Genomic DNA, 72,089 nt, shown 5'->3' with positions numbered 1-72,089 from the left:
GGCTAGCTGTTGCGATGGGTAGTCTGGCAGGGTTACACACTTCAGTGTGCAGTCGGTTACTGTGTGAGATCAGGAGACCGGGGATGGAGGATGATCAGCTGGTTACTTTATGAACTTGTCTTATTTTGATTGAGCAGAACTGACCCCGTTTTTGTTTTGTAAAATCTGTGGTGATCCATTCGGGGATGGTGAGCAGATTGTGACAGGTGATGCGTTTGGTGAGCTTGGGCAGTCTTCGGAGAGTCGTCACGCCGGATTAGTATAACCACGAGTCTTAGCTTTTGTTTTATAGTTGTTAGCATTTGGATATTCATTTATTGGATTTTGGAAACATTGTAACCTTTTAAACTTACCGTACTTAAATAAATGTGTTTGGGACAGTTGCTTTTGATATGTACTAACCTCGGGCAACCGAGATGGTAACAGCCTTTCATGCTTGGTTAGTCCTGGTAAGGTACCTTAGTATGAAGGGGTGTTACAAAGTGGTATCAGAGTCAACGTGTAATACTACGGTTTTATGTGTCTTAGGGTACTCTATCGAGTAAGGCTTACTCTGTCGACTAGGTTGGATTTTATGCAAAACAGTAGTCTGCCTGTAGGGTACTCGATCGAGTAAGCTTGGCACTCGATCGAGTAAGGGTCACTCGATCGAGTAAGTGACTTACTCGATCGAGTAAGTCGGCTTACGTGTGATTTGCGACGGGTTTGTTAATAATGCAGATTAATATATATTAAGTTTCGTCATCTTTATTTAAACACTTTTACAAAACCTAAATCAAAGTCAAGAGAAGTTTCAAGTTACGTTGTTTTGTCCCTTCGCATTATTAGCAAATCCCGGAGCTAGAGGTGTCGGTTTTCATCATTCTTTACACCTTTGTGATCCTTGTATCGTGGGTAAGTTCTACATATCATTTTTATATCATTTGGTTAATGTTGGTTAAACCCTAATTTGGGGATTTGGGGGTTTTTTGTGATTATGTGGTTACGGTAGTGATAATATGTATGTATGTATAGTAGGAGGCTTTATTGAGGAGAGATTCTGAGTAGCTGCTTAGATAATCTGATTTCGTGTTGCTTTCCTGGTAGGGTTTCCCTACTCAGTATTAGTTACATGATGTGTGTGGTGGTTGTATTGTGGTTATTGATTAATTATATTGCTGGTGATTGTGACAGTTGTTGGTTTATATTGTTTATTGTTGTTTTATAACTGTCTGTGATATTCGGGGCGCGTCCCTGGCTGAGTGGAGTCACTTGCGGGAGTGGCTTCACGGCCTTGGTTCTCCCTCTGTGGAACCCGCCACAGGAGGGGATGTGCACATTAAAGAAACTTGAGTTTATCGCTCAGTGGTTGATGAGCGGGGATTTGGTGGGTATGGCTGCGGTCCCTCACTGACGGTGTGGAGTACTTGTTACGATGGGTACTCTGGCTGGACTACACACTTTAGTGTGTAGTTAGTTGTGTGGAGATTGATTATGGAGTTTGAAGGATTGCTGTGTTGTTGAGCTGTTTGTGTACTTGTTTCGTTGTGGCTTTGTGTTGTGTAATTAGTACTGACCCAGTGACCCCGTTTAAATGTTTTAAAAACTGTGGTGATCCATTCGGGGATGGTGAGTAGTTATTGAGCAGGTATGATATGACGCATATGGGATAACTGAGATGAGTCATCATGTGGCTGTTAGAAGAGTCTTCCGCTGTGTCAGACGATGTCTTATAGTTATGACAGTTTTGCTAGTAGACATTTTTGGGAACTTTGTATTTCAGTTTAACAGTTTTGGTTTGGACATATAATCACTTAAACCGTATTTACTTTTAAAGTATGTTTCTTTATTGTCTTATGATTATCATTGCCTCGGGTAACCGAGATGGTGACGTTTCCATACCTTAAGTGGTCCTGGTAAGGCACTTGGAGTATGGGGGTGTCACAAAGTGGTATCAGAGAGACGATCCTTAAACCTGAAACCAATGAACCTAATGAACATAGGGAGTCAAATTAAAATGAACCCGAGGTAGAAGTTGTAGGAGCTAATGCAAAGGCTTGGGAGACTTCCTAAAGTCGCGAACTCACCCTATAATTTTGAACCGGTCACATGGGGTGCATGTCGGGATCGTATGTGTTATCTTCTTGTTTGTATGTCTATATAATAACATGTGGTGAATCGGTGGATGTATGAATGCGGGGGATAGGAGGTATGGAATGAAGACGATGATTATGTGATTGGTATGTTGGATGAATGAAGGCATGTTGTTTGTTTTATAATGTGGCATGTTAGAAATACGGAAGTAAAGTTGTTTTGTTTGAGTATATAAAGAGTTGCGTATATATATATATATATATATATATATATATATATATATATATATATATATATATATATATATATATATATATATATATATATGTGTGTGTGTGTGTGTGTGTGTGTATTGTTGTTGTCGTTATGTTGGTAGTATAAAAGTTGTATATAAAATTGGGAAAGAAAGATAAGCATGCGGGTAGTTATACGAGTCTGCATGACTCGATCGAGTGGGGGGCACTCGATCGAGTAGGTGAGAGGCTCGATCGAGTGGGGCTGACTCGATCGAGTAGGTAGTTTTATGTTTTCTGGGCAAAAGCAGGTTTTTGGGCGCTCGATCGAGTAGGTAGGGGCACTCGATCGAGTGGGGTCAGCTCGATCGAGTGTCTAGTCAGATCGATCGAGTGTGTTTTTGGGAGTTTTCTGATCAGGTTCTGGAGTCGAGGTACTCGATCGAGTAGGTGGGGTAACTCGATCGAGTCACCTCAACTCGATCGAGTAGGTGTAGGAGCTCGATCGAGTGGGTTTTATACAAGTCGCATGCGTGTTTTGAGATGTGGGACATGTGTTTATATCTACCTTTTCTTATATAGTTACAAGATGCCGCCGAAAAGAACTGCCTTGTACGCTAGAGCTGAGAGTATGACGGTTGATGACATAGTGAAGATGTTGGATCACCAAGATGCTCTTACAGAAGCTTTGAAAATAGTGGGAAAGGATAAGGATGTTGATCACTCCAAAATCAACATTCATATAGCTAGGTTCAACCCTAAGAAGTATAAGGGGACTGGGGCACCAATTCTGCTGGATAATTGGCACAGGGAGATGGAGAATATCCTCGAGTTAGTTCATTGCCCGGAGGAATTGAAAGTAGAACAAGCTGCGTTCTACTTGAGGAAAGCGGCCGGTGAGTGGTGGGATAAGGTTAAGGTGGGTGCTAGGGAGATGTATATGAAGCAGGGGCTACCTGCAATACCTTGGGATAAGTTCAGGAAAGCTATGAGGTGTGAGTTCGTGCCGGAACATGTGAGGAGTAAGTTGAGAGAAGAATTTGATGATTTTAAGATGACATCCGATATGACAGTAGATGAGCACTACCGCAAGTTTAATGAGAAGTCCAGGTATGTTGAGGACATGGGGCTGAGTGAGGAGAACTTAGCTTTGAGGTTTGAGAAGGGGTTGACCCCCAAGATTATGGAGAAGCTACCGGTGAGAGTCCTTACAGATGTGAAGGAAGTCTATGAGTGAGCTGGGAGGGTCGAGAGGTTGGTTGAGATGACCAAAGAGAGGGGTGTTGAGAAGAGGAAAGCTGAGGGCGAGGGTGGTGGTCAGTCCAGCTACAAGAAGAGTAACCATCATCAGGTGAGAGCATATATTCGTCGGGCTCGGAGTTTAGTGTTGGGGCTTCATATGGGCGTGGCCGTGGTAGTGGTGGTGGTAGTTGGGGTATGACCTGTTATAACTATGGCGGTGTGGGTCACAAGAGACATGAGTGCACTAGTGCGATGAGTGGGGCTTTCCAGAGACCGTCACAGGGGAGTTTCTCACAGGGTCCTACACAAAGTTATGTTAGGTCATGGAACAATAGAGGAGGTCAGAGCAACAACGGTGGGGCTAACCGCAATGGCGGTAATTCTTATCAGAAACCGGCTACAAACACCAACAACAACCAGGGGTCGGGTGCTAAACCGACTACCTCAGCTAGTACTGTCCAGGGAGGTGGGCAGAAGACCAGTGGTAAGCTGTTTATGATGGAGAAGAAAGCAGCTGAGGATGATGCTCATGTTATCACCGGTACATTTCTTGTTAATGGTGTTTTTATCTTTGTTTTGTTTGATTCGGGAGCGTCACAGTCGTTTGTATCATCGAGTCATGTTAAAAGGTTGGGTTTGAGTGAGTATGAGTCTGTAAGAGAGGAAGTTTTTATACCTTCGGGTGAGCCTGTATCTTGTGGGAGGTTGTATAGAGGTGTACCCATGATAGTTGGGAAAGTTGATCTACCTGTAGACTTGTTAGAGTTCCCTTTAGATGGTTTTGAGATGATAGTTGGGATGGATTGGTTGGGAAAGTACAAGGCTAAGATAGATTGCCATCAAAAGAGAGTTTCTTTGAGAGGTCCTAAAGGGATTAGTGTGTCTTATCGTGGGTTTGTGGTCAAACCCAAAGTTAAGTTGATTGCAGCAGTGACCTTGAAGTCCTATCTCAGGAAAGGGTGCCCGTTGATCTTGTGCCATGTGACGGATCATAGAGTGGAGAGTCCGACAGTTTAGCATATACCAGTGGTGGGAGAGTTTCCAGATGTCTTTCCAGAAGAGATTCCGGGGTTGCCACCGAGGAGGGAGATACATTTCAGTGTTGAGCTGAAACCGGGGACGGGGCCAATCTCTAAGGCACCGTACCGTATGGGTCCTAAGGAATTGGAAGAGTTAACGAAGCTGCTGGATGATCTGATTAAGAAGGGATACATTAGACCTAGTGTATCACCGTGGGGAACACCAGTTTTGTTTGTGAAGAAGAAAGATGGGAGCCTGAGGTTGTGCATCGACTATAGGGAGCTGAATAGAGTGACAGTAAAGAACAAGTATCCTTTGCCAAGGATAGATGATTTGTTTGATCAGTTGAGTGGTGCAGCAGTCTTTTCTAAGATTGATTTGAGGTCGGGTTACCATCAGGTGAAGATTAGGGAAGAGGACATACGAAAGACAGCTTTCACGTCGAGGTATGGTCATTATGAGTATGTGGTGATGCCATTTGGGTTATCTAATGCACCTGCTGTGTTTATGGATTTGATGAACCGGGTCTTCAGTCAGTTCTTGGATAAGTTTGTAGTGGTTTTCCTAGATGATATCTTAGTCTTTTTTAAAACTAAAGAAGAACATGAGGAGCATTTGAGGATTTTGTTGCAGACCTTGTGAGATCATCAGTTGTATGCCAAGTTGTCCAAGTGTGAGTTCTGGTTAGAGGAGGTAGCTTTTTTGGGGCATGTGATTTCAAAGAAAGGGGTAGCTGTGGATCCTGCAAAGATTGAAGCAGTTACCAAGTGAGAAGCACCAAAGAATGTGGCAGAGATCAGAAGTTTCTTGGGTTTAGCAAGGTATTATCGACGGTTCGTGAAAGTTTTCCCCAAGATTGCTAGACCTATGACAGCTTTGATGAGGAAAGAGATCAGGTTTCATTGGGATGACAGTTGTGACACGGCATTCCAGACATTAAAGGAGCGTTTGACCACATCTCCAATCTTAGCATTGCCTAAAGGGATTGAGAACTTTGAGGTGTATACGGATGCTTCAAAGAATGGGTTGGGTTGTGTGTTGATGCAGAATGGGAAAGTGATTGCCTATGCTTCTAGGCAATTGAAGCCTTATGAGGAGAACTACCCTACACATGATCTAGAGTTGGGTGCAGTTGTGTTTGCTCTTAAGATTTGGAGGCATTACCTATATGGGGCGACCTTTAAGGTATTTTCAGATCACAAGAGTCTCAAGTACATCTTCACTCAAAAGGAGTTGAACATGAGACAGAGGAGGTGGATGGAGTTGATTGGTGATTATGACATGGATTTCATCTACCATGAGGGGAAAGCCGATGTGGTTGCAGATGCTTTGAGCAGGAAGAGTGTGCATTCTTTATGCACAGCTATATCTTTGATGAGGTTGAGAGATGAGGTGGGGAAGTTCGGGATACATATGATCCAGAAAGGGGATGCTATGGGGGATTTGACAGTGGAGCCAGACCTTTATGATGATATTAGCAGTAAACAGGCGTTGGATCCCAAGATTGTGGAGTGGAGAGCTGGAGTAGAGAAGGGGACAGTGTCTAGATTCTTTATTCATACAGATGGTAGTGTGAGATTTGATGGGAGGTGGTGTGTTCCTAATGACGAGGAGTTGAAAAAGATAATCATGACAAAGGCTCATTATACACCATACTCGGTACATCCAGGCGATGACAAGCTATACAAAGATTTAAAGAAGACTTTCTGGTGGCCTGAGATGAAGAAAGAAACAGCTTAGTTCGTGGCTCGTTGTTTGACTTGTCAGAGAGTGAAAAGGGAACAGCGACGACCACAAGGTAAGATTCAGTCTCTTGAGGTACTTGAGTAGAAGTGGGAGTCCTTTTCTATGGATTTTATCGTGGGTTTACCGAAGAGTCAACAAGGTAACAACATGATATGGGTTACAGTGGATCGACTGACCAAGTCAGCTCATTTTGTGCCAATGAAAGATACATGGACTAAGACACAGTTAGCTATGGCTTATCGGAAAAACATGGTTCGACTGCATTGGGTGCCTAAGGACATAGTATCTGATAGAGATTCGAGATTCATCTTACGGTTTTGGAAAGAGTTGCAGGAGTCTTTGGGAACTACCTTAAAGATGAGTACATCATTTTATCCTGCGACAGATGGCCAGACTGAGAGGACCATCAAGACTCTAGAGGATATGTTGCGAGCTTGTGTTATGGATTTTGGTGGTAGCTGGTTGCAGATATTGGATTTGATTGAATTTTCTTACAACAACAGCTATCACACCAGTATTGGCATGGCGCCATTTGAGGCTTTATATGGGAGGAGGTGTAGGAGTCCGATTTGTTAGGACGATAGTGGTGAGGTAGTGGTTTTAGGACCAGAGATGGTATATGAGATGGTGGAACAGATTAAGCTGATCAGACAGAGGATGAGAGCGGTCTAGGATCGACAAAAGAGTTATGCAGATCTACATTGTCGGGATATAGAGTTTCAGGTTGGGGACAAAGTTCTTTTGAAAGTGTCTCCTATGTGCGGGGTCATGAGATTTGGTAAGAAAGGGAAGCTGAGCCAGAAGTTTATAGGACCATATGAGATCTTGGATCGTGTGGGTGAGGTTGCTTATCGACTAGCTTTACCGTCTGCTTTGGATAGAGTGCATAATGTGTTTCATGTGTCTCAGCTGCGGAAGTATGTTAGCGATCCGTCACATGTGTTAGAGGTAGAGAACAGAGAGCTGGATGAGTCCTTATCTTATCTTGAGGTGCCTAAGCAGATTCTTGATCGAAAGGTTAGGAAAACTAGACATGGTGAGACAATGTTGCTTAAGGTTCTTTGCTCTAACCATGAGGTTGAGGAGGCTACATGGGAGGCGGAAGAGGCTATGAGAGAGCGGTACTCGTCTCTTTTCGATCAGGTATGTATGGTTACGGGGACGTAACCTTGTTTCTTTTAGGGGGTAGGAGATGGTCGCATAGAGTTTTAACATGTTTTATGTTGGTTTTGATATACTTAGTAGTTGTTTTGAGTCGGGTTGAGTTGGTTTGGGAAATATGTTTTGGAATTTTATGTTGAGTATTGTTTGTGTTGTTGTGTCGGGAGGATGTTAGTGTGCTTTTGTTTTGGTTGTGGTTTGAACTTCGGGGACGAAGTTCTTTTTAAGGAGGGAAGACTGTAATACTACGGTTTTATGTGTCTGAGGGTACTCTATCGAGTAGGGCTTACTCTGTCGAGTAAGTTGGATTTTATGCAAAACAGTAGTCTGCCTGTAGGGTACTCGATCGAGTAAGCTTGGCACTCGATCGAGTAAGGGTCACTCGATCGAGTAAGTGACTTACTCGATCGAGTAAGTTGGTTTGCGGGTGATTTGCGATGGGTTTGTTAATAATGCGGATTAATATATATTAAGTTCCGTCATCTTTCTTTGAACACTTTTACAAAACCTAAATCACAGTCAAGAAAAGTTTCAAGTTACGTTGTCTTGTCCCTTCGCATTATTAGCAAATCCCGGAGCTAGAGGTGTCGGTTTTCATCATTCTTTACACCTTTGTGATCCTTGTATCGTGGGTAAGTTCTACATATCATTTTTATATCATTTGCTTAATGTTGGTTAAACCCTAATTTTGGGATTTGGGGGTTTTTTGTGATTATGTGGTTACGGTAGTGATTAATATGTATGTATGTATAGAAGGAGGCTTTATTGAGGAGAGATTCTGAGTAGCTGCTTAGATCGTCTGATTTCGTGTTGCTTTCCAGGTAGGGTTTCCCTACTCAGTATTAGTTACATAATGTGTGTGGTGGTTGTATTGTGGTTATTGATTAATTATATTGCTCGTGATTGTGACGGTTGTTGGTTTATATTGTTGATTGTTGTTTTATAACTATCTGTGATATTCGGGGCGCGTCCCTGGCTGAGTGGAGTCACTTGCGGGAGTGGCTTCACGCCCTTGGTTCGCCCTCTGTGGAACCCGCCACGGGAGGGGATGTGCACATTAAGGAAATTTGGGTTTATCGCTCAGTGGTTGATGAGCGGGGATTTGGTGGATACGGCTGCGGTCCCCCACTGGCGGTGTGAGTACTTGTTGCGATGGGTACTCTGGCAGGACTACACACTTTAGTGTGTAGTCAATTGTGTGGAGATTGATTATGGAGTTTGGAGGATTGCTGTGTTGTTGAGTTGTTTGTGTACTTGTTTCGTTGTGGCTTTGTGTTGTGTAATTAGTACTGACCTCGTTTAAATGTTTTAAAAACTATGGTGATCCATTCGGGGATGGTGAAAAGTTATTGAGGAGGTATGATATGACGCATATGGGATAGCTGGGATGAGTCATCACGTGGCTGTTAGAAGAGTCTTCCGCTGTGTCAGACGATGTCTTATAGTTATGACAGTTTTGCTAGTAGACATTTTTGGGAACTTTGTATTTCAGTTTAACAGTTTTGGTTTGGACATGTAATCACTTAAACCGTATTTACTTTTAAAGTATGTTTCTTTATTGTCTTATGATTATCGTTGCCTCGGGTAACCGAGATGGTGACGTTTTCATACCTTAAGTGGTCCTGGTAAGGCACTTGGAGTATGGGGGTGTCACACGACGATTCCGGCACCTAAAACAAATGAACCCAATAAACATAGGGAGTCTAAATAAAATAAACCCGGGGAGAGTTGTTTAGAGGTACCGCAAGGACTTGGGAGACGTCCCGGAGTCGCACTATGGCCCTTACAAACTCAAGCCGGTCACGGGAGGAATGTGTTGTGTGTTTATTTGATTCATGTGTGTGGTGTGTCGAAATTGAATGCTTGGAACATGTGGTAGAAGGTGTAATGTGTGAAAATCTGTGAAGGACACAGTGAAATGGGTAGGAAGGCATGATGGAATTGATGTGTGAAATCAGTTGAAACGGTTGTGGCATGAAAAGTATTGACATGTTACGTGTTTACTATGTGACTTTCAGATTTATGACGTAATATGCTTAACTTTGGGTAGAAAGGCATGATAGGATGTATTCTTGTACTGTTTGTAGCTCGTTATAGCATGACTCGGTCGAGCAGGGCGGGTACTCGACCGAGTAGGGGGTACTCGGCCGAGTAACCAGGCACTCGACCGAGTGTTGTTTGGCAGTGCGTAGCAGTAGCTACTGGAAGTGTTTACTCGACCGAGTATACAGGTATACTTGACCGAGTAGGGCATACTCGACCGAGTATGGTTTATACTCGACCGAGTATGTTTCTTTTGAATTTGACGTTGGCTACTGGAGTAGATTACTCGACCGAGTATCAGTGATACTCGACCAAGTAGTCTTTACTCGACCGAATATTGCTATATACTCGGCCGAGTGCTTCTTTGGCGGAGGGTCGTTTACATTTTGAGCCGTAGGCTTTTGTGCTTACGTTTCTTTACCTCTTATCAGCTCAAAATGCCGCCAAAGAGAACCGCCGCGCAAATTCAAGCATCCGAGATGACTATCGATGAGATAGCTCGTATGATCGAGCAACAAGAGGCTCTTATTGAGGCTCTTAAGAACGTGGGAAAGGGGGCGGATAAACCTGTGGATGCTACCCAACTTAGCATCATCATTGCCCGCTTTAACCCACCTACCTATGAGGGCGTCGGGGAACCCAAGTTGCTCGAGAACTGGCATCGTGAGATGGAAAGTCTCATGGAAGTTGTTAAGTGTCCACAAGATATGATAGTTGAGCAGATAGTGTACTACCAGAGGGGCGAGGCCGCTGTTTGGTGGCAGAACGTCAAGGAGGACACCAGAGCTTACTACCAGGCTGAAAGTCTAGGGGCTATACCATGGTCGGGTCTGAGGAGTGCTATGAGGGAGCAATTTGTGCCGGAGAACATCCGTCACAAGTTGAGATCTGAGTTCGACTCCTTCACTATGACCGATAATATGACATTCACCGAGTACTATCACCGGTTCCTTGAGTTGTCTCGCTATGCAGAGGGCATGCAGCTAGGACAGAGGGGTTTGGCTCTACGCTTTGAGAGGGGTTTGTCAGCTAAGTTCATGAAGCGTTTACCAGTTGGAGTCATCACTGATCTTAAGGATGTGTATTTGAGGGCTGGGCAAGCTGAGAGGATGGTAGACCTCTCAAAGGAAGCTACAAGGAGAACTGCTGCTGAGAAGAGAAAAGCTGATAGTGGAAACAACAATCAGTCGGGTAACAAGAAGGGCAACATCAACCAGGCTAAGACTTTTTTTTGGTGGGGTTGGTTTCTCTGGAGGATCTCGAGGATGGGGTAGAGGTGGTGGTCGGAGTGTGAGTGACAACTCCAACCTGTCATGGTACAAATGTGGTGGCATAGGTCACAAGAGACGTGACTGCACGAGTGCCAAGACTGGAGTAGGCTCGGGAACTTTTCAGGGAAACTTCTCACAGGGTCCGAGTCAGAGCTTTGCTAGCAACCGACAAGGTGGGTCATGGGGTAACCGTGGTGGACATAGCAACAATGACGGTTTTAACCGCAACAGTGGAGGATCTTATCAGCGCCCGAACAACAGTGTCACCCAGGATTCGGCAACTAAACCGAGTACTTCTAACGCCTCGGTTCAAGGGGAGGCCACAAAAGCAGTGGAAAGCTCTCTATGATGGATAAGCAAGAAGCTCAGAACGATGCACATGTAGTTACCGGTACCTTTCTTGTTCATAATATACCATCTTTTATTTTGTTTGACTCGGGGGCAACACACTCTTTTATGTCTAGGAGTCATGCTTTGTCTATGGGCTTGGGGGAGTTTGAACTGGTAAAGGATGACGTGTTTATACCTTCTGGGGAGTCCGTGTCATGTGTTAAGTTGTATAGGGGAGTGTCTACGCTGGTTGGAGGGGTAGATTTACTGGTAGACATGCTAGAGTTTCCTATGGATGGGTTTGAGGTCATTGTCGAGATGGATTGGTTGGGTAAGTATGATGCCAAGATAGATTGTCGGCAAAATAAAGTGTCTTTATAGGGTCCCAAGTGTAACGCCCCGTAATTTCGGACCGTTAATATATTTCGAAAATAATTTATTAATCAAATAAAATTTGATATTTAAGTATTTAAAGTAAAAATAATTCAAAAAAATATAATTTTATTATATTTTGAAGAAAAGTATTTATTTCGATAGTTTCGAGATGTTTAAAAATAGTTTAAACCGTGTAAAACTTTTTATTTCGAAATAAGGGCGTATCGGGGGGAAAATGACAAATCTTTTGAACATTGGGTAAACGAATTTGGAAATGGGTCGTATGAGTATTCAATTTTCTTGTAATCTCGTGTTTAAAAACTTTGGTCTTGTCGGAATTTGCATTTGACTTACGATTTTAATTATTATCGAAACGAGTCAAAACCGACTCGAAAAATCCCGACTCAAACCCGACTCCCTCCTTTCCTTTCTCCCTTTCCCGCGGACCAAACCCCCTTCCCCTTTCTTTTTTTCCTGATTTCCTTTGTTCATCATCATCTTCAACCTTCTAAACATTCAAAACCACCATTTTTCTTACTTTCAAGCTAAAATCACCATAATTTCTTCATTTCTTATCGGATTTTCACGAAATTTACATTTCCGGAATCCCCTCGTCGAGAACTACAACCTAGTATGTTTTAATTTCAGTTTTCTTGAAGTTGTTTTAAGACGAATTTTGGGTAATTTCGGTTTTATGTACTTATTTGTGTATTTTTATTGTTTGTTTAGGTGAAGAATTGGAAGACGAGTTTGGGGACTCGTATATTGTCGAGGATAGCGGCTAGTGCTTGTTAGGGTTTGGGTTTAAGGTGCTAATTGCTCTTTTTCTAGCTTAAGGTAACATATTTCGAGTTACTCGACGAAAGATCGTCACATGCTTTGTTGTTTTTGGATGTTTTGTGATTTTTGGTTTGAGTAGAAATTTTCACATGTTAAAATTTGATGCATGCATGCTTAATTTATGCCTTTTGTTAGTTTAAGTTAACAAAGTTGAATTGGGAACGATTAATTAGTGTTCAGACGATGTTATAATGAACAAAAATGGAAAAAAGAGAGGTGTAGGGGGGCGGCAGCAGGCCCGGCAGGCCCACGGCTGGCCCATGGCTGGCCCGGGTCGGTCCGTTGCTTGTTTCGCGGTTTTTCGTACAATATTGGTCATTTCGGGTTAATTAATGTTAGAGTTGTATAAGTCACATATGAGTACACTTTTAAATTGAATCATACTAGTAGTAGAGATTATTCTTATATTGGTAGTTAGCATATGTTAGTATAGGTTATAAAATGAAATGGTAATAAAAAGGCTTAAAATGAATAATGTTAGTAGTAAAGATAATGAGGTTGGTAAAAATTATGCTTATATTAATAGTCATCACATGTTAGGTTAGTTTATAAAATGAAATTGTAATTAATAGGCTCAAAATGAACTTTATAGCAATAATTACAATGTTTTGATGATTGTGCCGAAAACTGAGCCTTAATCCCTTTGACTGATTCGATGTCAGTCAATTGAGTGATTGGTTAGCCGCAATTTAACCCGCACTGTCCGCAGGTCAGTTGCGGGTAAAAATTCGATTGGATGAAATTTTATATGAATTGGATAATCGGCCTTTTTCTTGTTTTAGGCCATTTATTATATTTTTATTTCACATGTGTAATTAGTTGATTTAAGTAGCTTCTTATATTGTAGAAATGGCCCTAGATTCCCTGAAGCCTTTAACATGGTTAATATTGTTAGAATTGGAAATTAGTATTGAATACTTATTGAGGACACTGTTGGTTTATCTGCTGAATAGACATTTATATAGCCTTTCACATGATAGAATGTTAGCATTTAGGTTGGTAAGTTGGACTTTTTGTCCTCTTATGGTTAAGTGTGTGTCTTACTTGTCTTGTGTGGTGTGGGCTAAAGTATTCAAGCTGGGACTAGCTGGGACTAGGTCCTAGGTGAGTATTTCGGCCTTCATCATAGATAGGTCTTTATAGTCTCCGACGAGTATATGTTCACCGCTGCTAATAGCCTTTGTGTTTCTGACTAGTGGATTTATATCCAAGTTGGGGCATGACCTCGTTACTTATTTTGATAGTAAGTGGTCAGCTTAAGTACTAGCCAACCCTTTGGTGGACTCCTTAGGGTACTCACTTTGTTTTAGAAAAATTGTGGGTCTTGGGTGCGGTGGTGTGTATCCGCATGTCTAGGTCTGCGCAGATTTTAGACTAGGGTTGTGTTGTGTCTTGGCCATGTTTTATTAATATTAACCGCTGAGTCAAGATACCGGTTCGATTACCTTCCCTACCTCGTGGTATAGACTCGAGTTACAGAGTGACTATTGACGGTACTAAGAACTTATGCCTGTCTTTGATATATTGCCCTTTCTTGTTTGATGATTCTATGAATCATAGAAGGTGAGATGCAAGCCGGCTATGGTTGATAGAGTTTGGATTACAATTTGTTATATGTTTCACATGATAGTTTAAATTGGTCAATTTAGTATTCATATGTCATAATACTTGGAAATTAGATTAATTGTCATATTGTTTACATGTTTTACTACATGTTACATTAATTATGACGATTCGTGGCTGGGAGGACTCGAAGTTACTCCCCACTGAATTGTGGCTTTCGTGTTTGTATAAAATGTGATTGACAGGTTGTTGATGCTTTGTTGGGGTCACAGACGAGCTAGTGAGCATAAGGAACCTTGGACCTAGTTTTGGCTATTCTTATAGTAAACCTTTTAACTTTTGGTTTTGTATATAATTTGAAGGGACATATGTCTCCCTTTTCTATTTTGGCTTGTATCACTTTATTCTCGCGTCTTTAGTTATGTATGTAAATTAGTTCGTTAGCATTGCAGGTTTTGGCACCCGCCTCGTGGGAATGTTGGAAATGTTGTGATTGGTTTAGAAAAATTTTTGAAATTACAGGTTTTTATATAGTTGGACCAATTACAAACATATCCTACCAGTTTTTCTGTAGAATTTACGTAGTTAATTAAGGCTAAATTTAAGGGTGTCACACCAAGGGTATAAGGGTGTCTTATAAGGGGTTTGTTGTGAGACCTAAGTGTAAGTTCATAGCGGTAATGACCTTAAAGTCGTGCTTGAGGAAGAAGTGTCCTTTGATTCTTTGTTAAGTGAGAGACCTTCGAGTAGAGCCACAGACAGCTGTTGATATACCTGTGGTGGGAGAGTTTAATGATGTCTTTCCTGAGGAGATATCGGGGTTGCCGCCAAAGAGAGATGTTAACTTCAACGTGAAGCTTAAACCGGGAACAGGTCCTATATCTAAAGCATCATACCGTATGGCACCTAAGGAGTTAGCAGAGTTGAAGAAACAGTTACATGAGCTGCTAGAGAAGGGGTATATCCGACCAAGTGTGTCACTGTGGGGAGCTCGAGTTTTGTTTGTAAAGAAGAAAGATGGGAGTATGAGGCTATGTATCGACTACAGAGAGCTTTTAATCGTGTTATAGTAAAGAACAAGTATCCCTTGCCTAGGATTGACGACTTGTTTAATCAGCTGAGTGGAGCAGGTGTGTTTTCTAAGATCGATTTGAGGTCAGGTTATCACCAATTGAGGATAGCAGATGAGGATATTCCAAAGACAGCTTTCCGGTCCTGTTATGGTCATTATGAGTACGTGGTGATGCCTTTTGGTTTGACCAATGCACCAGCAGCTTTCATGGATCTGATGAATCGGATTTTCAGTCCGTTTTTGGACAAGTTCGTGGTTGTCTTCATTGTGACATCTTAGTCTGCTCTAAGACTAAGGAGGATCATGAGGAACACTTAAAGATAGTTTTTCAAACTCTGAGAGGGAACCAACTTTATGCCAAGCTATCGAAGTGTGAGTTCTAGTTAGAGGAGGTGGCTTTTCTGGGTCATGTGATATCTAAGAAGGGGGTATCCGTAGATCCTAGCAAGATTGAGGCTGTGACCAAGTGGGAATCACCAAAGAGTGTTGCTGAGGTTCGGAGTTTCTTGGGCCTTGCTGGTTACTACAGGAGGTTCGTGAAGCACTTTTCCACTATAGCACGACCTATGACTGCTTTGATGAGGAAAGAGACCAGATTTGTTTGGGATGAGAGTTGTGAGACGGCGTTCCAGACCTTAAAGGAACGTGTGACCACAGCTCTTATTCTAGCTTTGCCAGAGGGATGTGAGAACTTTGAAATATATACCGATGCTTCAAAGAATGGCATGGGTTGTGTTTTGATGCAGAAAGGGAAATTTATAGCTTATGCTTCGAGGCAGCTGAAGCCATATGAGGAGAACTACCCTACTCATGATTTGGAACTGGGTGCAGTTGTTTTTGCTCTTAAGATTTGGAGGCACTACCTTTACGGGGCAACCTTTAAGGTGTTTTCAGATCATAAGAGTCTGAAGTATATCTACACTCAGAGGGAGCTTAATATGCGGCAGAGACGATGGATGGAGCTGATCGGGGACTACGATATGGAGATCATCTATCACGAGGTTAAGGCTAATGTTGTTGTAGATGCTCTGAGTAGGAAGAGCGTTCATTCGTTATGTACAGCTATGTCTTTGCTGAAGATGAGGGATGAGATGTCCAAGATGGGGATCTTTATGATAAGGAAAGGGGATGCCATCGTAGATTTGACGATCGAGCCGGATTTGTATGAGAACATCAAGAGTAAACAAGAGCTTGATCCTAAGATTCAAGAGTGGAAGTCTAGAGTGGAGAGTGGCACAGTTTCCAGGTTTTCTATCCACACAGATGGGAGTGTTCGCTTTGATGGGAGATGGTGTATTCCTGATGATGCAGATTTGAGGAGAGTGATCCCGACAGAGGCTCATTGCACTCCTTATTCACTTCACCCAGGTGGTGATAAGCTGTATAAAGACCTTAAGAAGACCTTCTAGTGGCCCAACATAAAGAGGGATATGGCTGAGTTCGTGGCTAGGTGTCTGACCTGTCAGAGGGTCAAGGGTGAGCAGCGGAGACCACAAGGTAAAATTCAATCCTTGGAGGTACCGGAGTGGAAGTGGGAGTCGATCTCTATGGACTTTGTTGTGGGGTTACCTAGGTCACAGCAAGGTAACAACATGATCTAGGTGATTGTTGATCGGTTAACAAAGTCAGCTCATTTTGTTCCTATGAAGGATACCTGGTCCAAGATGTAGCTGGCCTTGGGTTATAGGAGACATGTGGTTCGATTACATGGTATACCTAAGGATATAGTGTGTGATCGTGATGCAAGGTTTATATCCAAGTTTTGGCAAGAACTGCAGGATTTGATGGGTAATACCTTGAAGATGAGCACAGCTTTTCATCCTGCAACTGATGGTCAGACTGAGAGGACTATCAAGACCCTGGAGGACATGTTGAGAGCATGTGCCATGGAGTTTGGGGGAAGTTGGGAGGACAGGCTTGATCTGGTCGAGTTTTCGTACAACAATAGCTACCATACTAGTATCGAGATGGCACCTTTCGAGGATTTGTATGGTCGGAAGTGCCGAAGTCCAGTTTGTTGGGACGAAAGCTCAAAGGCAGTGGTTTTAGGACCACAGCTGGTACAGGATATGGTTGAGCAGGTCCGGTTAATTCGTCAAAAGATGAAAGCAGCTCAAGATCGTTAGAAGAGTTATGCCGACTTGCACCGCAGAGACATAGAGTTCGCAGTAGGTGACAAGGTCCTTTTGAAAGTGTCACCAATGCGAGGAGTGATGAGATTTGGAAAGAAAGGTAAGTTGAGCCAGAACTTATAGGTCCTTATGAGATTTTGGATCGTGTAGGCGAGGTAGTCTACAGGTTAGCTTTGCCACCAGCTTTGGATAGAGTCCACAATGTCTTTCATATTTCACAGCTCCGGAAGTATGTGAGTGACCTGTCACATGTACTTGAGGTTGAAAACATCGAGCTTGATGAGTCCTTGTACTCCTATGCTGAGGTTTCTAAAGAGATTCTAGACCGCAAAGTACGAAAGACAAGGAATGGTGAGACCGTCTTACTCAAGGTACTTTGGTCCAATCACAATGTGGAAGAGGCCACATGGGAACCAGAGGAGACTATGCGAGAGAGTTTTCCTAACCTTTTTTATCAGGTATGGTTGGTTACGGGGACGTAACCGTTGTCTTTTTAGGGGGTAGGAGATGGTCGCATGTGTGTCTTTGGGGTAGTTTGAGTCGGGTTAGTTGGGTTTTGTGATTTTTGTGTTAGTATATTGTTTGGTATGTTGTGTCGGGAGGTCGTTTGGTGTGGTTTGTTTTGGTAGAGTGTGAACTTCGGGGACGAAGTTCTTTTTAAGGGGGGAAGACTGTAATACTACGGATTTTATAGGCTGGTACTCAACCGAGTATGGCCTACTCGGTCGAGTAGTGTGTGTCGTGTAGTCTGTTTGGCTACTGCCAAGGAACACTCGACCGAGTATGCTGAATACTCGACCGAGTAGAGGGTACTCGGCCGAGTATACTCTATACTCGACCAAGTATCCGGTCTGACGAGTAATATTTCAGCGGTTTGATTCGGGAGTAATTAGGGCGTTATATATTTCGTTAATCAGTTTCTAAACACAATTTACAAAACCTAAAACATCATACGACGCTCTAATAACTCTGAATCTCTCCTTTGTGTATGGACAATCATAAGCAATCGTACTCAACCCTTTAATTCTTCGTCGGTAAGTCTTTGTTTTCATGTTTAATGGTGGTTATTTCTAGAGTTTGTCTTTAATCATGAATTGGGGGAAATGGGGTTTTTGCAATTAGTGATTGTGTTATGTGATTGTTGTTTAGGTGAAGACTTCGTAGAGGAGCCGTTCTAGTTTCTTGATCTCCTTCATTGCTGTTGTGCTAAGGTAGGGTTTCCCTACTCAGTTTACTGTTAATTGATTTAAGATTGTGAATGTATTGTGTATGATTGTTGTCTGCTGATCATCGGAGTGTTGGTGTGGTGGTGGTTGTGATGGTGTTGTGATGATTGTAGTGGAGTCACTTGCGGGAGTGGCTTCACGCCCTAGTTCGCCCTCCGTGGAACCCGTCACGGGAGGGTATGTACACATTAAGGGACAGGGTTATCGCTCGTTGATGAGCGGTATTTTGGTGGGGATTGGCTGCGGTCCCCCACTGGCGCCGTGGGCTATCTGTTGCGATGGGTAGTCTGGCAGGGCTACACACTTTGGTGTGTAGTCGGTTACTGTGTGAGATCGGGAGACCGGGGATGGAGGATGATCAGTTGGTTACTTTATGCACTTGTCTTATTTTGATTGAGCAATACTAACCCCATTGTTGTTTTGTAAAATCTGTGGTGATCCATTCGGGGATGGTGAGCATATTGTGACAGGTGATGCGTTTGGTGAGCTTGGGCAGTCATGGGAGAGTCGTCACGCCGGATTAGTATCACCACCACGAGTCTTAGCTTTTGTTTTGTAGTCGTTAGCATTTGGATATTCATTTATTGGATTTTGGAAACATTGTAACCTTTTAAACTTACCGTACTTAAATAAATGTGTTTGGGACAGTTGCTTTTGATATGTACTAACCTCGGACAACCGAGATGGTAACAGCCTTTCATGCTTGGGTAGTCCTGGTAAGGTACTTTGGTATGAGGGGATGTTACACGGCTACCCTAGCTCCATTTCCTTGTCGGACATCTACATCACCCTTGTTTAGCTTTTCCACATTTCCAAGCCTCTGTAAACGATTACAAAGGTGAAAACCACAAGTGGTATCCAATACCTACGTTGAGGTGGAGGTATAATTTATATCAATAACAAAGATTTCGGAAGAAATAGTACCAAGTGGAATGACAAGTCCAACATTGATATCTTCCAAATATTTGGGGCAGTTACGCTTTCAATGGCCCATGACATTATAATAATGGCATTCATGGTAGGATTGGGCACCCTTCTTGGTTTTGGTTGTGGTAGTCTCACTATCAACTTTCAATTCAATATCGGATTTGGGTTTCTTACCCTTCTTTGTCTTTCCTTTATGAATACCATTACTCCTTTCAGTTCCTTTCAGTTGCAAGGACACTCTTGCTAGAACTCCCACTCAATTTGATATTTCTCCTTGCTTCATCAAACAAGGATACCTTGGAATTTGTGAGATTCTCCTCATATGATTCTCTTACCAAGGAGGTGGTGGACATGAGTATGGGAGTAGGAGGTGCAGAAGTGGTAAAATACAAAGATTTTCATCCTTACCAATGCCTAAGCGTAGTTCTCTAATCGGGTCATTGTCATACAAGGAGCATTTTTCATTGAATGATTGGAGCCACGAATTAATGGTGATCGGTGTAAGATTATTCGATGAATCCATTGCGGATAAATAACTACAAAAACGGAGATGAAGGAAACAATTAACATTTATCGTTATAATAATACTTGTAAACGTTTTAAACAAGTTTTAAGCATTTATATAGTGACCTCTGTCCAACTATTATAAATGATCCCGAGATCCAAATTCATATCAATTCGGGCACGGTGAGTCGATTCATTCCTAATCAATATAACTCGGTGGATTAACTCTTTAATCGATTCTACTTCTAGAACTCTCGGCCGATAAAATTACTTTAATATTTATTTTTAGCCCGGAACACATGCGACTACGGTCACGAATACTTCCGTTGAGCTCAATCCAAATTTCGATGTAATAACATTTTATTACCCACTTACCCAACGTAACAAGTTTAGCACCCCGGTGAGCCGAGCCTACTTCCTTATGAAATTGAGACTCATGGTTTCTACTATTTGGTAAGGCTAATTCTCAATTATTATTTAGTGAGAGGTCTTGTCAATTTATTATCTATCACGTTTTAAGTGAACTAAAGCGGTGAACTACGATAATTATAATTAACACGATCGATGACTCGATATGATATGCATGTGTTGTAATGGCAATTTGGCAATGCATGCAACATATTAAAAGAAATGCTAAGCAATAATAATAAATTCCTAGTATGGCCTTCCTAAAATAGAAAATCAAATAATCTATTACATATTCGGAAACCAACTCATTTGGTCCCTTGAATCTTCAAGTGGCACGCCACCCTAGAACACTGTCTTTGTCGGAACGCCTTTCCGAATTGCACCATCTTGAAGAAACTCCATGATTACAAATAATAATAAAAATACAAAGCTATTCCTATTATACATTTTTAATATCAAAAACTCGTAAAAAATAAAAGTGATATGAGATCACATTAAATTACAACCGAATCAATATCCCCTTTCATTACGGGTAATATCGATTAAAACTAAGACCATACTAAGATAAAATTACATAATTCAAAATTATATAAATAAAAAGACATTCAACAATTGATATATGAAGCATTATAATATGTGTCTATCATGCCAAATTATGTGCCAAATCACCCTATTTAACTTATATCGTTTATATAATAACCCGGTTTTATGGAAATGCGTGATAATAACTTATTAAAATCACAAATCAATACTTAAATCAAATTTAAGCCCAAGTTAATTATCCTAACACTCTTAGGACTAAAAAATCATTCATCACTCTATTTTTGACAATAATTCAACTTGATTTAATTTTATGCTCATTTTTTACCTTAAAATCATAACTATTATGAAATAAATCCAAATTAAATTACAATAATTTCAAAAATTGAATTTTAAATTTTTGAAAATTCTGAAATATTTCCATGACACTCATAATGTCAAAAATCATGGTTAAAATTTTCGAATTTATTTTGAGAAAAATATAGTTGCGATTTATCGGTTTTATCAAATAAAACATCTAAAGTATACAAAAATTAATCCAATCAATTTTACAACTTTAGATCTGATAAGTGGGATATTTATGCAACCTAAAATAATTTTCTCATGCCATGCAATTCGTTTTAGCTATTTATGTTAAAATAGTCACTATTTATGCCATTTTTACTCTAAAAATTCATAAATCATGCTAAATGAATCAAGTTCATTTCAAATTTTACACACAGTGAGTAAAACATGCATGTGACAACATATTAAAATTTTATGGCCCGACTCGAAGTTTAACTATATTTAACCATTTTACCTCCATTTAATCCATTTTTATCTCATAAAAATCATAAATCATGCAATATTAATCACATTAATAAGAAATTTTACATAAAATAAGTAAAATATACATGTGAGGTCATATAAAAATTTCAAGGTCAGAAACTTAATTTAACTATTTTTAGCATTTTAATTTCCATTTTAGTCATAAAAATGTAATAAAATCACTAAAAATCATAAAAATGAGCAATAAATTACCATAAATCATAAAAATGACCTAAAAATTTTTAGGACCAAAATATATAACATGCATCAGGATTTCGTGATTTACTCTTATAAATCACAAATTTTTAGTTTTAATTAAGTTACATTTAACTCGGAAAAACCAAACCGATTATGCATGCAACATCCTATGCTCTGATACCAATTGTTAGGTTCATATACCTATTATTTGACTCTTCTAATAGTGAACAAATTAACATTTTAATTATTAGTTCTTTAGATCTAGTCCATGCATAACTAAATAAGAGATTAAATAAGAAAAACAATGTCCCTTACATTGTTAAATGGCTCGAAAAATTTGGGCACAAATAAGGTCACCTTCCTTATTTGTTCTTGAGCTAAAATGTATTGGATGATCCTCCAAAATCCCAATGTAGAGATCCTCCTTTGATTGCACCTAAGCCCTTATCACTACTAAATAATATTACCTAGATATTTATTTAGTAATCTATCTTAAAATTGACTACTAATACTCATATATTTCATTAATAATATTAGTAGTATCTTTGAACAATCTAGATTAAAATTTCTCAAGTTTTAGAGAAAGATAAGCTATGAATATGAGATGAGAGTTTGCATGTCATGGTAGAGAAAAAAATAAGAAGAACAAAGTTCTTCTACAACTCATCAAATGAGCCGTCCAAAATGCCTCTTGTAGTGCATTTTGGTTTTCTCCTTTTTGTCTTATACAATATGCTTTAGTGTAGGTCTTAGGCTAGGTAGTATAAAGCATGTCATAAGTTGTTGGAGCATCTTTCCAACAACTAAATGACAAAACCTAAAACTCCACCATCATCACCCTTTGGACGGTACACTTGTGCCTATATAGGTCCATTTTTGTCTTATACTCCCTCCAATTTCATTTATTGTTTCCCTTTCTTTTTGGCATAAGAAATAAGGAAATCATTTTGGACCACACAATACACATGACCCCACATCAAATTGATTTTGGACCACATGCACAAAGTTGTCCAAAAAAGGAAAGAGGGAACAATAAGGAAAATGGATGGAGAGGGAAAGAGGAACAATAAATGAAATTAGAGGGAGTAATATTTGTCCTACAAATGCTTATAATTCTTACGTTTAATTATCTTACATAATTAAATATTAATTTGATCATACAACAATTATGTGACAAATTAATAAACATATATTCACTCAACTTATTGAGTAATATTTTATCATTATATCAACATATAATGGGTCTCATAATAGCTAGTTAGTTAAATTTATAACCTCTTGTAAATGTAAATAACTAATTACCTCTACCTCGAAATATTTATAAAACCTCAACATAATTTAGTTAATTAATATATTAATCCACTAAATCGAATCTTATTTAATCACATTACAATAAGATACATATTTCCTCTCATAAATATAAATTGTTCAATTTTAAGGAATTAATTAACTTGTATCAATATACAACTAATTAAGTTTACTGATAAGGGCATCATCCTTTAGGTGTGACCTTAAGGGATCAACTGACTACCACCGTCCTACGACAATAACGTCAAACTCTAGCAAGTCAATCGTTACCGATTAATGTTGATCAGTTGACTATTTAATTTATCATCCTTTCGTATTCTTAATATGAGATTTGATTATGATATTAAATCATGTGATCGCACTATTGTTGAGGACACATACTCCAACAGTTATTTTGTTACCTATAATGTTTTATATGGTTCCGATTTTATAGCCTAGAATATCTCCTTGTAATATTGAGTGGTTGTGTATTTGGACCCATTCCTAATCAATGACAAGATCAAGGCTGATATATTAGAAACGTCACGATTATTCCATAGAGCCCATCTCGGAAAACTCTCAAAGAGTGGAAAATTGTATTCTGAGTAAAATATTATGCAATCATTCGAGTACCCAAAAGGCTGTTTTTGGTTTTGACAGGCTGCAGGAAGTGCCGAGGCTGAGGGCTGGTTCTGGACACAAAGCTGGCAAGCACCCGGGGGTAGGTCACCCCGGCAAAGCGCCATGGCTTGAACTTTTGTTAGGGTCTTTTCCAGCGCTAAAGTTGTAGTAGCCATTGGTATTAATGTTGGATTGGTTAATAGATGAAAAAGGGTTTAGGATCGTGTTTAACGTTGGATTGGTAAGTAGCGTTGGGTGTGACAGTGGTGTTACCACATCGACTGTGAAGGAATTGGAATTGAGATAATACTTTAGGAATGATTAGGATTAGGATTAGTTGTCGGAGAGGAGAAGTAACAAATGTGACTTTGGTAACTTCATCGGTGTAGCTAGTATGGTTGCATTAAGAGTATTGACGACGTAATTAAAGTCCGTGGTTTTGACATTGCATCATGACCGGTTTATAAAAACAATATCACAAATAATATATATACTTGTTAGAACGCATTGGATTGATGATGCCAAGTCCCTTTGTTATTTGATTGTTTGCTCTTAGTTGAAATAATTAGTGAATGAAGCAATCAAATGGACTTTCAACAATGATTCAAGATGATCAAGCTAATCAAGGAAGTCAAGACAATGATATTTTCCAAGCCTTAGTCGACATATGTAAGAGTAAGTGTAACATTCTCATTTAAGTCTAGTAATGGCAAAACCATGCAATAGTACGACTTGATGTGGTTTTAGTACTATCATACGGAGGAGGAATTTCGACCAAATGTTTTTAAGTGTCAAAACTTTGCAAACTTTAAACCTTAAACATTTGAATTTTCAAAAGCTTGAAAATAATCTGAAATTTTGAAATCACAAGTCCACTTGACTAAGCCTCTAGATTTGTGCACACACCTTTTACCAAAATGGCAAAGAAGACTTGTCAAACTTCTAAAGTAAGAAAAGTTTTTTGCCATTTCGATAAATTGTCACATGTTGAGTGTAGAAGCTTAAGTTTTCTAATTTCTTAAGTCCCAAGCCTATAAGTCTAACACTTACCATCACTAAAAGCTATCATTTTAATATTGGATTTCATTTTTCAAAGTGTACTTACCTAAGACTAAATCCACTATAAATAGAGTGTCTTAGTCACATTTATTTCTTAAGACTTCCAAAACATTTATTGTAAAAACCTTGCAAATCATTTGTGCATTGAAAGCTTTGTTCTTCAAGTATTTGCAAAACGTTTTTCTGATTTTAAGTCTTCAAAATTGTTTTCAAAAAAAGTCAGAAAACCTCCAAGTATCGGTTCATTTGTCTTTGTGACATAATGAATTTGTTCCATGATTCTCGTGTTAGATCTTCATTGTGATCTCCATGTTCATTTAGTGAACTTTTGAGATTCAAGATTCTGTAACACCTTGAGATAGAACCCATAAACTCTTGAAGCGGAGTAGCTTTAAGTTTGAGTGCAACCGGAGTAGGTTGGCGAGTTATTTTCATTGTAAGGGGTTTAGTAAGTTTGAGTAAATTTCTAAACAAGCAATAAAATAACGGTTGGACGTAGGCCTCGGAGTAGAGGCTGAACCAATTTTTAAAATGTCGTTTGTTTGTTCATTTACTTTTACGTTCTTCCACTTTGCTATTTCTCGCATGTACCTAATCAAGTTACGTATCACGATCACCTATATCTTGTGACATAGAATCTATTATCTCTCTTTGTGAACTTACATTCAATTAAGTTTCTCAAGTCTTGTACTTCTTTATTCTTTGCTTAAAGTAATTAATTAACTAAGTTAAGGATAAAATTTTTAAAAGGTACACCTAATTCACCCCCTCCCCCTCTTAGGTGTTAATCGTTCTTAACTCTTCAATACTCCGTATTATAATGGAACAAGAAATATTGCATTATGACGACTAAACTTACAATGAAGATAAAAATTCATTTTGAGCAAACAATGTGCTCATTCAATAATGAAGAATATAGACTGACCCTTACAACAAAAAATGTGCTAAAAATGATTTCATATCTCAGTCAAGAGCGGCTGCTGCCTCAATGTCTAACGACCCCACCGACCCTTACTTGACTACCAATCGACTTTTTCTCAAAAGTGATAAAAACAAAAAACAGTACCAATCCACTTCAGGGCAACCTATGCGCCCAATAGAGAAGAATAGAAAGCAAGCCGGCTTGATTTCTTGAATTAACAAAATGTAAGGATAATAGTTAAGAACACAGAAAGGTGATTTGCAGAAGACCGGTAATGGAAATTCCGTCTAAAAATGCAAAATAACTGTTATTTTACAAAAAAAAAAAAAAAAAAAAAAAAAAAAAAAAAAAAACAGGAGTACCAATCGACTTCTAAAATGCAACTTGTCCGCCCAATAGAGAAGAGACGAAAGAAAGCCGGCATGAATTAACAAAATGTACCGATAACAGTTAAGAACATAGAGAAGTGATTTGCAGAAGACGGGTGATGGAAATTGCGTTGAAAAATGCTAAATGACTGTTATTTTACAAGAAAAGAATCACAGAATCTGGATTAAAAGTTTCATAGTGGAAATAAGTAATTAACAATTTGAGTGACCACCCAGCTAATGTGGTGAAAGATTCAAGTGAACACTTGAACTGTAATCTTGTGAAAGTGCAACGCCATCCGTGAAAAAGGCAGGCTGTAATGGTGCATCAAGAGTGACAGTATGGCTACTGAGCATTAGTACAACGGAAGACATGGTTGGCCTATCTACCGGGTTCTCTTGGACGCACAACAGTGCAATGTGGATGCATCTTAGTGTCTCTGTGCTATAACCTGTTGATATTACTGGATCTACTATGTTCCATGCTGTACCTTCTATCCAGTTTTTATAAGCCTAATAAACCAATGTCATTTCCAACCATTGTTTAGTGATCAATTTAAATAAATGAACCATGGCAAATAAAATCAAGTAAAATGATGAGTCTGTCAATTACGTATAATTTTCTTACATGTTAAATAAATATGTTATTCTGACTCTTCATATTACCTCACATACTGTGTCCGGCACACTCGGACACTGTATGACAGTAAGACACTACCGAGTCAAATACTCGGATATCGTCCTGTGTCGAATACTTCTTATTGAGTCTAACCTAAGTAGTATAGTTTGATACAGGGAGGGGGCTTTCAATGTAATAATGTTTTAATAGAAGGAATAATCATAAATAAGAGAAATGTGTAGAAATTTCTGAACTTACAAAGCTGAGGAGATTCTCTGGATTCTCTCCACCTAAGAAAGAAGTGATCCTTTTCCCAGTTACAATCTCCAAAACAAGCACACCAAAGCTGAAGACGTCCGACTTCATAGACACTTGACCGTGGAGCACATACTCAGGAGCCATATATCCACTGTATAATTCAAAGGTCATTAAACTGAACAATATTTTTAACATTGTAAACAATGAATAGAAGGGCACTTACTAGGTACCAACGACTCGGGTTGTGGTTGTTTGAGTTTGATCAATGTTAAAAAGCCTGGCCATGCCAAAATCAGCAATCTTAGGAACAAACTCGGAGTCCAGGAGAACATTCGCTGCTTTGAGGTCGCGATGGATTATTCTTAGCTGAGACTCTTCATGAAGATAGACTAGTCCTCTAGCAATGCCATTGATAATTTTGTACCGAATTTCCCACGGCATATGCTGGCTCTGAACTGGATCTGATTGTGCATTAAAAACCAGTTTTTGTTATATAATTGAGGGCTCACATGATTCGGTCTCACAAGTGTTAAAAGATGAGAATCTTAACCAAATATGAAGTGATCCAGGCTTCGATTAGGAACAAACTCATATATGAGAAGCATTTCTTCAGCATGCAAGCAAAAGCCTACAAGTCTCACTAAGTTTCTGTGTTCAAGCTTGGCTAAGATCAAAATCTCATTTTTGAACTGTACATCACCCTGCCCTGAACTCCTCGACAGCCTCTTGACTGCGATTTCTCGCCCATCAGGAAGCACCCCCTGGCAGCTAAATTGAGTTAGCATCTGCCATTGACTTTCAAATCCTGACAGAAAGAAAAAAATCTAGCAACAACATGACCCTGATGCAATACCATTGCACTCAGCCTTACCCCTGTTGGACTGTTTTCAAATGACTCGCGCGTCGAGAATTGCATCACTGATACTACACAGTTAAAAATATGCGTAGTGAATTGTATTCCGTACACTATTACCTTATAGACAATCCCAAATCCCCCTTGACCAATCTTGAAATTATCAGAAAAGTCGTCTGTTGCATTTTTCATCGCGCCAAGACTAAATTGCAAAGATTGCAGGGTTTCATAGTCCTCTTCTGCTCTTAGCAATGCACAGTATTAGCCTATTAGATATATATCGTACATGGAGAATTTTAAAATGGATCTTAATCTTATTTGGAAAGCTTACTGTTAAATTTAAGCCATGATTTCTTCAGCTTCTTCCTTCGCAGTAATATGCAAAGAAGCACAGCAATAATAAGAACGGCCGACACAACAGCTGGGATAGCAATTACAGTAGGGTTCACAGATGTCTTGCTTTTCTGATCTGTAAATCATAATTTAATATAAACTATAAAGAAACAATATGATGAATAATCAACTGCACAGATAGACAGTAATGAAGTCTCGGTTCTTTAGTCTTAGTTTCGAATTTCTCACCCTGTCAAAATACCCGGTAATTAAAGTGGAATTCGTCAAAACTAACGTCAAAATGACCAGACCCAAATAATCCAATCCCGAAACTGACAGCACCCACCATATCCGAAGAGACAAAAACCGAATATCACCCCAAATTTGTAATTGGTGACCTTACCCTTATTAACTGTCGGCCGTTCTTATTAACTGCTTAAATTGCCCAATATTACAAGCAAATCAAACCTGAAATGACCTGAGTAGACTTGATTTGACCAAAATGCAAACATACTCAAAATTAAACTAACCAAATCTGTACCCAATCCAAATAACCCATTTGCCATGTCTAATTATTATATTGGTACCTCCATCTTAGACCTGGCAAAACGGATCAACGGGTCGGGTTTGGATTGGGCTAATTTGGGTCGGGTCTGTTCGGGTCTCTCGTTGACTTTGGGTTGGGACGGGTCTGTTTCGGGTCAAGCGGGTCGGGTATTTTGAGTCGGGTCATTTTCTGGTCAATGAATAATAGAGAAATAGTCATTTCAAGTCTTTTAGGTTCAATTAGAGTTATAGTTGGTCGGGTCATTTTCGGGCTTTTTGGTTTCGGATCGGGTCATTTTCGGGTCGGGTGAGTTAGGGTCAAGAAAACTCAGGTCATGTTTGGGTCGGGTCAGGTCAATTCGGGTTTCGGGTCACACTCGGGTGATGTAATTCGGGTCTTGGGTCGGGTCGGGTCAATCGGGTCCGGTTACTTTGGCCAGGTCTACTCCATCTAATCATCAACAACCACCGCAACAATAACAAAAAACAAAAACAATAAAGGAATTGCAATCATCATTTACCTTGTTCATGAGTGGAATGATTATTTACTGGCGATGGTGATGAAGGCGGCGGTGGTGGTGAAACCCAAATAGGCACATTTCCAAAGAAAGGAGAAAGATCATACTGAACAAAACAACTTGGCTCAACAATCTTGACCCCAGAAGCCTTGGAAGAAGGTTGAATACAACAATCAGGAAAAACATTCAAACTCCCTTGAATACATTCAACACAGCTTTTTGCAGACAAATCAGGTGTACACTGCACTAGCCCATATAATGTCTGATCTCCTTTCAAACTAACATTCCCTGATGCATATTTAATCTCGGAATTACCTGCAGTGACGGAACCAGAATTTAAACTTAACGCGTCAGCTAAACATATATCGAAAAATATTAAAATGCCAGTGATTACCTGACGAGGCTTTATTTTGCAAAGATGTCATCAACCCATATAAAGAGCGGTTAAACCCGGACGTATCAACAACAGTGTCGCTAGCAGTTAGATACCATCGAGGTGTTAGTTGTGGGTCCCCATATACGGGAACATTAGTTATATAAATGGTGCAGTATTCGGAATACCCGAATGCGACCATTTGGTTAGAGCATGTTTCGGGTATGATACTAGCGGAGTCAGATATACAAACCCGGCACGTGCTGAGGGGTACGTCTCCGCGACAAAAGGCTAAGGAATAGACTTGGTTCGGGGGTTTGCCCGCGGTTAAGTTGTAGAAACCGTATGTGATCTTGGTGTCTGAGGCTAGGGAAGTTAGGAGTGTATTGAGGTTGGTTTGGTATGGACTGTTTGGTTTGTATGTGGGCCCGCTGCAGTCGCTGTGTCGAAATGTGAACTGGGCTGAGATTTGTGTGAGTTGAATGATGAAGATGATGATGGTGAGCATCACTGTAGCTGCTTTGTAATTGTATGACTCCATTTTTGTTCCTCTCTTTCGGTGTTACCGGCCAAATCCTTACTTCTTAAAAAGGGTTACTGCTCTGCTTTTTCCTATTTTGTTTTAATTTGACAAGTCAGCAATTCAGCATCACCTCTCTTTTGCAGAAGTACTTTCTAGGAACCATGAGTGATTGCTATGTCTAGACGTGCTACTGTTGTTGTTGGTGTGGCTGCGGGTTGAGCTTTGCACTTACCGTGTTTGTTTCTTTAGTATCCCCTCCTATCCTTTCCCCTTTTAACTTCATCAGTTCATCCATCTTTCTTATTTTGTTTATTTTATTTCATAATCTTCATTTGTTTTTTTTTACTATTGATTCCCTGTAATTCGTTCGGTTTGTCTGATTAGGCTATATTCCAAGCTTCCTCTTAATATGATTGCTAAACTTCGGGCTGTTAAAATCGGCGGAAAGCCTCAATGCCAGAGCCGATACGCTGTTATTACTAGGTTTCCTTCTTTTGAGTTGGGTAAGTAATTATCTTTGTTATTGTTGACGTATTAACTTGTTTATTTTTACCTCTTTTTCGCTGTAGTTATTGCTATCTTTTAGCTTATGTGATTACTTCGTTGTTTTTGTGTTTTGGTTCCAGGTAATTGTCAATCAAACTTGGGGATTATTGTGAGTTTAATCAAGGTAGAGTGAAACGAGAGGAAATGATCCCAGGAATACCATTTTTATAATTTCTTTTTTTGGTTTCATGATTGTTATTAATGTTCACTTGTGTTTATCCTTTATGTTCTTGATTCCTAGGATTTTTTACAACGAATGCCGACAGTTGTGTAATGATCCGATCATTTTGATCTAGCTTCTTCAATTTCTTTGTCATTGTTTTTTACCACCTAGGATTTGTAAGTTTATTTTCTCTACTTCTTCACCTTAGCTTCTTCAGTTTATGATGTCAACGTCAACTGCTCACTTTTATTGATGTCGGCTGCTCCTTTTTGTGTTTTATGTTTTATCTTCTTTGCCTTTGTTTGCTGATTTTGTCTTTGTTGTGGATCCAGTTTTATCAGGCTTTGAAGTGAGGTCTTTAGCTCTGAACACGAGGTACTTGAATGCTAATCGTAACTATAGCATACTAAGTCGTACTCTGTTTCGGAGTTTTTTGCTTAAAGTTGAGTTTGTTATATGCGTTGTTGTAGGATATGGTTGTGATCTGGACTGACGAGTGAGATCTTGAGCTCAAAGCACGGGCGGTTTGGCTGCTAATCCGAGCAATTGCCTCCTTTATTTTATCATTGTTGCGGAGGTAAATAGTATTGTAGTCCTGGGATTTTTTACTCCTAATCGGACCTTTACTCTTCTTTTTATTGCTTTTATATATGTAGATTGTGGTTGTTGGTTGCAGTTGTATTGGGCTACATTGTTATAGTTTGGCCTCGTAACACGAGGTATTGATTCTAATCTAACCCTAATTAGTTTTGTTTTTTTGGCTATACCCTTCCTATTATTGCTTTTATATATGTGGATTGGTGTTTTGATTGCAGTTGTATCTTTCTGTGGCAAACGGTTTTTTTTTAAACTAAATATGCGAGGTATTGTCTTATCGATGTTATTTTAGTCTAAGTTAGTTGGGGTAAGTTGATTTGCTTGTACTGTTGCTCTTTTTCTAAAACCAAACCTGGTTCGGTTACTTCCTTTTCAAGGTGTTTAGTGTTTAGGTTGGTATATACGTTATTTTAGGAACTGTTTGTGATCTGGATGTCAATCCATCCTTAAACTTTAAAAAGAGAGGAGTTGCGTTATTGTAGCAATGAATAGTGGTTGCGAATTGTACACCGTTCAATCTCATCCTTCCATTCTAACTTAACCTATCCTTCGTTCATTGTTTTGCATTTGTCTTTTCATCCTGCTGCTGCTCACTCTCTAACCTACTTCACGCCTTTACCATCAACAACTCTCTTCTCAATCCTCATCTTCTTTAATACTCAACCCCTGCTTCAATAGTTTACCTATGCTTTTTTTTTTGTTCCATTCTCCTCATTTTCATCCGTCTGTTGCTTCTCGGCCGGGATCCAGTTCTCTAATCAAGACCTAGGTATTTAATTCTAATCTTGAATCCTATTATTTGTTGATTTTTTTCAAACTAATATGGTTCCTTTCTCGTTTTAACTTATTGTTGTGGTCAACATGTTGCTGATAGTGCGATATATTATCTTAAACAAGTATTGTCGATATGGTAGGTGCTCTTTCTCTCATAATATGGTAGGTGCTCTTTCACTTTCTCATCTGTACTACATTCTTAATTGGGTGCCTCATCTATTCTTCTGTTGACCGATTTAATCATCAATTTGTTGATTCAGTTACCATGAATTGGAAAATATGATGGTTGGGGTGTCGGGCTTGCCATTTTATTTAATGGGTTTGGATTTTGTTGTTTTATATGAGTTCCTCATATATGTTGGCGAAGATGTGGTTTTTGTCTATTTTTTTTAATGAGTTTTGATTTCGTTCCTTTATCAAGTTAACTACTTTTCTTCTGCTGATGTGATGTCCCATCTCTTTGCTGCTTCGTATTTTCAAGGATCCCGTAACTTAGCTGATGACTACTTGTTTACAGACTCAGACTTGTTTTAGTGTTGGATCGACCTATCTCATCCTTTCGGGTGAGCAGGGAAGCGAGTGGCTATCAACTCACCTTGATTAAGTAGGATATGAATGAGCCAATTGATCATAGGTCACATTCTTACAGAAAGTATTATTCTTACATCTGCAATGAAGGAAAAAAAATCTGGGGGATCTCTCAAATCCCACTGATACGAGAGGATTGAAGCCAAACTTGTGGCTATTAGATAAGGTCTATAACTCTATATAACCTTTTTCTTCTCACTAAGATAAGTGGAAGGGAGGTTATTCACTGAAATGATGGGGGTACTTATTTAGTAGTTTGTGCAATCTCCGACCTGGTACAAACCAACAAATAGTATTCGATGACATTGAGCTTGTTAGTTATCAATCACTTTCCGGAATTAATATTCGTCTGCTATACTTTCAGTGCATATTAGATGAACTGTGCCTCAAAAAGTGTTTTTAGTGTTAATATCAGACTGTGTTTATCGGTATTTCATGGACCTTGATGATCATTTAAAGTTTTGAAAGTTTGTGAGAGATCTAGACACTGAATTCGGAATCCTAATTACTCTCCAACATCTGCAGAACTGAGAATTATGTCAATGTAACATGTTCATGATTTCCCTTTATGTTTTCGGGTAAATTAGAACTGCTCAGTAGATGAATTGTAATGTATATGCAATTGTTGACATGCTCATTGGATGTGGTATGGATTTGTAGATAAAATTACGGTCCTTTTTAGTCTGCTACTCTGCTGTTTTGTGGAGCTCTCATATGTAATTTCATTTCTGTAGATACCCAGTATCTGCTGAGACTCCAACAAACACCCGATGATTATTGGACTATAACGTGCTTTGGAATCGCGACGTTTGATCGACAATTCGTATACAACTTTACGTCGGAAAACTTAAAACGATTTCGAAAATAAAACATTTCAAAACTTTTCAAAAGTACCTGGAGTGTTTAATGCACGACGACGGGGTCGCAATGACATTAACTAGAGTCAAAACCGACACTGGACCAACAACCGACTCAAAATTCAAATCCCGACTCCAACAACGAGTCAAACCAAGTCAACCACAAAAAAACAAATCATTCAAAACCTTCTATGCTAAGATTTCCAGGATTCATGAATGGTCAAGTACCAAACATGTGACTACAAATCCTAGGATAAAACAAATCATGATTGCATTTGTGTGAAAGTGACAGGACAACTCGAAGACTCGCGAACGTGGCTCACGCCTCTTTGAGCAGCCCAGGTGGCCACGTCGCTCAAAACTCACACAACCACTTATTTTCCTATAAATACCCCTCAAATGCCCCCATTTGAGAACTTACGCGAGTGTCCGTCTCTCTTTTCTCCCTTAGAATTCTCGACTCGACTTCCTAAGTCACAATCCGATGCGTATTTACGACCTACCGATCGTAAATACAAGCCTTACACATTGTTTGGTACCGTCATCGTGCATTAAATCACTTGACCGACCATTTCGACTACTACACCATCACTAATCTTAATAAAACACTCTTTTTAATTACTAAAACGATTTTAAACAGAGTCTTTTCCGACCAAACGAGTTGTTACACTTACGTCGGTTTCTCGCCATAAACCAAGCATGTAAGTATGAGGGTGTAAAAATCCTTCTTTTATCATGTCTTTACTTATTTCATGACCATAACATGCTATTATGCATAACATGATCCAAATATAGGTTAGACGAGCCAAAACTGAGTGTTGGCCTGAGACAGAAGTCCCTTGTTATGCACAGAGGCTCGCGCCTTAATGCGGTGTCCAGGTCAGACTCAACCGTGTTTGTTCTCGTCTTTCCTCTTTAATCTATTTTCATATTTGTAATCGGTATTTACCATTTCAAATATTTTCACACCCTTTTTATTTATTACAAGATTTAACCATAAAACATTTTTCACCCTTGGTTCTTAATACCATGACGGTTTAATCCGTGTTTCGGTGATAATATTTGGTTAATTACATTTAAAAGGTATTTTAAAGCCTTTTATTTCATTTCTTTACATTTTGGAAGGTATTTTAAAGCCTTTCATCATTTCCTTACATTTCCAAAATAAATGTATTAGTCACCAACACAAAGTCATCCTTGGTTCTCCATACCATGTCGAATTTTAACCCGAGTACGATGATGAGTATTGACTAATTATATTCAAATGAACTTAAAACAATTAGTTCATAATTATTTTCAAAACTATTCATGTCAAATTTACAAAGTCGAACCCGACATCGAGTATCGTCAAAATGATGACGATTATTCGAGTCTCGTTCCTCAAATAAACAAATACGGTCTAAACGACCCTTTCAAACCAAAACGGGTTCAAATACCCATTTTCAATACGTTTACAAACGTTTTTCAATGGTCAGAATGCGTTTTATACCGTTGATTGACCCGCGCCTAAACAAGCCTTTTCTTTTCTTATTTTCAAACCAGGGGAGACCCCTTTACACCACCAACAGGCTCGCGCCTCATGTGGCTGCCTGGTACAGGGTATGTTCCCCTTCCAGCATTAGTCTAGAACAATCCCGACTCCGGTTAACCCGGATATTGGACGGATCAGATGACTAATTTGCTCATTCAAAAATCATATTTGCAAAATGCCTTACTAAGAGAAATGGATCACGTTATGCACCATGAACCTAATACGGTAAATGGATGTTTAATTTCCGTCTTGCATGCAAATCAATCATAAATCTAACTCGACATATTGTACTTGATACTTGGATTAAATCAACCGACTTAGAAAGCTCTCACTTGTTAGGTTTAAATTATTGGATGCGCATTCATGAATTTAAACCGTTTTATCAACTTTTGCATTTAACCAACCAAGATCGATCAGTAGAGGCCGCTACCGCGGGCGGGATTGGGTGTCTGATTAAATGGCTTCCCAATACGTACCTTCACCTCTTACTCAGAAACTTTGGATAGTGGACGACCTTATCCAGGGCGTATGAAAGTCATTCTAGAGATAGGATGCTAAAGAGGGATGATTCCTTATCTTTAGTACCTATGTCAAACACTGCTTTGTGCTTCATTTGCCGAGGTATAAATTGGATTCGAACGGGTTCCAAGCATCCCAAAAATGCTTGGTGGCGACTCTGAACATCTCTAATCGTTTCGAGACCCTTACCGAGACGAACCCGACCGATCTAAAACGATCCGGTCGAAAGCATTTTTACCCCGCCGAGCGTGGCTTTCAAAAGACCGTTGTATGTCCACAGATCGGCTGGGCCTGCAGGTGGCTGCGTCCACAGATTGGCGAATCCGCTGGGGAAAACTAGGACACTTATGTCTTTGTGATCCCTAGATGGTGAGACTCCTCGGCGTGAGTTTTCTCATCCCCGCGTTTCGAATTCCGATTGAGTCAAGCATACCGTTGACGTTACACATTTCTGTTTCGTCAAAGAGCTTTCACCACTTTCGAGCACGAGGCTAGGGCACCCTCCTTACACATTTTGTTTGGATTGGTATCCCTCTCGCAAATCGGGGTTTGATTGCTTGGTGTGTAACCCACCCTTTTAAACCAAAACCCGTGTCAGCATAATGCATAACATAATGAAACTGTGAGTGCTTATGTGCTACTTGATCATAAGTCCTTCCGTGTCATTTTCAAACTTTCAAAATCACCTTTTTGCGCCGTTATAATGGTCATTTCAAACCTCGGTCTTTCGCCGACCGTTGCACGCCTTTCTAGGCCGCCGTAATGACGATTTTTCAAAACCGGTTTTTATAACCATTTCAACACACCTTTCTAGGTCATCGTAATGCCGATTTTAAAACCCGGTTTTTATAACCATTTCAACACGCCTTTCTAGGCCGTCGTAATAACGATTTTCAAACCCGGTTTTCTGCAACTATTTCAAATCACCTTTTTACGCCGTTATAATCGCCGCGTCTAGACACGGATTTTAACCCGTTTCGCGTTGACAATGGCTCTTTCAAAACCCGAGGAAAGCACACACCCTTTTCTCGAGACACTTTCGAGATCCCGAGGACCATACACCGTCCCCGAGACCTCTTCAAAAATTTCAAACCCGATTTTTAAAATAGACAATTTTGAATTTCAAAAACTGTCTTGGGAAACAATACATTTTTTTCCGAGCCGACTCAAACTCAAAACCGTCTTTTGCAAATAAACTTAAGACAACCATTTCAACTGACCGTTCCAATTCCACCTAGTGTCTATCGAGTCGAAGAAAACGTACTTATGGGTTTTTAATTATGAGTTGTCTCACCACGAGACTCGTCTAATGGCATCACGCCGTTACGTTGGACTCGTGTCAAAAGTTCGGTCAACACCGTCACATCATAAATCGAGTCAGCACTGAGGAACCACACACGGTCACCCTCGTCTTGTTGAGTCTGCTCTTTGTCTTGTCCTTTGTGTTGTCTGTGTTCAGTCTTTGAACCGTGTCAGATTGAGTTGTAATGTAAGCCGTTTTTCTGCCTCAGAGCCATGGCCCCATTTTCAACTTCGTCCAACAACAACAATGATAACAACAGAGATGTCACAACTGCTCAGCTACCCAGCTTACTCACTGCCCTTAAGGTCACTCTGGATCGTGTCGAGACCCGTATCGACACCCTGGAAAACAAGGAAACTGGAGAACACAACACTCCGCCTTTGACTGAAACTGAGAAGAGGCTCAAGCTCTTGGAAGAACAACTCCTAGCCCGGGGTAACAATATCCATCTTGAGAAAAACCGAAGGTTTGAACCTGTTGGGGATCAACTACCCGACAACTTTAACCTGACTGATGTGCCCAAATTCAAGGGAGTGAAGGACCCACTCAATCATATCCGAGCCTTAAAGGACTACATGGCCATAAAGGGGGTCAAACAGGAACTTTTCACCCGAATCTTTCCATCATCCTTGGAACCGATCCCTCGCCAATGGTACTACTCTCTTGACCCGAAGAACCTCACTACCTGGGATAAGGTCGCAGTTGAATTTGCTAAGCAGTATGCCGACAATGTCGAAATCCAAGCCAATACCCGTACCCTTGAGGTCCTAACCCAAAATTACAAGGAGGGATTCACCGAGTTCTTAACCCGTTGGAGGAGGGTAAGTACTCAGTTGGTCAGCAAGTCGAGTGAGTCAACCTTGGTGGATAAGTTCGTCAACAATCTCCACCCAGTGTATGCCAACTTACTGAGGTACCAAAACATCAAGACCTTCCAGGATTTGCAAATCCTCGGGGCACGCATTAAAGACGACCTCCGAAAGGGTGTCCTAACCAAAACCACCGGTAGAGGCTATCAGGGATCCACATCAACTGGATATCGCCCTTATGGTCAGACGAACAAGATTGATGAGGTCAACCTCGTTGAACCAACCGCTAAGAGAGCTGAGCGCCCCCAGAGGGTGTTCACTAATATAGGGTCAACTTATGCAAGCGCCCTGAAAGGGCTCATGGACCAAGGGAATTTGCAATCGATCGGACCCACCTCGGATCCATCCGACGCTAAGAAATCCCGCTTCTGGAACCCTAATGCCTACTGTCAGTACCATCAAGGGAAAGAGCATGATACAGAAACCTGTTTCAAACTCAAACACATCATCCAAGACATGATTGAGAAAGGGGATTTTCCTTTGCCCCCACCGACTAAACCAAACAACAAAACAAACCCTCTAGGAATCCACGCTATCTCCAGCGATGAGCCGACTCTGGACTGCTCACACCTCATCCTGCCAGTTGATGACGAGGTGAATGCCTTGGAGAAAGATCCCTCGGACGAGGTATTTGTGTTCAATGCCGCCACTATGCTCGCCATGTTCCAACAGGTTGAGAAAGCCATAGCCAGTCTCTCCGAAAGGATCACCTAACTTGACGATGCTTACCGTCGACTTATTTTCAATCCTCCACCACCACTCCCGAGGGAGAGTCCCCGAGCGCCCAAAACTACCCTCACCCAGATGGATTTCTCCCACGACCATTCTGGCATGCACCTCACGATAATCACCCTCACAATAATCACCCCTACAATAACTACCCTCACAAGAATCACCCCCACAAAAATGTCCCTCACAAAAACTGCCCACCGAGGAACACCCCTCCAAGGTGCCTCCGGGATCCCGAAATCAATGGCATCTGGAGAGATGATGTTGAAGATGTCTATATTGTCCCAGGGAAAGTGAAACAGGCAAAAGAGATCGGCCATCTTACCCAGTCTGGACGCCCCTACCAAAACCCGAACAATCCAACGGTCACTCCAACAACGAATGACCAAGTTGTCTCAGACATAGACACTCAACCCAAGGCTCCCGAGAATTCGATCCTCAAACAACTACAGAAAGTAAAAGCCGAAATCTCAATTTGGCAACTGATTGCTACTGTTGGAATATGTGTCCTCCGACAATAATGCGATCACAACTGTTGATCATGATGATCACATGTTTAAGTCTCATTATAAAGAATACAATTGGGAAGTAATATTTCTCTTGTCAATGGTCCACACATATCGGTAATGATTGGCTGACTAGAGTTTGACATTACTGTCGTGAGACGGTGGTGACCAGTTGATCCCCTTAGGTCATACCTAAAGGGTAACACACTTAATTGATCATTTAATTGATCGTATGACGATACGGGTCAATTAAATAACTTAAAATTGACGGACGACTTTGGAAGATATATTTACGTGTCTTATTGAAATTTGATTAAATAAGATACGGTCTAATTAATCGAATTGTTTCATTACTTAGATGAAATTATTGTTTAAGGAAACAATTGCATTTGAATGAATAAATTATTATAAATACAAGATGTTGTGATTTATAATTGGTAAAATATTTTGGTACAAGTAATTATGAATTACTGAGTCGATTTTTGTATATGACGTGTTTTTATTAATACGTTGATTTTTAATATGTTAAAAATACATAACAATTTTATGTGACATGTGACATATGACAAATTGACAAATTGACAAAGATAAAATGGAGTCCATTTTATCAATGTAAACCGAAATTATGGGAAGTATTAGAAAATTATTATGTTTATTTAGTGAGTGGTAAGCATTATGATTTACCTAAAAACTAGCCATGCAAACCTAGTGGTCATTGTGAAGACAAACTTGTGCATGCATTGCTGGGCACTTCCTCCTCCTTCCACCCGGTTTTGCATAAGGAGAATGGCATTGGTTTTTCTCCTTATTTTTATCTAATATACACTACAAAATACTCTAGTGTATCATTCATTCATAATCCATCTAAAATTAGAGTTTTAGAAAGATAAAAACTTCCTTCTCCTCCTTCTCTCTTGACCGAAACATAGAGAGACCAAATAATATTTTTTGGGTCAAATTTTATACAAAATTAGTATTATTCTAGTAATAATAATATTAATTTTATCAAGTTGTTATCTTGGGTATAATACTTTTGGGAGGGATTCTCTTATTGAATCCTTGTTCATCCAATTAAGGAAAGCTCAAGAACAAGAGAGTAGGAGAACTCTCTTGTGCCCTTTGATCCGAAAATACCAATGTAAGATGATGATTTCTTCTTTAATTGATTGTTGTTTGCATGCATAAGATCACCATTTAATTTTATGACTAAATTAACATAAAACATATATGAATATGTTGAGTATACAGATCTAGTTTTCTAACAAGCGGTATCAGGAGCCTTGGTTGTTTGCATGCAAATCGGTTATAATTTTTCCGAGTTATACGATTAACATATAAAACTTGTAAATTTGTGTGATTATGATATATCACGAAATAAATTTATGCATGTTAAAGTTTCTGGTCTTAAAATGTTTTTAGGATATTTTGGTTATTTTATGGATTTTTATTGTTCATCTTATACAATAATGACATTAAAAATGTGATTTTATGATTAAAATGTCATTTTCGGACTAAAATTAGCTAAACTTCGTATTTTCCAGTGATTTTTGGATATGTTATCACATGTTTTATTTTGAGATGACCTGTAAATTTTCAGAATTTTTGGAGTTGTTATGCTCGAAATATGGATTTTTCATGTTTAAAATCGGATTTAGAAGAAAAATAGGTTAATATGAGATAAACTTCGAATCTGGTCATAGAAATTTAGTATGTTGTCACATGCAATTTTACAAGATGTGTGTAAAATAATAGACTATTTTGATGTCTTTATGCATGATTTATGATTTTTGATGAAAAAAATAGCATAAATAGTGACTTAATTAGTGAATAATTCCTAAAACATACTCCATGACTAAGGAAAAATGTCACATGTTGAATTTTATTATCATTTTCAGATCTAAAATTGAAAAGTTGATGAATATAATTTTTCTCATGTTTTTATGATTTTTATTGATAAATCCGATAAACCGCAACATAGTTTTTCCGATAATATTACGAAATTTTAACCTAAGTTTCTTGAACATTATGAGTGTCATGGTATTTTTCCAGAATGTTCATAAGTTTAAATTTCAAATTTTAAATTTATTTGGAATTTTTGTGATTTATTTGAAGTTTATAGCTTTTTTATTGTTTTTTGAGGTCCATTAATGAACAATTTTAAGAAATACTCCCTCCCAGTCGTTATAATGTTCCCCTTTGATATGGGCACGATACTTAAGGAAAAGTATTAAAATATTAGTAAAAGAGTTGGGTGGGGTTGGTGGTAGGAGAGAGGGATGAATTATTAGTAGTTAAATAAGAATTGTGGGGCCAAAACATAAAGGAAAGTAATAAAATATGAGTAAAAGAGTTGTGTGGGGTTTGGTGATAAGAGAGAGAAATGAATAAAATAAGAGTAAAAGTTTCTAAAAATAGAAAGGGGAACATTACTTGAATAATCCGTTTTGGGAAAGAGGGAACATTATAGCGACTGGGAGGGAGTATGAGTTAATTATGGTCAAATAGGTAGTGGAGACTAATTTTGAGTCCTAAGAAGTTAGGGTTATTAACTTGTGCATAAATATGAATTTATGAAATTTTTGTGATTATAAAACTTTGAATCACGCAAATCCGTAAAAACCGTGTAATATACGATATTGGTTACTTAAAGGCGATTTAGCATAAAATTGGGCATGCTCATACATATTATAATGCTGCATTTTATTTATGATTGTCATAATTTTATTTTATGTAATTTTTGAATTATGTAATTTTTACTTAGTATGGCCTTAGTTTTTAATTGGTATTACCCGAAATTTATGGGAATATCGATTCGGTTGTAATTTATTGTGATCTCGTATCACCGTTTTGTAATTTAATAGATTTATTTTATTTTAATTACAAATGTATAATAGTAAATTATGTAATTTGTTATGTAATTTATTTATTCCGGAGTTCCTTGAAGACGGTGTCATTCAAGAAGGCGATACTTAAAGACGGTGTTACCTCGAGATGCGTGCCATAACCGAAGTTCAAGGGACCATTGGAGTTGGTTTCCGAATATGTAATAGTTAAATAGTTTTTTCTATTTTAGGAAGGCCATACTAGGATTTATTTTTATGCATTGCATTTTATTTATATGTCGCATGCATCGTTAAATCGCCATAACTAAAACATGCATCATCTTCAATCGAGTTTATCGACCGTGTCAATTACAATTATCGTAGTTCACCGCTTTAGTTCACTTAAAACGTGATAGATAGTAAATTGACATGACCTCTCGCTAAAATAATTAATTGAGACTTAGCCTTACCAAAAAGTAGAAACCATGAAAACCTATTTCGTGAGGGAGTGCACTCGGCCACACCGGGGTACAAACCTTGTTACGTAGGGGAAGTGGGTGATAAATGTCTATCCACCGAATTCATGTTGATGAAGGTTTCATCGGCCACACCGTGCCCAAATTAATATGGGTTTGGATCATGGACACATTTATTCGAAAATTGGATTGAACTCAACAAAAGTTTTTCGATAAGGGTTTTATCGGCCACACCGTGCCCTTGTTGGATGTGTTTTGGGCTAAAGATAAAGTATTAATGTAATTTTATCGACCAAGAGTTCTAAAAGTAGAATCGATTAAAAGGTTAATCCACCGAGTTATATTGATAAGGGTTTTATCGGCCACACCGTGCCCAAGTTAATATGAATTTGGGTCTTGGAATCATTTATCTAGTTGGGTAGAGGTCACTAGAAAAATGCATAAAACTTGTTTAAATTATAAATTTTTACGAGTATTATTATTATTGAAAACGACATTTGTTTTACTCCTATTTTTGTTTTGTAGACCGTTTCTATTTCTCATAACCAATGGCTACTCCAAACCCAAACGCCACACCTCTCGCTAATACTTCATGGCTCCGATCCTTCATGGATCGATGTAAACTTGAAAAGAATGGGTCAAATTTCTCCGATTGGGATGCCCAACTCAAACTAGCCGCCCAAGGTGACGACAAGCTTCGTTACCTAATCGAGGCCTCTCCACTCGAACCTAATACTAGGTCGACCGCCGCCACTAGGGAAGCATATGAGGCTTACCATAAGGAGTCCGCCGCAATGAAAAATGTGTTGATCTTTGCGATGGAGGCGGATCTCCAAAGGAGAGCCTTTAAAATGGGCACCGCTAATGAAATCTACTCCAAGCTTGTGACAATGTTTTCACAAACTCCGCGGATCGTCCAATATGAGGCGGCCGCGGCATTCTTTGATCTCGACTTCAAAGAGGGCCAAAAGGTTAGCCCTCATGTGCTCAAATTAATGGAGCTAGTCGAGACCTTAAAGATTAAAAAAGTTTAAATCCCCAAAGAACTTGTTGTAGATAGGATTCTACATTCCTTATCCAAGGTCAAGGCATATGTTCAATTCCGGGTGAATTTTAACATGCAAGACAAGGACGTGTCTCTAGAAGAATTGCACAAGTTACTTGTGCAAGCCGAAAGAGATATGGGGTTAAATGTTAACCCACCTAAGGATGTGCTTAATATTAGCACCAAAAGCAAGGGGAAGTTTAAAAAGAATGGGAAGAAGAATAAGAGGCAAGCTCCCACTTTCACCAAAGCTAAGTCTTATGAAGCTAGCACATCCAAAATCAAGAAGGGTCCTCTTGATAAATGCCATTATTGTAATGGTGTTAGACATTGGAAAAGAAATTGTTCCAAATACCTTGGTGATATTAAGGCTGGAAAGATCACTCCAGTAGGTAAATGACTATCCTTTATTTTATGTTTCTAATTCGACTATGGTATTGTGATACAAAGTTGTGATAATTTATCTCCCTTTTTTATTGTAAATAGGGCCTCCACCAAGCAAAGACAAGGGAAAAGAAAAGCAAGCTTGAGAAACCATCAAGAAGCTAGGAATAGCTTTCATGAAGCTTCGCTTTTTATTGTCTTATTTTAATTATGTTTCGGATTTTAGAACCTTTTAAATTTCCGTGTTCGACATGGAAAAGTATTTTGGATAATGGTTGTATTTTGGATAATGGTGGCTTGGTTTGCAACCCAAGTCATCCGTTTTATCGTTTTATCCTTGTTCTAAAATTCGTCTTTACATGCTTGCTCATAGAAACATATAATTATTCACTTAAAGTGATCTAATAGACAACTATAATGATGGAATTCATTATATGTCCACATGCTTAAGGCTTGTGTATGATCATTTATAAAGTGATATTGAGTTAATCAACTCTCTTAAAGGAATGTCAATCACCAAATACACTTACAAAATCTAAAACTATTAGTCAACCTATGAGATAGTTCTCCTTCTACTTCAAAAATCATTATTTGTGTCTCATAAACTATCTTTGAATCTCTAGTGTATTCATTCTAAAGATAGAGTGGGAGAAAAATGAGGACACAAAGAACACCAAGATAAATTTGTGTACTTGTGTAAATGAGATCTACGCAAGGGAGAATGATTTGAATGAAGGTATACCTATTTATATGGTTTACACGAATAGATGAGATCTATGGTCTCGAATAGATCTACGTGACAAAAGAGACCAAGTGAAGTAATCAAAAGACACGAGTAGATCAAAAGATAGTTTTGGAATAAGAATGACTAATATAAAGTCTTAACAAGAGTTTTGACTGGTTTATGATAAATTTTGACCAATAGTTTCAACATTGATATTTACTTAAGAGTCTAAATGAATCAAAGTTACATCCTAGAAAATAAACGAGATTTATGACTAGAGGTTGCAAGGATTGATATACCGATATCTTCAATAGCTAAGTTTTAACCACGCTAATGTCATTACTTAACCTCATTATGAAAATAAATTGGTTAAACCTCCTTCCGAAAAGGGTATTTTGAAGGACGTGTATTAGATATTGTTTATATTTAAATAATGACATTGCTACGCATCATTATGATATGAATGAGTTAGAGATTAAAAATCTCTTTCCATAAGGTTAAAGATGAGACCACTTTAAAATAGGTATTTTGAAAGGATATGATGGGAACATATATGGTTTTATCTCAAACAAAGCAATAAATTTCAATTCTTGAAATGTCTCAATTGAGTAGTCAATTGCGAATCAAGTGGGAGTTCGAAATTATCATGTGAAGACATGGAATTTAGTGGGAGCAATCATCTTGTGAAAGTTTACAACTCATTACTCATTGAGAATGACGAGCTAATACCTTCTTTCACAAAGAAGTATTTGAGTTTTCAATTCTGGATGAAAATGAACTATGATGAATCCAATTACATCATGAGATGTTGGATAAGTATTGAGATATACACATTGAATCAACCAGAAACGTAGGTTATTCATGTAAATGAAAATGGAATTGCCATTAGCAGTCATGGTCGTTCATCGAACCTAAGAATGGTTGATCTCATGATTATTAGTTACTAATGTTTCCGCCATTAGAATAATCATGCACATGTCCAATAATGAAACATATGCATAAGAGCATGATGATTCATTGGCAAGCCATAGAAGAAACGTCATGAATTCTCGAGGAGAATCCGATGAGCGATTTCAGTGTTTGACAGAATACTCTGTTATGTGTCAAGAGATTGCACATATTAAAATTCAAACAACACGTGAGGATTTATGAAAATCCTAAGCTTTTCAGCTAAAGGGAGAAATAAGAATTTTGGAATACTACTTAGTTGAAGTAAGAAGTTACTCAAAACTAATTTTTCCTAATATGCTAGGACTTGTGAGAGGTGCTAGATTAATCATCTTGACAATTGTTGCAAGATTCTACAAAACATATACCTAGTGCATTGTGTGTGGGTAGAGTACTTGATCAGTACAAGTTATATCATTCACCACAAATTCGTTTGTTATGTGATAATCGACAAGGAAGTTCTTTCAAGATAAAGAGCCGAAACCGAGGTTGGGAACCTAGATGTGTACTTGGTAAGATTCATGCCATGAAAGAAAACATGAATATAAAGGAAATGCGATTATAAGAAGTTTGAACACATGGACACATGGTATGTTAAACTTCTATTGCAATCAACAAGTGTTTACACACTTACGATATGCATCACAAGGTTGTAATATGGTATTGACTACCCAAATGTGATGTCGACATTTGTCGTTTGAGTTATTATTAACTCACCTTATACTTTGTTACATCCAACGGGTTGTAGAGACAATTGAACCCCGTTTAAGTGAACACGGATTAACATTGTTGTTAGGCCCAGTTTAGCCTGGTCTGACTCTAACCTGGCCTGACCTTACTAGGCTAATTAAGGCAACTAGGGACCGGAAAAATCTAACTACTATTTGGCAGATGAAGAGTATTACAGGATAAGCAGGTTACTAAATCCTGGAAGAAGAGCCTAATAGTAAGTACAGAATAGCCTGGCGGGGCATTCAAACAAACTGGATTAAGAAGATAAACAAGAAATGCAGTTGTATGAACTAATAATCGTGTCCTATTCTCAAGGAAGACCAAGTCTAACTATAAGACTATATCATCCATGAATCAAGACGGGTAAAAGGAGAAAAGCTGAAGATTGGTTAAGAGTAGAACAAGTCAAGCGGATTAATAGGGAGCGTGTCCTATTAATCTGGTAACAGCTCCGACAATAGGGAGGAACGTTGAGATCAATGCAACGTTAATATTTGTAGAACTATAAATAGCATTTGTAAATAGATTATTATTCATTGATTACTCCTTAGTTATTTCACAATTTACCTCTCATTATTTCCCGAATATTCAATCATATACACAAATTTGTACTCAGCTTATCCAAATAATACAAGCGATATTCTTTATACTTAGTCTTTTCTTATTATTTATTCATCATTCTTTTCCAAGCTTATATAACTAGATACCCAAATTACTCTTTAATCAAGCCGGATCCATTCAGGGAAAATCCTGCTAAAACAATTGGCGCCCACTGTGGGGCATCTAGTTCATTAATAAAAAAATTCATTTTGTTACTCTTCATTTAATATTCACACACAAAAATGGTAGAACTAACCCCAGAACAACAATTGACGGCTGCCCTAGCTAAGATCAAAGAATTGGAGTCAATTCAAGAAAAGGCAGCCCAGGCAGAAGCTGAAGTCAGCAGGCTTAAGGAATCTGAGTCCAACCTGAAAAAGAAATTGGAAAATCAGGCTTCAGGCTCCAAGACCAGATTCGAGACAGGAACCCCATTCTCGTCCATTATCAAAAACATTGACTTTTCCAATTTTGGAACTCCGGAGAAGGATACCTTATCCGATATCCGGACCACTCCCAATGATGAAACAAACAAAACTGAAGCAGCAATAATGATGGCTATGCTTCAGGAAATTCAAAAACTCCACAACAAAATAGAAAATATACCTGGAGTGCTAGACCCTGTGACTGAAGTAGAAATTGATAGCTTTGCTGATTCACCCTCTGCAGATGAAATTGCAAAGATTGATCTCCCCAAGAAATTCACCGTTCCATCCATGAGAACTTATGATGGAACCTCTGATTCACAAAATCACGTTGCCATATTCAAACAGAAGATGTTAGCCGCCTCAATACCCAGTGAACTTAGGCAGGTCTGCATGTGTAAAGGCTTTGGCACAACCCTGACTGGAGCAGCATTACAATGGTTCATCAATCTCCCAAATGGAGGTATCAAGAATTTTGCAGAACTGATCAATGCCTTCAATCAACAATTCACAAGGAGTAGAGACATGGCCAAGAGACCCAGTAACCTGTTTAGGGTCAAGCAGCTTCCTGAAGAAACTCTCAAAGAATTCCTGGCAAGATTTGTCAAAGAGAAGGTAGCCATTCCCAGGTGTGACGAGGAGACAGCGGTAGAAGCCTTCAGACAAGGGGTCCTACTTGACAGTGACATCTATGCAGACTTAACCAAAAAAGCCTGCCCAACCTTTGCCACTGTTCAATCCATCGCCTTAGAACATGTCAGATTGGAGGATGATCTCAACTTCAGAACAAACTCATCCGGAGGAAAGCAAGGCTATGGACACACGAACAGGAAAAGCTCCTACCAGAAAGGAGGCAACACCAGATCAGCCCCTTATTCCAGGCCTGAACGATCCGAAGTCAATATGGCACAAGAACACAAAGGTAACCTTTCTAGCCTACCAACTATTCTTGAATATAACTTCTCTATAAATACTGCAGGATTAATCAAATGCCTGGAAAGCTTGGGAGATACGGTCTGATGGCCCAAAAAATCCGACAACCCCAGGAAAGATCCAACGAGATGGTGTGATTTCCACCAAGACATTGGACACACCACAGAAGAATGTATCCAACTCAGGAAACAAGTGGCGTACCTCCTAAAGAAGGGCCATCTAAAGGACTTAATCAGGCAGCCAAAGAACAAAGATGAGGGACAAAACAAGAGAGATTCAGGGAACAACAGAGATCCTCCTCCTCCTCCCCCCATCTATGAAGTCAAGTTCATAAATGGAGGATCAAAAATCTATGGTCTGACCAGCTCGGTTGCCAAAAGAATATCCAGGGAGTCTAGACTTCAGCCCCCTCTTAGATCTAAATCATTACCTGCTGTTACCTTTGATGACTCAGATTTGCAGGGAATATCAGATCTACACCATGACAGCTTAGTGATCACCATGCAAATTGGCACAGCTAAAGTGTCAAGAATCCTGATAGACGGAGGCAGTTCAATCAACTTAGTGATGCTTGACGTCCTCAAAGCTATGAAGATAGATGAAGGAAAAATCATCAAAAAATCCAGTGTCCTGGTTGGATTCAGCAAAGAGACAAAGAATACCCTGGGAGAAATTAGCCCGCCAACCTATGTGGAAGGCGTGGCTTCATATGAAAGATTCGGGGTAATGGATTACCTATCCTCATATAACGTAATCCTGGGCTGACCATGGATCTACAACGTCAAAGCAATCCCATCAACATACCATTAATGTGTGAAAATACTAACTGAATGTGGGATAACCACCATCAGGGGAGAACAAAGGACGGCCCAAGAATGCTACACCCAGGCTTTGAAACCCTCAAAGTCAGGTAAGTCCCTTGTATAGCAATTAAAGTCACCTGTCAGGAAAGAATATATTGCACAATCACAGATGGAAACAGGAGAGGTCATTCTGGACCCAGAAATCCCTGACAGAAAAGTACTTGTAGGGTCAGATGCATCAGACTCGGTCAGACCCAATCTGGTCAGCTTCCTCAAAACTAAAATGTCTTGTTTTGCCTGGTCACATTTTGATATGACTGGTATAGACGCTGATATTATAACTCATAAGTTAAATATTGATAAATCCTTTAAGCCTGTACAGCAAAAGAGAAGAAAATTTGCTGCAGAGAGGCATGAAATCATCAACCAGAAAGTTGACAAGCTATTGGACATGGGAATGATCAGGGAAGTAATGTACCCTGACTGGCTTGCAAATGTAGTAGTCATCCAAAAGAAAAACGACAAATGGAGAGTCTGTGTAGACTACACCAACCTAAACAAGGCCTGCCCCAAAGATCCATTTCCCCTGCCACACATCGATACAATGGTGGATGCCACTGCAGGCCAAGAGATGTTAACATTCATGGATGCCTCCAGTGGATTCAACCAAATTAAGATGCACCTGCAGATCAGGAAAGTACAACTTTCATCACTGAAAGAGGAATATAACTGCTATGCCTTTTGGATTAAAAAATGCAGGTGCAACCTAGCAAAGGTTAGTCAACATGATGTTCAAAGATTAAATAGGGGACACCATGGAAGTCTATATAGACGATATGGTAGACAAGTCAAAAAAAGCAGAGGATCACATTAAAGACCTGGAGGTAGCCTTCAAGATACTGGAGAAATTCAATATGAAGCTCAATCCACAAAAATGCCATTTTGGAGTCTCAGCAGGAAAATTCTTGGGCTATATGGTGACAAAAAGAGGAATAGAAGCCAGCCCTGAACAGATCAAAGCCATCCCGGAGCTAGAACCACCAAAGTCAGTCAAAGACATACAAAAGCTGACAGGAAGAATAGCAGCCCTGAACAGGTTCATTTCAAGATCGTCAGAAAGATGCAAATCATTCTATAATCTGCTAAGGAAAAACAAGGACTTTCAATGAACCCCTGATCATCAGGCTGCCTTTGAAGATCTGAAAACATATCTATCCTCTCCTCCCTTGCTGGCAAAACCAGTCAAAGATGAACCCCGACAAGATACATGTCGATCCACGAAATCTAACTTTGTCGATCTCTTGGTCAAAGAAGCAGACAGACAACAACATCCTGTCTATTACGTAAGTAAAAATCTACTGGATGCAGAGATCAGGTATGGATTGCTTGAAAAATATGTTTTAGCTTTAATTATGAGTTGCACAAAATTAAGACCATACTTTGAAAGCCACCCTATAATAGTCAAAACCAATCTTCCTATCAAGTCTGTACTTAGAAAGCCAGAATTGTCCGGACGAATGTGAAAATGGTCAGTCCAGCTAAGCACATACAACATAACATTTGAACCAAGGACAACAATTAAGTCACAAGCACTAGCAGACTTTGTGGCTGATTTTAGTCCAGCCCTAGAACCCGACCTAATAAAAGAAGTAAATAAACTGACCAGCGACCAAACAGACCTAGAATGGACCCTATTTGTCGATGGTGCAGCAAACATGAGGGGCACAGGCCTGGGGATAGTACTAAAATCGCCACAGGGGGATAAGATAGTACAAGCTATAAGCTGTGCATTTGAAGCTACCAACAATGAGGCAGAATATGAAACCCTAATAGTTGGATTAAAGGTATGTATAGACCTTGGTGTGCAAAACCTAAAGGTACGTACTGATTCCCTTCTTATTTCAAACCAAGTAAATGGAATATATACTGCAAAAGACTCAAAAATGATGCTTTATTTAGAAGCTGTCCAGAATTTAAAATCAAAATTCCGCAATTTTAATGTTAACCAAATTCCCAGGGATTTGAATACCCAGGCCGATGACTTAGCCGGCCTAGGATCCAACTTCAGTCCCCTCGACTTTGACAAAATACCCATCGTACATTTATTAGAACCTGCAATAAATAAGCAAGATGAAAGTTTCCCAATATATGTTGCCAACTCTTGGACAAAACCTTACTACGATTGGCTACAACAGGGAATCCTTCCCCTGAATAAGCAAGATGCCAGGGCACTAAAAATAAAAGCTGCTTCATATAATATTATTAACAACGTGCTTTTTAAGAAATCGCAGGCAGGGCCATACCTCAGATGCCTGGAACCACAAGAAGCTGAACAGATATTATCAGAAATACATGAAGGATACTGTGGAAATCATAAAGGCGGAAGGAGCCTGGCAAGCAAGGTACTCAGAATAGGTTATTATTGGGCCACCTTGAGGGCCGATTGCCTGGAATTCAGCTCTAAATGTGAAGCTTGCCAAATTCACGGACCATATATCCATCAACCATCTGAGGAACTACATTCCATATCCGCACCCTGGCCATTTATGAAGTGGGGCATGGATATAGTAGAGAAACTACCCCAAGCACCCGGACAAAAAGTTTTCATGCTAGCAATGACTGACTACTTCTCCAAATGGATAGAAGCTGATTCATACAGGCAAGTCAAAGAAAAGGATGTCATAGCATTCATCAAACACAACATCATATGTAGATATGGCATCCCCTCTGAAATAGTATGCGACAATGGCACGCAATTCGTGGGAAAAAGAACAAAGAGCCTTCTTCAAGTGCTCAATAGAACATCAACCTGGTAACCTCCACACCAGGATATCCGAAAGCTAACGGCCGTAGAATCCGAGAACAAAGTAATAATCACCGCATAAAGAAGAAGTTAGAAAGAAGGAAAGGTAGATGGGTCAAGAGCTCCCCTTGGTCCTCTTGGTGACGAACCACTCCTAAAATATCCACAGCCAAACCCCTACTCCTTGGTCTATGGATGTGAAGCGATAATCCCACCGAGGTCGACATTCTTTCAAAGAAGATGCGGCTGAACACAATAACGAGCAATATACTTCTAATGGAGGACAACCTGGACTTAACGGAAGAGCTAAGAGATGCAACCAGCATTAGATTGGCAGCATATCAGCAAAGAGTTGCAAAAAGCTACAATAAGACCGTCAAAGCTAGAGTATTCAGGGTAGGAGACCTTGTCCTCAGGAAAGTCTTTCAAAACACAAAAGAGAAGAATGCTGGCAAATTGGCCCCAACCTGGGAAGGCCCTACCTGATTGACTCAATAGTCGGCCAGGGAGCTTATAGATTACAAACCCTGGACGGCGAAATGATCCCAAGAGCTTGGAATATTGCACACTTAAAACTTTTTCACATATAAAATATATCTCCCAGTCCAGGTATAATTCTCATCTTTACATTTCTTGCCTGACCTGATGTGAAACTAAATGTATGATACTTGCCATTATATGAATAAATGCCTTATATAATTTCTTCCATTATATGCCCAAGTGCTTGTCAGTATTTTTATGTTTCATTTTTAGAATCTTCAATATTCGTTTTACATACTGCACTTTACTTAAAACAAATCTTAAATATTGGGGGCCACCCCACTAATATACAACTGATATCCAACTTTCAGTTGCAAAATCAGGCCTTAAAATATTGAGCTCAATTTAATATACAAGCCAGGAAAACCCTTTCCTGGCTTGCATAACATAAATGGGTCATAAGCCCTCCAGACAAGCAAGGGACATAAGCCCTCCAGACAGGCAATAACCCCACCCACGATATAAAGAGCTGGCCAGATCCAGTACAAAAAACTGGCCCGATCCAGTCGAATAACTGGCCAGATCTAGTACACATCCAACACTACAAATATATCTTATCAAAACACAAAAAGAAACAAAGACCAAATATTTATTCAAAACCGAAAGAAAATATCCATCTAAAAAAGCTAGCCTTACCACATACCTAATAAATATTCATTCCAAGGACATCCCCCCTGGATGGGCCAAAACAAAAAGGAAAAACAAAAATCTAAGCAGGCTTCGAGCCAGTAACCGACTCACAACCATCCACCATTTCCTGATTACCAGATTTCTCCTTGGAAGCAGGAGAATCCACTTCTTCTTCTTGACCCATATTGGCCAAATCAAGATACTGGGTGTCCAGAGCTGTCTCATCCCGGTCCGGATCCCAATTAGCCCGGTCAGATTCCGGATCCCTCATGGCATCAACCCGGCCTTTCCCAAAGAAGTACTGAGCGGCATCAGCAAGCCGCGCCTCCACTAGTTCTTTTCAGCATCGAGCTCTTCATTTTTTCTCGGTGATCTGCATTGCACCTTCTCGGCGAGCCGGCTCTTCCTTGACAATCCTCAACTCTTCCCTTACACCTCCAACTCTTGCATGACAACCTTCTCAGCGTTTTTTGCAGCCACCTCACAAACTATAGCAGCCCTGGATGCCTCTCTAGCTGTCCCCAGCTGAGATTGAAGTACTACCTCATTACCCCTGGATGTGAGCAGCTCACGGTTAACTTTATCCACTTTCTCTTCCAAGCTAGAAATCCTAGCCTGGGCATCCCTGAGCTGACAAGCAGTGGCCAACCCGGCATCCAATCCCTACAAGAAACAAAAGAAAGTCAATCAGCCAAATATAAAGCAACACAAAGAACACATAACAATTAAAAAATAAAAATCACTTTACAACTAACCTCCTTAGCTTGAGAAGCAAGTTCAACAGCCTTTGTCACAAGAGAAGACAAGATAGAAACCACTTTAGTAGAAGACTCAAGGGTATTAGCAGATAAAAGCTGACCACTCATAGTAGCAGAAAATTCATTTATCCGTGCCCGGGCAGCATCCATATCGTCCATCCTAGCAGACACTTGCCTGATACTCCTGATTGGTTGAGCCTGAATAGGCTCTTTCTCTCCCCCTTCCTCTTCAGGAATAACATCTTCCCTTCTCCTTTTAAAAGCCTGGACGACCTCTGGTGATACTAGCCTGGGCGGTTCCTGGGGAGGCTGGACATCAGAAACCAAAATGTCAAGCGTCTTGTCACTCCCACTAGCCTCCTGGCTCTTGGACCGTTCAGCAATTCTAGCAACCCCAGCTTTCAAATCTTTTGCAGAAAAGCTGGCCAACCTAGCAGAAGACCTGAATACTGAATATATAGAGAATATACATAAATATCAGAAGAAAAGCAATAAGAAAAGCAATAAGAAGACAACAATTAACATAAAGACATATAGAAGACATACAGGAAAGAGCAGTGGAACCAGGCTTGCCTTTAGGTACTTTGACCACATTCAGCTTGGTCTTCATATACCGGGGCAATAAATCCCTGCCCAGACTAACAGGCCAGGCCCTCTCTTCCTCAGGAATAGCAAGGAAAGCCTCTATCCTGGAAATAGCTTCCTCGTCAAGAGGATCAAAGTTCCAATCAGGAGCTGCAAAAATCATCAAAAATGTACAGGTGAAACTCAAAACATCCTAATTTCGTGTAATATATATTGCAAACTAAGAGTACAGGAAACCTACCACTCTCCAAGGGAGGATATCTCAGATAATCAAAGCCTGATCCCAGACTCTCAGTCCGGATGAACAGGAAAGTCTTTGCCCAACTTTTATCATCTCCAGAGTCCAGGTTAGTAATTAATGGAGACATTTTCGACTTGATTCTCAAATTAAAACGACCAGTATAAGGATTTTTCATATGATATATTGCCTTGATATCATTAATAGTAATTACAAGTTTATGCTTAGCACATAAATTTTCAATAGAATGGACAAGTTTCCAAACCATTGGCATAATTTAAAAAGGTGATACTTCCATAGCACGAATAGTATCAATCATTAAAGGAGTAAAAAGTAACTTACAACCCGCCTTGAACGCCCATTCATAAATACAGAACCAACCAGGAGACACCCAATTAGCTCTGACTGGACAAGACTCAGGGATCCATACCTCAGTCGAATCAGGAATTAATTTTTTCTCCCTTAAAACCCTATCATAGTTCGTTTTCAATAAGTTTTCTTCAGGGAAATAAGGATCCAGAGATTGAAGAGCAGAAAAAAATAGAATCTTGATATTTAAAAGCTATAGCACGAGCAGGAGGCTCAACCTCAATCACCTCCTCCTCCTGGACGTCTTTAGGTTCAGGCTCAGCAGCAGCTTTCTGGGGTTCAGGCATATCCTTTATTATTTAGTTTATTGTGATGAATTTTATGAAAAATTATAAGTTAGCAGAATGGAACTCCTGGGAAATAGGGGAGAATTTTAGAGAAAATTTAGCAAGGAAAGTGGAGGAAATTTGGTGAAAAACAAACTCAACGCAAATACCATATTTATAGAAGGGGAGTAACGGTGCAATAACCCTAGAAAATGCAAAACTGTCAGCATGACATCATACAATTAGCCGTTATAGTATTTAACGGTAACTAGGAGTCTAAGAGTCATTGAGCAAATATAATTCTTTTTATTGTTTAACCCAGTAAAATTGACATCTCACCCCTGGCCTGATCCAGCACGGGTAAAATGTCAAGGGGCAATTGTTAGGCCCAGTTTAGCCTGGTCTGACTCTAACCTGGTCTGACCTTACTAGGCTGATTAAGGCAACTAGGGACCGGACAAATCTAACTACTATTTGGCAGATGAAGAGTATTACAGGATAAGCAGGTTACTAAATCCTGGAAGAAGAGCATGATAGTAAGTACAGAATAGCCTGGCGGGGCATTCAAACAAACTAGATTAAGAAGATAAACAAGAAATGCAGTTGTATGAATTAATAATCATGTCCTATTCTCAAGGAAGACTAAGTCTAACTATAAGACTATATCATCCATGAATCAAGACGGGTAAAAGAAGAAAAGCTAAAGATTGGTTAAGAGTAGAACAAGTCAAGCGGATTAATAGGGAGCGTGCCCTATTAATCTGGTAACAGCTCCGACAATAGGGAGGAAAGTTGAGATCAATGCAACGTTAATATTTGTAGAACTATAAATATCATTTGTAAATAGATTATTATTCATTGATTACTCCTTAGTTATTTCACAATTTACCTCTCATTATTTCCTAAATATTCAATCATATACACAAATTTGTACTCAGCTTATCCAAATAATACAAGCGATATTCTTTATACTTAGTCTTTTCTTATTATTTATTCAGCATTCTTTTCCAAGCTTATAGAACAAGATACCCAAATTACTCTTTAATCAAGCCGGATCCATTCAGGGAAAATCCTACTAAAATAATTGTATTCGCCCATAGTTACTTACATGAGGTGACGTCTCGAAGTGACTAGAATGTGATGCGATTGATGGCAAGTTCAAGTGCCATGGAGTCATATGAGAATGACTAGTCGATCACATAGGCAGACTGTTAGGAACATTTTGTCGGGCCTTATGACCGCTTATAGAGTTCTGACAAATTTATATAGCATGGTCGTGGCGAGAGCTGCTATAGTATTCTAAAGAGTCAATTCTTTTGACTAAAGACTATTCGCCTAAGATGGCACAATTTCACATTAACTTTGATTTGTGTTACTACGACCTTCGTAAATGGGGTCAAATGGCCATATTTTGGGTTATGATGGCTGTGGCTAGTCGAAGGGAATGAGTGCGATATGAATTGTCCACCCCTAGTCAGGCTTATAACAATATCTCAGGGCCACTCGAGGAGTAATGAACTGAAAATGCGTGGCCACGCTCGGAATGTATCCATGGTGGATAAATCCGGTCAATCAGTTATTCTCCAGATCGAGGAAACCACTCTCGATGTGATCACTTGCAAGTACAACCTGAAAGACATCTTGCATTGAGTGGGAGATAGTAATAAGACAAGAGAATTGGTGACGCACACTTGTCGAGGACAAGTGGGAGATTGTTGGAATATGTGTCCTCCGACAATAATGCGATCACAACTGTTGATCATGATGATCACATGTTTAAGTCTCATTATAAAGAATACAATTGGGAAGTAATATTTTACTGTCAACTGGTCCACGCATATCGGTAATGATTGGCTGACTAGATTTTGACATTACTGTCGTGAGACGGTGGTGACCAGTTGATCCCCTTAGGTCATACCTAAAGGGTAACACACATAATTGATCATTTAATTGATCGTATGACGATACGGGTCAATTAAATTACTTAAAATTGACGGACGACTTTGGAAGATATATTTACGTGTCTTATTGAAATTTGATTAAATAAGATACGGTCTAAGTAATCGAATTGTTTCATTACTTAGATGAAATTATTGTTTAAGGAAACAATTGCATTTGAATGAATAAATTATTATAAATACAAGATGTTGTGATTTATAATTGGTAAAATATTTTGGTACAAGTAATTATGAATTACTGAGTCGATTTTTGTATTTGACGTGTTTTTATTAATACGTTGATTTTTAATATTTTAAAAATACATAACAATTTTATGTGACATGTGACATATGACAAATTGACAATTTGACAAAGATAAAATGGAGTCCATTTTATCAATGTAAACCGAAATTATGGGAAGTATTAGAAAATTATTATGTTTATTTAGTGAGTGGTAAGCATAATGATTTACCTAAAAACTAGCCATGCAAACCTAGTGGTCATTGTGAAGACAAACTTGTGCATGCATTGGGCACTCCCTCCTCCTTCCACCCGGTTTTGCATAAGGAGAATGGCATTGGTTTTTCTCCTTATTTTTACCTAATATACACTACAAAATACTCTAGTGTATCATTCATTCATAATCCATCTAAAATTAGAGTTTTAGAAAGATAAAAACTTCCTTCTCCTCCTTCTCTCTTGACCGAAACATAGAGAGACCAAATAATATTTTTTGGGTCAAATTTTATACAAAATTAGTATTATTCTAGTAATAATAATATTAATTTTATTAAGTTGTTATCTTGGGTATAATACTTTTGGGAGGGATTCTCTTCTTGAATCCTTGTTCATCCAATTAAGGAAAGCTCAAGAGCAAGAGAGTAGGAGAACTCTCTTGTGCCCTTTGATCCGAAAATACCAATGTAAGATGATGATTTCTTCTTTAATTGATTATTGTTTGCATGCATAAGATCACCATTTAATTTTATGACTAAATTAACATAAAACATATATGAATATGTTGAGTATATAGATCTAGTTTTCTAACAGCTACATCCTTCGAGCATCGGCAGGCTCTACTACAAGCCTTGGGAAAATTAACTGTGATCTCCACCTCTTCCTCTGAAGAAATAGTGGCACACATGATAAGGAACGTCCCTAGCTTGAACAACCCGGTTGTCTTCTCTGACAAGGATGTCCCTCCCTTCGGAGCCAATCATAACCTGGCCCTGTACATTACCGTACATTGCCTCAAGAAGAATGTGCCCATGGTCCTTGTGGATGACGGATCCGCGGTGAATGTGATTCCCCTCAAGACGTCTCAAAAACTAGGTATTAAGGAAGCTGATTTGGTCCCGACAAATCAAGGAGCACGCGCCTATGACATCACTCGTCGCAAGGTCGCACGGCTTATCACTCTAACTGTCGCAACCGGGCCACTGGAAAGGCAAACCAGTTTCAGGTGGTCGACATCGACGCCTCCTTTAATATGCTCCTGGGACGTCCCTGTATTCACGCCGTCAAGGCAGTTACCTCAACTCTCCACCAGAAAATCAGGGTCCCCTTCAACGGAAAAACAATCACGATTCCCGCTTCCCCGATCAAAGTCGTCATGAGAAGAGGAATATCCTCCCAAGCCATTGAGGAGGACGACAATGAAATGTGGGGATTCCAGGCCGTGAATGCCATCACTGATGAATCAACACCCTTTGATTGTGACCCGTTTGCCAACCTCACAGTCAACCGCATTCTGATGCGCCAGGGTTATTTCCCGGGTTTACCCCTCAATCCGCTGAAGAGCACCTTACCTCTCTTAAAACAGGCTAAGGTCCCCAACATTCCCTTCGGACTGGGATACGAACCTACCGATGAAGATATCCAGGAGACGAAACTCCTAGTTCGGAAGTGCAAGAAGCACGGGGTTATCCTCCGTCCCTATCATCTGACCCTCAATGGATACTTTGTCCCCGAGGGAGAGTCTGAGCTTTACCATGGTTTCCAGAGTCGATCTATGACTCTGTAGCCAAGACCAGGTACCTGGGTGTAGAAGTCTTCCAGGACTTCTACTTTATCCCCGACAACACCGAAGCTGCATCGACCGAGTCTAAGCCGTCCTCATGCCTCGATGAACAAGCTGTCACCCTCCTCTTTGGAGAGGATATCATCAAGCACCTTGACTATGAGGAAATCATCAACATCGCCCTGAAGGACAATCAATTTGACCCGACCGCCTTAATCTCCGACACTGACCCGGAGAAAGCTACATAGGGTTGGAGGAAAACCGTCAAGTGGACAGATCGCCAAGGCCGCATTCTCAGGATCACAACTAGAGAAGGCCCAATGTTCAAAGAGGGAAGTGAAGAAGAATCTGGATCTGAGTCGGAGTCGGAGTCAGAGTCTGTCATAGCTCCTAACACTCTTGATGTCCCAGTCAAGGTCCCCTTCCCACTGTTTTATCACAAACTCGTGGCTGATTCAAAGGCTGAGACTACTAGGGTCATCCTCACTCCCATGAAAGGTAACAACCTGCAGCCTGTTCCAAGGGCCACCTCCTATGTTGTGTCGCCTCTGACTAACCATGAGATGTCTGTCCTCTCCGGGCTTTTCGCTCGTGTCAACTTAATGAATGCTAAGTTTGCTTATGACTCGTCTCAATTTAACTGCAATGCGATTCTGAATGACTATGAGGAATTTGACTTGAGTGACTACCCACCTCACCTAGACAAAGAACTTGACAAACGGGAAACCAGAACCCCCGTCATTGAGGAGGCCGAACCTGTTAACATAGGAACCGACATCACACCTCAAGAACTTAGGATAGGGACAACCCTTGACCCCTCGGAAAGACAACAGTTCATTGACATCCTCCACGAATACAAGGACGTGTTCGCCTGGTCCTACAGAGATATGCCTGGGATTGACTGAGAAATTGCGGAGCACCGGATACCTATCAAACTCGGAGCTAAACCCGTGAAGCAAAAGCTTCGCCGAATGCGTCCTGAATGGGCCCTGAAAATCAAGGAAGAAGTGGATAAACAGTTCAAGGCTGGTTTCATCAAAGTGTCGGAATACTCTGACTGGGTGGCCAACATTGTACCGGTACCGAAGAATGACGGGATGATTCGGGTTTGCGTCGACTTCAGGGATCTGAACAAGGCAAGTCCAAAGGATGACTTCCCTTTGCCACATGTTGACATTCTGGTGGACAATACTGCTGAACATGCTCTCCTATAATTCATGGACGGGTATGTTGGATACAACCAGATCAAAATGGCTGGGGAAGATATGCACAAGACTGCATTCACTACACAGTGGGGTACATACTGCTAAATGGTCATGCCTTTCGGTCTCATCAACGCCGAATCAACCTATCAAAGAACCGCTACCACTCTCCTACATGATATGATGGACAAGGAGGTAGAGGTATATGACGATGACATGATTGTCAAATCAAGAGAACGGGACAGCCACATCAACGCCCTTTGGAAATTCTTCGCTCGTCTACAGAAATATAACATGAGACTAAATCCTCAGAAGTGTGCATTTGGAGTCACCTCCGGAAAACTCTTGGGACATATCGTCATCAAAAGAGGCATTGAGATTGATCCAACAAAAATCAAAGCCCTTCAACAAATGCCACGGCCTAAGAACGAGAAGGAGATTCGAGAATTTATCGGTCAGGTTCAATACATCAGCAGTTTTATTGCCAACTCACCATGATCTGTGGACCAATATTCAAGAAACTTCGCGCCTCCGATCACACCGATTGGGCAACGATTGTCAAAAGGCCTTCGACAGGATAAATGAAATCCTATCCAAACCTCTGTCCTCATGCCACCTCAACCAGGGATCCCTTTGTCCCTCTACCTGACTGTTACCGACACAGCCATTGGAGCAATGTTAGCACAAACAATCGACGGCGAAGAACGGGCCATCTACTATATCAGCAAAAAGTTCATTGAGTACGAGACAAGGTACACCCAGATGGAGAAGACATGCCTTGCCCTAGTATGGTCAACAAAGAAGCTGCAGCATTACATGCTCAGCTACACGGTCCACATCTACTCCAAGATGGACCCGGTCAAATACATCTTCGAAAAACCCGTACTAAATGGAAGGCTGTCTTGGTGGACACTCATGCTGTTCGAGTTTGATCTCAAGTTTGTACCCCTCAAGGTTATCAAGGGAAGAGCAATCGCCGAATTTCTAGCAGAGAATCCCGTCAACGAGGATCCAACGACCGACACATGGTCACTTCCTGACGAGGACATCCTTTGTGCCGATTCCGATGCATGAGACCTATACTTCGATGGCGCGTCTAATCTGAGAGGCTCCGGGGTAGGAATCCTTCTAATATCACTAGAGGGAGAACATGTTCCGATCTCGGTCAAGTTAGACTTCGCCATCACCAAATATTCTGCTGAATATGAAGCATGCCTCATCGGCCTACAAGCAGTTATCACACTTGGCATCAAGAGACTGAGGGTCCACGGCGACTCCTCGCTCATCATCAATCAGGTGTCCGTATCATGGAAAATCCGAAGTGACAGCTTAGCTCCCTACCGAGCAAAAATCAATCAATAGGCCGAGTTCTTCGACCAAGTTGACTACTTCCACTTGCCACGAGAGGAAAATAAATTTGCTGATGCCCTAGCAAAACTTGCCGCGCTCGTCAACATACCTGACGACATGACATCGATGCCCCTATGTGTCTAGAGAAGGAGCGATCCAGCTCACATTTGTGCCATCAACAATGACGAGGAAAGCCATGATGAATCCTGGTACCAAGCCATCCTCAACTACAAAACCAAAAACGAATTACCTCCTAACTCTGATAAAAAAGGACAACGAATCATCCATTTACTTGCATCACAATTCGTGATAAACCAAAATCAATTATACAAAAGAACACCCCAAGGAATTCTCCTCCTTTGCATTGACCATCACATGGAGAGGTCCACGACGGAGAATGTGGCCCTCACATGAGCGCAATGATGCTTACCCGAAAGATCATGCGGTTAGGCTACTACTGGACTACCATGGAATCCGATTGCCGTAACTACGTCAAACATTACCACAATTGTCAAATCTTCAACAACATACAACACATACCACCATCCCTTTTATATACCATGACATCACCCTGGCCTTTCTCAACCTGGGGCATCGACATCATCGGGAAGGTTAACCCGATAGGCGCCAAGGGGCATTGCTTCGTCCTCGTCGTCATCGACTACTTCACCAAATGGGTGGAAGCACAGTCATATGCAGTCTTGACTGCTAAACAAGTGGCCAAATTCATCCAAAACAACATCATCTGCCGAAATGGGGTACCTCACGAGATCATCAACGATCAAGGCTCTCACTTCCGGGCGGAAACACAGACCTTACTGGACAAATACAAGATCAAATGACATCGATCATCTTCTACCGTCCCCAAACCAACGGAGCGGTGGAGGCAGCTAACAAAACGCTTGACACCATTATCAAGAAAATGCAAGACAACTATCGCGATTGGCCGAGCAAACTCCCATTCGCACTCTGGGGATACCGAACCTCCATTAGAACACCGACAGGCGCCACACCCTTATACCTAGCATATGGCATGGAGGCGGTTCAACCGGTAGAGTTAGAGGTCCCTTTTCTACGCATCCTACTGGAGAGTCAAGTCCCTGAGGCGGAATGGACCCGTCGAAGGTACGAACAACTCACTCTTCTAGACGAGCGGCGGCTCAACGCCTTGCACAACATCCAGCTATACCAACGAAGTATACAATGGGCATTCAACAAGAAGGTCAAACCCAGGAACATCCAGGAAGGCGACTTGGTCCTCAAGTTGGTCCGAGCACCATTACCTGTCGATCCGAGGGGAAAATTCAAACCCAACTAGGCCGGGCCATACCTGGTCAAGAAAATACTTTCGGGGGGCGTAGTGAGACTGAGTGACCTAGATGGGGAGGATTTTACAAACTCTACTAACCAAGACCAACTCAAAAAATACTACCCTTGAACCATAGTAACCAACGACTCAGCCTAGTTCTACAACTAGCAACCACCGCAACCCTTTTTAAGTCAAGTTCCTCAACGCGTTCTGATTTGAAATTGCATGTTTTATCGAGTCTAAGTTGCGGCACTTTGCCCATTTCGAATGTCCTTTGATATGTCAAAGGCAATGTCCATTTGCACTAAAACAAATTCACGAAAACCCCCTGAACTACGAGCATGGTTTGATTTCACCTCTTCAGGTGGATACGTAGGCAGTCCCTCTTATATATGAGGGATACAACCACAAAACCTAATCAAATTTACAAAACACTTTGAACTATGACCATGGTTTGATTTCACCTCTTCAGGTGGATACGTAGGCAGTCCTTTGTTGCACAAGAAGGATACAACCATCCCCATAATAAAAAAAAAAATCCACATACAATAAAAAAAACATCCCCATCAAAAAAAAAGAAAGGGAACAACATTCCTTTTTTCCATGAAAATGCAAAAAATAAGCCTTTCACCCTTCCTACAAAAATCCTACTTTCCCAAGTGCAAATGTTTAGGACGATTCAAACCGAATTGCCTTTACAAAATGGATAGAAGAAACAAGCGTTCACAATTTTTGACACGAGCAATCCTCTTATTTAATTAATAATGGGAGGGATTACAATTTCAACAACAAATAAAGCTTGACGAGTCTACAACTTGTCAAAGCTAAGGTGTCGACTAAAACACCTCACATAATAAAGCTAGCAAAAAACACACAAAACATATCTAGTACAACAAAATAAAAACTCACAACAATAATACAACATAATAATAAAGTAGGTAATGGAGATCTTCACTCTTCCATTCTACCCTTGCCTTTTCCCTCGGGGTACATCTTCCCCTTGTTCTTCTTCTTGGCCCGCCTAGCATGGATTTCTTCCTCGGAACGGATCCTCAACGGATCTACAACGGCAACTGCCTCCGGTCTATTGCAAGACCCCATGTTCGGCCCGAAACGAGCCCATACACAGCCCACCATATTCTTGGGACCCGAGCTTCTCCTCTTCGGTGGCCTCATCACCTCCGGGCTAACTCCATCAACATAATCCTCAAAGAAGGCACGGTTGGCCTTGCCAACCTCTCGATACTTTAAGTCGACAACCTCGTCCTTACGGAATTTGGACCTCTTTTACAAGGACGAAGCTCTTGACCACTTGACATAAGCGGGAGTCACCCATGTCGTGGCAACGGGGTTTGGTACCTCCCAAAGCGGTCGAGTGGTCCACCATCTTTCGAAGACCTCTACAAGCTCGGAGTTCCGGAAAACATTCTCTTGGACAAGGTATCTTGAGCGGGCACCTTTTGTTGACGCCCCATTTGCCTCATGAGCCTTTCAGGATAGATGAAGGAAGCAACCTTCAAACCCACCACCATCATAGAACAAGGACTAGTACCCGAAGCGGGCAACCCCGTGAAGGACCTCAAGTGCCACCATGGCACTACCCAACGGATGTGAGGACCACCCTCCTCCACCAATCTCGTAGCCCAATAAACCTCGGTAGAAGCAAAACTATCCGAGTACAAATTCTTCCTCATAGTAAGGTGACGGAAGGAATAAGAAGAAGAATCAACTGGAGGCTCTATATACCTTAGCCTCTCCAATAGCCACACTTGGAGGATCCTTGGGGATCCAAACGAGGGAACTTCTCCACAAGAGCCTTCCTTGTCCAAAGCTTGGATGATCTCGCCAAGCACCAACCATGATGGATCTTTACCATGCTCCATTTGCTCAACCACATAAACTAGGGTCATGCTACCATAGCATTCCGGCCCCTCCTTCTTCAAAGCATCAACAAAGAGGTATACATGGACAAGGCAAAAGGCAAGAGCCCTTCTCCTAGCCACCTCCGAAACATTGGCATCTAATCGGTTTGAAAAGATGCTGATAAGAGCCAACATATCCACACCATGTGGAGCAAGAAGAAAGTTAACTTGACTTGTCGACAAGCCCAACATTGAACGGAATTTATCCTTGTAGCATAACCGAGTCGGAGGAAGTATCGGAACACAACCCGACCACCCACCAATGGCTCCAACTTCTTCGGCAAGAGGACAAATTTCGCCTTTCGGGAAAATGAAAACGTGATGTTTCGAATCCCAAAACCGAGAACATGCTTCAAGAAATGAGGATTGCACCTTGACCTTGTACTATTAGATATCTATTGTTAAGCATTCAACACTGTCATTATTATAAGAACTTCCCTTGATGGAGCACCAACAATTGACCAACTCCCATGCAAATGAGTTGATACTTTTCGGGAGGCGACAAATCCCGGCACCATTGTCGCAACGCATTCTCAAAAGCATCCATGAAATATTTTTGTGGAAGAAGGAGAAGAGGTTTTGTAGTGATGTTTTTCGTGTTTCGGATGATGAAACAATGAAGCACAAACATCACTATTTATACAAAACTATAAGCGTGTTTTTCAAAAAAAAGGGAGAGCTGGCTTCTATCGCCCAATAGCTCGCGCCTCTTTAAGCCTATTTCCAGGATTCTCGCTTTGACTTGTCCCTTTCAAGTTGTGTTTTCTCTTGACACTTCAAACTTCCCGCCGGAATGCTCACGCCTCTTCATGACGGTCCAAGACATTTTGTGTTTTCTCACACTCACATTTCCTTGTTTTCGCGTTTTACGAAATCTGACACGGTTTACATGACGCAACTTTAAACATACGGATTTTTATTTCTTTTTTAAAAGGGGGAAGGGCTAGTCGCCCTGATCCGCGACGGATCGTTTCCATGTCAATCAAAATTCCGATAATTTTTCGCTTTTTCGCAATTTCCCAGCAAAAATAAAAATCGAAAATTGATAACACGACGTCAATTTTCCTCAAAATTCAAGCACTCACAAATTCTAGTGTTGATCTCACAAAAATCAAATCAAATACACTCGCAAAAATCTTTTCTAAAATTCATCCCTGACGGTTTGATTCAAGACACAAATTAATTGCTCAATTTTCAATAATTCCGATGCAATTTAATTCAAGACACGAATTAATTGCTCAATTTTCAAATCAATTCCTTTTGAAGTCTAAACGTGATGACTTGTCGCGAGTTTTAAAAAAATATCATTCCAAATTTCAAAATTCAATTTTAACTTCAAGTCATCTTGGTTAATTTTGTTTTCAATCAAATGCTTTTACGTGTTTACGTTTACGCATACGTGATACTTGTTGCCTGTTTTCTACACTAACGATGCAGGAACTAGTGCAAAGCAAAAGGGGAATTGACAGCCTACATCGATCCTCCGAAACACAACACAAAAAAGCCAAAAATCACAAAATGAACCACAATCTAAAAACACATATATACAACCCGCCGCAGGCAAAATGTAAATATGTAAAAAAAAAGAGTCAAAAACACGGACAAGCTACTACAACTACTCAGCGCCTCCCATCGGACCAGTCCCGATCTCACGAGGAGTCGCCGCCAAGGCAGACACTACCACCTGCTCAGACTCCCTCTCCGGAGACTCTCAAGCGTCTCGTGCTCCATCTCAACATGAAGCTCCTCCGCTGCAACCAATTGAGCCCTGAGAGAGGCAATCTCCGCGTCTCGGCTCCGCAACTCATCCTCACGACGCCTCAACTCCTGGTCTCGACGGGTGATCCCCAACCCCCGGGACTCGATCATCGACCTGGCTGTATCCAACTCAGCACGGACCCGAGCAAGCTCCGCTGGATCCGCAGTACCCTACAAAACACAATGTAGGTCATCAAGGCCTAAAAACGTGAAATGCAACATAAAATACACGAAAACGACACACAAAAAGTACCTGATAAAGCCGAGCCTCCCTCGCAGCCAGGTCACCAGCAAGCGCCCTTCAGGGTTAGCCATCCGCCACAAAGCCTGATGACTAGTGGTCGTCACCTATAGCCAAAAAAGGTCCTTCAATACAATGCAAGGCAAAATATAAATTAGGAAAATGTTAAGATCGAGAACTCACCCTCAGAACAACCAATCTCCACTCCATGCCAACGTCGGTCACCTCAGCGACCGCAGGCTCTGGTAAGCGCAGCTGTAGCTCCTCGCAACCCGGCCCCTGAAAGGTGGTCTCCGCCGGGAAAACTGGGGGCTGAGTCCTCATCAGCATGTCGACTCCCTGCAATTTGGGTCCATATCAAAGGTAACAAACCTTCCTATCAAAAGAGGCATTTGAAAACAAAAGAATAGAGGAAAACATACCTCGATCGGGTACCAGGCAAGCCTCGACAACCGGAAGGTGCCGTAGTCAATGTCCCGTAGCAACAGCTCCTCACCACCCTGACCGTGAAGGTGCTTCTCAACCTCGTCGGGAGTCGACTCCTAGAACAACACCCTAGGCGAGTCGACCGGTACCACGAAGATCTCAGTAAGGCACTGACGAGCTAAACACTCGCCCAGATACCAAACCGGCTCGATCGCCGTCTCCAAGTACAAGCGCTAGAAGCTGCGAGGTCGCAGACGCTCCCTGACAGCGGTCGGCACCTCCGTGTAGTGCTCCCAAGGCCACCCGATAAACTGCATTCAAGACAAAGCTACTCAACTGACTGGGGGCTTCCTAAGCTACCTAGTCATCCTATCTCTATCTATTTCTATAAAGAAGAAGGAGTAAGGAACAACAACTTACGTCAGCAACTCGAAGGGCGTTCACACGACGCATGCAGTCCTCATAAGTCGACTTCTTCCGAGCCACCGTCCAAGCCCTCACAGAGTCACATCAGGGTAAGTCAAGGGGACACCACCTGTAGTCCCCAGACGTAGAGGACGAAGTAAGCATACAACCAAGCCTGTAACTAAACACAGCAAAAACAAATCAGCCAATCTTTTCAAAAATTGCCAAAATCAAACTCAAAACTACAAAAAACACTCGTACCTCCAAGATGAGGCCGGGACCAACCAAAGCAGGGGAACTACCATCCCCCACCGCCTCCTGACGCACAGCTGCGTGCATATATCAGGTAAAACTCGCCAGAGCCGGCGTGACCCAGTCAAACTGACCCAAGGTGTCAAGGTCAGCAAGTAGAGGAAGTACCTTGGTCGACAAGCGCTCACCCTTGTCACCAAAATACGTGGCACCCAAGAAGTACCACAACCATAACTGTGCCTCCTGCGCGTCAGCTCTAGCCTCAGCCTCCAGACTCGCCATTGGCGTCGGAGCAGCACCCACCACTCTCCCTCGGAAGTGGTCTCTCACGTACGAGCTCGCGATCAGGTACGGAGTAACGTCGGAAGGCTTAGGCAAAACAGTACCGATCAGAAGAGTAACCGCAGGAGAAGACACCATCTCCGGTGTCTCGGTGAACTCAATAGTCGTCTCGCCACAAGGGAGGCCGGATATCATGGCAAAATCCTTTAAGGTCACACCGACCTCCCCGAACTCCATGTGAAACGACGACGTCGTGTCCCAATACCGATCCAACATGGCACGGATCAGACACAGGTTCGACTTAATCGAAGACCTGTGAATGTCCCGCCAAGCGGCCACAACGGCCCAAAAGCCGACCTCTCTATCAACGCCCTCGTCCCGGCTCGGAGAACGTCGTAAAAGCCCAGGCAGGTAGTGAAGCCCGAGAAAGTCCTCATGGCGCCAATCTTCTGAAATCAAAAATAAACAACGTCAGGACACCTATTCAGGTCTGATACTTTAAAAGTGACGAAAGTTCAATCAGGTGACACGACTCACCAAGCCCTCATGTGCACGGTAGGAGAAGTGCATGTCCAGTCGAAGTAGGAACTGGCTACCGCCGAAACCCTCGGCCCAAGCAGGCGCCGCCCGTAGGTTCAACCTCCCCGGGGCTATCACCCGTCTAACGTCCAACTCGCGGCGTGAGCATCGTCCTCAACCGTCTCCACTCTCCGTCTCTTCGGGCCACGAGACTCGACGTGACGGATAGGAGGCAACTCGACGATCCTAGCGACGTTCTGCAACGTCCATCTAGTCGGTCGAGGAGCTCGTCTCCTTCTAGTAACCCTCCTCCAGAAGGTGCCAGCCTTAGACCCAGTCGGAGTTCTCTCAACTCCGGTAGCCCTAACAACGGGCTCCTCAAGCTCCCTAGCGGCCCTCTCGACCCCAACAGTCTCCTCGGGGGGGTCCCTCCTCCTCGGAAGCGTCCTCCACTGTCACGGCAGGTACACTGGCCGGAGTACTAACCGGCCCTGTCTGAAACAGCTCCTCAAAAGTCGCAGTAAGGGACCCAGCCTGTCCCGAAAATTCTCCTTCAATCAAAGAACGTCAGCCGAAATTTCGGCATTACGACGGCGTAAAATGAACAAATCCAAAAAAAAAACCTGCAAAGCAGAATAAGGGCAATCCCGCCCATACCCAACCAAACAAAAAAATTCAAAAACAATTCAAAAAAAAAACAATTTACAAAAAAACGCACAAAAAACTACTCGCCCTTCTTTTCAAGCAAAAGACGAGTCAAAACAACAACAGACAAAACGGCACCCCAAGACCCACACAAGGTCCGCCAACAAACCAAAATACATTCCCGATACAATGGGATATTTTTCTACGACTCGAGGATAGGGAGCGGGAACGGGGACCAAAATGCAAACTAAAAGCACCCCTATACTCCTAAACAGGTTTATAACCTAATGCAATCATCGATTTCACTCAAAATGGGCTCAATCAAAAACGCCCAAATCGATTTATAGGGTAAATATTTCGCCCTAGATCAATCTATCAAAAAGTCCAACAAATTCAAGTGGATTCAAGAGGAAATACATACCTTGAGATGACATGTTGATAATGGCACGAATGGGAGCAAGCTAGAGACCAACAATGGCGTTTTTTAGTTTGTTTTGTCGAAAGGTTGAAGACGATGGAATGAGAATGGTATGCAAACCATTCTCGCGTCTTTTACAGGAAATAGGAAAGCCCCCTTATCTCGCCAGGTTGCTCGCGCCTCAATGGGGTGCTCCCTGCTCTATTCAGGGAAATTTTGGGCTTTGGCCCAATTTCCCATAACAAACTTCAAATTTCCAATGACGACATTAAGGACCGTCATTTTTTTCAAATACAAAAAATAAATAGTGAAAATTCAAAATTCACTATTTTTGCGAATTTTCAACAACGACAATTAAAACCATTATTTTCAAACATGATGGTGAAAATTCAAATTCACTATTTCCTCAAATTTCAAACGACGGCAATTAAAACCGTCATTTTCAAAAATGAAGTGAAAATTCAAAATTCACTATTTCCTCAAATTTCAAACTACGGTAATTAAAACCGTCATTTTTTCAAAAAAAATAATGATAGTGAAAATTCGAATTCACTATTTCTTCAAATTTCAAACGACGGCAATTAAAACCGTCATTTTCAAAATCATGATTGGAAATCAAATTTCACTATTTCACCACACATGTCAACGACGGCAACATAAATCGTCACTTCAAATGTAATAGTAAAGATTCAAAATTCACTATTTTCCACACCTGTCAACGACGGCAACATAAACCGTCACTCCAAACGTAATAGCGAAAATTTAAAAATTCGCTATTTCCTTCAAAATTCAAACAAACGATTAAAACCGCCACTTCAAATTCAAAAAACGAGTAGTGAAAATTCAAAATTCACTATTCCTTCAAATGTCAAAAGGGGGCTTCCTCACGGAACCCGCTTTTTTCAAAAACAAAAATAGTGAAATTCAAAATTCACTATTTCCACGGCGGCATCATGAGTTCGCTACTTTTAAAACAAGCCCATCCGACGCGGTTATTCTCACGGTCAATTAACCGACCCCCATCATGGCTGGCGAGCCTTACTACGCATCGCAGCTGGCGAGCCCTCCTCATATACGCACCATGGCTGGCGAGCCTTACAACGCATCGTGGCTGGCGAGCCCTCCTCATATACGCCCCATGGCTGGCAAGCCTTACAACGCATCGCGGCTGGCGAGCCCTCCTCATATACGCCCCATGGCTGGCGAGCCTTACAACGCATCGCGGCTGGCGAGCCCTCCTCAGATACAGGCCATGGCTGGCGAGCCTTACAATGCATCGCGGCTGGCGAGCCTTACTACGCATCGCGGCTGGCGAGCCCTCCTCATGTACGCACCACAGCTGGCGAGCCTTTGTCCGCAAACACACAAGGACATATCCGAAGATGCCTCAGGTATGACTCCTTATTATGGCTGGCGAGCCTTTGTACGTAGTCTAACGAAATTTAAATGACCTGCACGGACAATCGACAGACTCTAAACTGTTCCCGACGACAGGTCCTTGGCTCGTACCCTCGCATCGCCTTGGCGTTGCCCTTCCCAATGGCAGGTCCTTGGCCGGAATCATTTCGAGCCGCCTTGACGTCGCTTGGGTCTCCAGGTTGTAATCTTCAATTGACCTGGGGGCTCTACTTTGACTTTCGCCCTGTCCAAGCCTCAGTCAAAGTAAGGGCTCTGTATATACCCAGTATCTGATGAGACTCCAACAAACACCTGATGATTATCAGACTATAATGTGCTTTGGAATCGCGGCGTTTGATTGACAGTTCGTATACAACTTTACGTCAGAAAACTAAAAATGACTTCGAAAATAAAACATTTAAAAACGTTTCAAAAGTACCTAGAGTGTTTAATGCACGACGACGGGGTCGCAATGACACTAACTAGTGTCAAAACTGACACCGGACCAAAAACAGACTCAAAATTCAAATCCCGACTCCAACAACGAGGCAAACCAAGTCAACCACAAAAAACAAATCATTCAAAACCTTATATACTAAGATTTCCCGGATTCATGAATGGTCAAGTACCAAACATGTGACTACAAATCCTAGGATAGAACAAATCATGATTGCATTTGTGTGAAAGTGACAGGACCACTCGAAGACCCGCGACGTGGCTCGCGCCTCTTTGAGCAGCCCAGGTGACCACGTCGCTCAAACCTCACACAACCACTAATTTTCCTATAAATACCCCTCAAATGCCCTCATTTGAGAACTTACGCGAGTGTCCTCCCCCTCTTTTCTCCCTTAAAATTCTCGACTCGACTTCCTAAGTCACAATCTGACGCGTATTTACGACCTACCGATCGTAAATACAAGCCTTACACATTGTTTGGTACCGTCATCGTG

The 72,089-nt window shown here is 40.7% G+C and overlaps 1 protein-coding gene and 1 long non-coding RNA gene across 4 annotated transcripts; one reads left to right on the top strand and one right to left on the bottom strand.

Annotated features, from left to right (window-relative positions):
• Positions 1-26,070: 26,070 nt before the first annotated feature.
• LOC141642642 (cysteine-rich receptor-like protein kinase 10) lies at positions 26,071-30,275 on the bottom strand. Of its 3 annotated transcripts, none has more exons than XM_074451499.1 (8): positions 29,490-30,275; positions 29,099-29,410; positions 28,030-28,167; positions 27,819-27,937; positions 27,396-27,606; positions 27,069-27,306; positions 26,846-26,996; positions 26,071-26,481 (listed from the first exon to the last, which is right to left on the bottom strand). In XM_074451499.1, exons 1-8 carry the CDS (start codon positions 30,007-30,009, stop codon positions 26,206-26,208), a joined length of 1,965 nt encoding a protein of 654 aa, XP_074307600.1. In that variant the 5' UTR covers positions 30,010-30,275; the 3' UTR covers positions 26,071-26,205. The 3 variants fall into 3 exon arrangements, with proteins under 3 accessions (XP_074307600.1, XP_074307601.1, XP_074307602.1); XM_074451500.1 differs by having other exon boundaries at positions 28,030-28,618; positions 29,024-29,410; positions 29,490-30,251; XM_074451501.1 differs by having other exon boundaries at positions 27,819-27,942; positions 28,030-28,618; positions 29,024-29,410; positions 29,490-30,238.
• Positions 30,276-30,375: 100 nt separating this feature from the next.
• On the top strand, positions 30,376-31,277 carry LOC141642643 (uncharacterized). The gene is made up of 5 exons (XR_012543372.1): positions 30,376-30,494; positions 30,618-30,661; positions 30,779-30,876; positions 31,033-31,075; positions 31,171-31,277. It is a non-coding gene; the product is annotated as an uncharacterized LOC141642643 (long non-coding RNA).
• The last annotated feature ends 40,812 nt before the right edge of the window (positions 31,278-72,089 follow it).

The sequence above is a fragment of the Silene latifolia genome, chromosome 2, assembly GCF_048544455.1.
Source record: "Silene latifolia isolate original U9 population chromosome 2, ASM4854445v1, whole genome shotgun sequence".
NCBI classification, from domain to species: Eukaryota; Viridiplantae; Streptophyta; class Magnoliopsida; order Caryophyllales; family Caryophyllaceae; genus Silene; species Silene latifolia.
The sequence above is the reverse complement of the archived record's forward strand: the minus strand, read 5'-3'. Positions and strand labels throughout refer to the sequence as shown.

Excerpts from the sequence above, each read along its gene's own strand:
- LOC141642642 (XM_074451499.1), bottom strand. The coding sequence starts at position 30,009 with ATGGAGTCATACAATTACAAAGCAGCTACAGTGATGCTCACCATCATC. Across the intron at positions 27,607-27,818 it reads GATTTGGGATTGTCTATAAG|GGGGTGCTTCCTGATGGGCG; the intron begins GTAATAGTGTAC and ends TTTAGCTGCCAG. Across the intron at positions 26,997-27,068 it reads ACCCGAGTCGTTGGTACCTA|TGGATATATGGCTCCTGAGT; the intron begins GTAAGTGCCCTT and ends TGAATTATACAG.